The sequence below is a fragment of the Leopardus geoffroyi genome, chromosome A3 (assembly GCF_018350155.1).
Source record: "Leopardus geoffroyi isolate Oge1 chromosome A3, O.geoffroyi_Oge1_pat1.0, whole genome shotgun sequence".
Taxonomy (NCBI): Eukaryota; Metazoa; Chordata; class Mammalia; order Carnivora; family Felidae; genus Leopardus; species Leopardus geoffroyi.
This window is the reverse complement of record NC_059336.1, coordinates 46776131-46848219: the sequence shown is the minus strand read 5'-3', so window position 1 is coordinate 46848219 and position 72089 is coordinate 46776131. Positions and strand designations below refer to the sequence as shown.

At 42.6% G+C, this 72089-nt stretch overlaps 1 protein-coding gene across 1 annotated transcript; it reads right to left on the bottom strand.

Annotated features, from left to right (window-relative positions):
• Window positions 1–61208: 61208 nt before the first annotated feature.
• Window positions 61209–71442, bottom strand: PAX1 (paired box 1). Its single transcript, XM_045445480.1, has 5 exons — window positions 71078–71442; window positions 70001–70630; window positions 68274–68416; window positions 67528–67750; window positions 61209–62682 (listed from the first exon to the last, which is right to left on the bottom strand). Exons 1-5 carry the CDS (start codon window positions 71328–71330, stop codon window positions 62591–62593), a joined length of 1341 nt encoding a protein of 446 aa, XP_045301436.1. The 5' UTR covers window positions 71331–71442; the 3' UTR covers window positions 61209–62590.
• Window positions 71443–72089: the final 647 nt, after the last annotated feature.

Sequence of the window (72089 nt, the reverse complement as noted above, 5' to 3'; positions counted from 1 at the left end):
TGAGCACATCCTGGGCTCCTCACTTGTGGGTCCACCTTCCTTCCACCTGCCTCCCCTCCTCAGCAGCCACAGTCATCTTTTTATAACAAACCTGACTCCTCTGCCCAACCTCTGTAACGGCTCCCCTCAAGAGGATGGTGAAATCCCAGCCCCTCCCCGGGGCCCACATAGCCCTTCATGGCCTGGGCCTTCTGGCCTCCCAGTGGCCTCCCTTCTACAGCCCTTCTGTCCACCCTTAAGGAATCTCCTTAAGGCTGTAAGCACCACTCCCTGGAAATTTCCTTGCCACCACTGACTGATGCCAGCAACTTTAGGAAAGGGAATAAAAGTGACTCATGTATGAGTCTGCTTGCCTGCCATCACAAAGTACCACAGACTGTGTGGCTTTAAACATGAGATATTTCTTTTCTTTCAGTTCTTAGGATCCCTCTGTAAGTACCAGAGACAGTCCCCAGGCATCAGCTGCTTGTTACAAGCCTGGGGCACAGTCACCACCTGTCCTTATTGTGTTTCTCCTGGGAAGACCTAGCCCATGCATGTGGCAAGGCCATCTTCAGCCTCCACCCAGTCTCCACACCTCTCTGGGTCAGCTATCTTGGGTTTTGTTGGTGTTTATCGTATTCTACTTGCAGATGGATCCATATGGGTTTTACAAGAGATTTTGTTATCTCTTGAATGTGAAATTCTGTAAGTACTATTAATGATAAATAAATCCTTGGATATGGAGAAAAAAGGAAAGAAGGGAGGGAGGGAGGGAGGGAGGGAGGGAAGAAGGGAGGAAAGGAAGAAGGAAGGAACGAATTAATGAATGAACGAAGGAACACAGAAAGATCTTTACTTTATTTATTTTTTTTTTAATTTTTTTTTTCAACGTTTATTTATTTTTGGGACAGAGAGAGACAGAGCATGAACGGGGGAGGGGCAGAGAGAGAGGGAGACACAGAATCGGAAACAGGCTCCAGGCTCTGAGCCATCAGCCCAGAGCCTGACGCGGGGCTCGAACTCACGGACCGCGAGATCGTGACCTGGCTGAAGTCGGACGCTTAACCGACTGCGCCACCCAGGCGCCCAAAGATCTTTACTTTAAACAACAGAGATTTCTCTCAGCTCTGGAGGCTGGAGCTCTGGAGAGTCCAAGGTCAGGATGTCTACACAATCAGTTCCTGGTGAGTGCCTTCTTCCTCACTTGCACAGGCCACCTCTTCCCTGTGTCCCCACCTGGCAGAGAGCCCTGGTGTCTCTTCTTCTTCTTATAATGACATTAATCTCATCATAAAGTCTCCACCCTCAGGGCCTCATTCAAACCTAATTATTTCCCAAATGTCCCATCTCCAAATACCATCACCTTGGGGGTTAGTACAACACAGGAATTTGGAGGGGACACAATTCAGTTCTCGGCAGCTGGCAAAGGCAGAGCTAGAGGTTTTTTTGGCACATGAGAGACAGGAACAAAATCAGCATAAAATCGTCTCTATAGCTTTATCCCTACTTCCCCCCAGCTTTACTTCCCCTGAGCTCCTGAGTGATGCTTTTCAAACCAAAATCAGGGAATGTCAGGTCTCTGCTTCCTGCATCACTCCAGGTAAGAGTCAAAATTCTCACCTGCACCACATGATTAACTGGCCCACCTCCCAGCACTCTGCCCTCATCTCCCCTGCTCAGTTCCACTCCTGGTTCTTATCCTGGCCTCCAGTTCTTTGCTTTTGTGTTTCCTGCCTGGGGCTCTGTCGCCAGCAGTCTACCTGGTTCCTTCAAGCCCTTCCTTCTATCTCATGGGTCTGGTCTCAGAGGCATTTTATGCCAGCCTCTGGGTAAATCTCTTCTCCTAAACCTCTCCACTTTCCATCTACCTCCCCTGACTCATTTCTCTCCCTACCATTGTTCACCCCTGACACAGTGTTTATTTAGTTATTTATTTATTGTCTGTCTTTTCTCACCAAAAAGGAAGGTGAGGGTGAGAATTTATCAGTTTTCACTGCTGTTTCCCTAGTGCTGGAGCAAGACAGGTTCTCAAGGTTTGTTGACTCAATGAATGAGTACGATTAACAAACTGAAAAACAGATGAAAGAAACTAGAAATCTGGGTCCATCTTTTCCCCACTCATTATTGGCAGGGACTTTCACTTATTAGGGATGCATCTGACTTGAAGCAAATTTTCTATGCCTTAGAAGTTCCTTGAGTTGCCCAGAAGCACGGGAATCTACCTCAAGTCTCTTTGCTGGTGTCATCCAATCAACTGTGCTCAGTACACACAATAGATGCCACTCCCATGAGCCACATTGCCCTGTGCTTGACACCTTCCCAGCACTTGGGGGTGGTGCATTCCCAGAGAACTATCTCATCGCGAGACATTATTCTCTTGCTTGTGAAGGCATATCAGAATCCAAGTGAGAATGACATCATGACAGCAAGACATGGTGACATGAAAGCATGAATTTATAATATGAAAAGTAATTTGAACATGTATTGTTATGTCTTTACCAACAAGACTGTACATTAACAATGCCTGTGTTCTGTGACACACGGGGCAAAACTACCAGACCAAATGAGACTGTGCAATTATCACAAAGACACTGGTTGTGATTCTGCTATGACTTTCACCTTGACTAGACAGAGTTACCAGATGTCTACAAGACACAACTTACATGCAGATCTTGAGGGCAAATGTGTAGCAGGCACCACTGGTGCTCCACCCATGTCTCCACATCTCCACAACCTCCAGGGGCACTGCCTACCTTCCAACCATCAGCACCTGAATTTCTCAGCTGTAGGGATTTCTCCAGCATTTTCCACCATGTGGCAGGCCAGAAGTGCCCTCACCAATGACTGGTGGGACGTGGTGTGCAAATACCCCAGCTCCCTGCCTTCGAGGCATGTTCCATACTGTTTTCCAAAGTTCTCCAGATAGATTGAGCCCAGTGGCCTACAAAGACAAATGAACTGATGACACACCCATTATGGGTTGTCTTCTCTATCTCACTTCCCTACACCCTTAACAGAGTTTCCTGAGATCACCTCCTGAATCAACTTTTCTCTCTGCTTCTGGGAGAACCCAAGTCAGAAAAAGAATTATTGGAACTTGAAGGAAATAGAGAGACCACTCATTCCTACCTTATTTTGCAAATGGGGAACTGAGACCCAGGATGTAACTGCTTCCCCAAGAATGCAATAATTCATGATTTATTCCAGCACACCCCCTCTCTCCAGATTTAATCTGAGAATGAGATAATCAAATATCTTCTTAGTATCTCATATCCTAGAATCTTCCAGCCTCTGGATACAGTGTTATAATTAAATTTTATATTCACAGAAACATTTTATTTAAAATAATTTTAGCCTTTGACATATAAGAAATTCTTAAGGGAGCTGATTTCATCATTATAATAAATGCCAACTTTACACTTTTCAATAATCTCAACACACTTCTTTGGAGATTTAGAAGTAATGTCAAAACTTGAACTGAAGCACACAAATGCAATAGAAGGAGTCTTAGAAGTATAAGTACATGGCTAAGTTGTGAGGCTCCTGACTCCAGGAAGAGAAGCAATAAAGGAACCCCACTCAAGGCTGGCCCCCAGTCCCTACCCATCAGAGAGAGGGGGAAGGCTGGGGGGAGTAAGAGCTGCTAAAACTCTCATTCCAGAATCCCTGCCTCTGGCAGCCGTGTGCATTGCAAAAATCACTTCAGAAGTCAGACAGGAATATTGCTGCCACCAGAAATGAGCTGTGTAGACAGAACTCTTTGGTGACTTGTCATCGATGGGAAGGCACTGCTAGCAGTCAGCCTGAGTTGCTTTGCAGGGATGAAAAGGCTTCCTTAGCATTCTAATTTATGGTAGGCTATATAGGTTGGGACTCTACTAATGGCTTCCTTGTGTGTGTGGCATTCTCCATGACTTCAAAGGGTGACCACTGGGTGGAAAGAGAAGGTTAGGGAGTGAAGACTGCTATCTTGACCAGCACAGAGATTAAGTGGAAACTGGGAATTTAAGAAGGTCAGCGAGGCTTTAAATAGAATCAGGAAAAGGAAGAACATATTTTTTGTGAGCAGTTGAAATGACTGGACACTTGTCTTTTTTCTAATGTGATTTTGATGCTAATTGTTTCATCTGATCCTTTGTCCTGTGAGGTTCACTGACCAAGAAGAGAATGATAATATGGGCAATTCAGATGCCCTCAAAAAACAAGGCAGAAAATCATCTCAGGTCCACTTCTATTTGGCTTTGCAGAGCAGGGTGCTTTTTTGTCATCCTATTAGTATTTCTGGGTTTTTTTAATGTTAGTGATATATATCTATATATCTATATCTATATCTATATCTATATCTATATCTATATCTATATACATTTGAGTATCTACTACTATCCATGCCATTGCTTCAGGGGATTCAAATTCTTATAATACATAGTTTCTGCCTAAGCAGGGAGAGTAAAGAAATGAACTTATTAAATTTGAAATATGTTAGGTGAGGGGACTGCTAAAGATGAGATTTTGAGGGCACCACATTCCTCCAAAACAAGATGCTTCACTCTCTGTAAGCCAAGTGGCGAGAAGAGCAAGCAGTTGGGGGCCAAATTTTGGTCTGAGTTGGAATCTCGACTCAGCTGTCAAATTGCTGTGGACCCTTGCTCAAGTTCCTAGAAGTCTCTGAGTCTCAAGGTCATCTGTAAAATGAGATGACCACCTACCTTTAAGAATTGTTTGGAAGAGCCAATATTAAGTTGACAATCCACAGATCATGACCTCTTGATTGAGGAGGCATGAGCCACCCACATGGGGTTGGTCTGCAGATAGCTAGCCCTTCAGCCTCTGAGACCCCACTTTGGGGAAGTGAAAATCATAAGGTATCTTGACTGAAGGTGCAGTTTCAATACACCCCACAAAGGAAGTAAAGTCACAGATGTATTACTTACAGATCCCACAGATGGGGGAAGGGCACACAATGAGCCAGAGAAAGGCAGTCCTCCATCTCAGGTCATAAGTAAGCAAGAGACAGAGAACAGGCAAGCAAGCACCTACTATTCCTAAGGTGTTTGGGGTGGAGGTCACTAACTTGCTGTGGGCTCAATTCTAAGAGGTCCTTTTCAATGGTGCCTCGGGAAAAGCAAAATGAGAACTTTTGGCAAAAATCCTAAACTCAGGTCTTTATTTAAGTGTCCATACTTGGTGTGAATAGGGTTGCCATCCTGTAAAACACCTAGACAACAATTCAAAATAACTGTTTGCTCATCATACCTTGTCATATTCTTTTGAAATTATGTCTTCACACTTCAGTATGTTCTACTAGACTGCAGCTTCACAGGGACAGAAACCTCTTGTTTCTGCCTGGCACAGTAAGTGCTCCAATCCTGTCCATGTCCTCACCGATCTCACACTGACACCTTAATGAGGATGTTTCTTCCTTGGAAATCCTGAAGCAGTGGGTTGCCCACAGTGCCCAAAGCCACCTGGACAACACATGGCAGCCATTCACTGGACCCTAGCCCACACATGACCTGCAGTCAGGTGTCCTGTCCACAGCTGTAGAGCCAAGTCAATGGTTGATGAGCCACGGAACAGCAGGGTGTTGCCCAATTATTGTCACTCTGGGAGGAAGTCAATATAAACAAAATTTATGAGGGAAAAGCCAAGAAGTTAATATCAAAATGCAAATGTCATTTGCATCTAAATCAAAAATGTCATTGAAGTTATTACACCAAAATGATAGGATGAGAAAGGAAAAACCATCTATCCATGCTGGTCATGCCCTGTGGCATCTCTCTTGATGTCTGCCTACTCTGCTGTAAATATTTGCTCCAGCTGATACACAGCTGGTAAAATTCTTTATTATCTTGTAGTCAGAAAATTATAGTAGATTTGCATGCCATAAAGATACTTGGTTAGTGCAGTGTTTATACCTTGGATGGGGGATGGCAATAGCATTTCTTAAAGAAGTTTTTCAGAATTCATAAGCCTGGACTGCATCTCAGACAACTTGTATTGGAATTTTTAATACACAGCCTCAACCTCAGTTGTAGGTCATTTGCCTAGACTGTGTAATGCCATGCAAGGTATGAAGAAAGTAAGATTTATCTTGACACTTTTTAGGTTGACATTTCTTGACTTACCCTGTGGGGTGAACTGTACTCTCTGTTCATAACTCCTGCTTCCTTCCCACTCTTTCCATGAGTCACGGTGAATGGACTTTACTTCTTCACCCAACTGATGTTGGGCCTGACTATAGGAGGTGCTTTGGCCAATGAAATGGGGCAGAAGTAACAAGAAGGCCAGGACAGAGCCTACACCTTAAGAAATATGTTCTTTCTCATATTCCTTGAGCTTCTGCAACCTCCATGAACAGATTACATCCTGGGTCATCACTGGTGCCCAGATGAGAGACAGTTGCAGGAAACCTGAAACCACTGGCAGCTTGGAGCCAAGTATCTCTCACTGATCTGCAGTCCTCTGATTAAGAAAAAAAATAATAATTTTTTGTTTTATATTGCTGAGAGTTTGATAATTTATTATATAGCAGTATTGCAGCCCCCATCTGACTAATACACCCTGTAGAGCTAAGAATAAAGTGAATCTTCTTAGTCTCTGATATAGTGAGTTTTGCTGCAGCCTCAGCTCCTTCAATAGCTTTATCAGTTCATTTGGCTGGATGTTTTCTAAGAACAGAAGGATTTCAGGAACGGGGCAGGATTTGAAGAAAGATTGTTCCATATCTATGGGGTCTAAAAATTTGGTGAGTAGATGCCAGTTTGACCAAATTACATATAAATGAATATGCAAAAAGGGAGGAGGCTTATTCTTTGTTACTATCCTGTCTTGGTGAGAGACTGGCATATCTCTCTATATAGCCCCTATTGCTCCAGGATCTGGGACCCAAGTATGCTTCACTTCCCCTCAACAAGACTTCACGGAAAATAAAGACATCAGGCTCATACTATGCTTTTGTAACTCTGTGTGAAACCCAAATCATCCTAACAGCTTTTGGATAAACTGTTCCAGAGGCTGGATATAAATCTAGATAATATGGGCCAGAGAGAAATCTGGAAACGGGCCTGATGCCTCCCGCCTCTTTCACTCTGCCATGGACTCAAGTGTAGTTTCTGAAAAGCTCTTCCCTTCTCTCATGTATGCTATGGAAGGAAGTCTTTTTGGTTACAGCTGGGAACAGAAAGAAAGCTTTTGAGAGTTGGATGGATATCTTGGTGTGTCGTTTCTTTGGGGTCACACTTAGTGACCTGATTGAGGAAGGCAGCTTTCTGGCAGAACATGGCCCTGGGCAATAGAAGAGTTTTTGAAAAGACAGTCTTTGGGGCTCTTGGGGGTTTGGCACGACCAAATCCCAGCAGGAACCCCGCTGCTTCCATGAAATACTTGGAGGACATACAATGTTGTTGGCTCCAACAGATGTTTATATAGTGTTGACTTGAGATCTAAATACCTCCCCACTTTTCTAAATGGTCCTACATCATTTTATGATATGCTAGCTGCCATTTACAATCTTCTTCCAAAATTTAAAGAGAAAAAAGAGGAAATTAAGACTTTGCGGATATGAATGACAAGAATAAAGAATATTTATTGAGAACCTATTAGGTACTTCTTGCTGCTTTGTATTTTTATATCTCATTTAGTCCACACCAAAAACCCAGGAGGTAGACACGATCATTCGCTTTATTTTTCCAATAAGAAAAGTGAACTTAAGGAAATTAGACAACTTGGCTGAGCCTACAGGACTGGAAATGGTACGTTAAGGTCCCTGTCAATCTGACTTCAAGGCTAGTTCACGTAACTGCTACTTTGTGTTAGAAAAGCATCCATGAATTGTGGAATTCCGGCCTTCCAAACCCATCTGTCATGAGATGAGTAAGAAGACATCAGCACAGACAGAGATAATAGCAACAAAAAACACAGTTTAGAATGAAAAATATAATATTTTTTTACTCATGCTAATTAACTCCATTTTGTGCATCAGTTCTTTCAGGAAACGATTTCATAACCCTGCCTGTGAAGAGAAATAAACTAGACGTGGGGTATTTTATTTTACCATATCTGTTTCTCATAAGCTGACATGTCACTAGCACTCCCATCACTGAACAAGAGAATGTTCTATTTGAATCCTACTTTTCTACACCATGTGGACTATCATTATTGAATCCTAGAAATCTGTTTATAATTTAATCAGGGTATAGATTACATTGAGATGAGACCAAAACTTCTTTAGCAACTATTGTCAACAAATTGATTCTTGTACTGATAGCTAGTGTACCAAAAAAAAAAAAAAAAGAGTTACAATAGCACAGAATAAAAATCTCAGAAATAATGTCTTTCAGGCTTTCATTGTGAAAAAGGAAATATTTTTGAACTATGCCAGTCTGGCCTGTCTCGGTCACTATTTCTGTAAACCTATAACCTCTGATCCACAGAAATTCAACTTCTCCTGATCCATTTATCTCTGGAAAGGAACCCACCATTCAGATCCTGTCTTCAACATTTTCTTGTGCTGGGACAGTAATGGCCTCACTTACTAGCTTTCTCACCACTGGTTTGCCTTTCAAACTTTGCTGTTGTTTGTAATACATGAAAATGAGCCCTTTACTGTTAGATGTACTTTCTGGCTTCCTTTCTACTCTCTGCCTCTCTCTGTCCTCAGGGCTGAGCATAACACACACATATACACTCTCACACACTCTTAGGCACACATACACACCAGGGTACACATTCACTCACATACACACACTCACAAAAATATACATTCACATGTAAACATACACTCAGGCACATACTCACACACATACACTCTCACACAAACCCATACGTACATACTTTCAGGCACATACAAACATTCAGGCACACACACACATACGCTCTCTCACACAAATATACACTCACACACATACTTTCAGGAATATACACACACTCAGGTATACCCACACACATATACACACTCACAAACATACATATTCACATGCGAACATACATTCACACACACACTCACATACATTCACAGGTAAGTCTGTGAACTGCATCCCAATGAGAAATGCGCATTTCTGTCTCTGACACTCTGTGCTCTTCTGTGCTCCCCCAGTTGCTTTTTTTGCCTATCTCATCTACTTTCTGCTCCTCCTCTTTCTCTTTAAAAACCTTGTGAAAACACAAGAAAGTTCCTGCTGCTTGGACTCAAGTCAGAGGTTTCTATGACCCCTGGACACCCTGTGTTCTCCTCCACCCACTTGTATTTCCCCCAAATGTGAGCTGGGCTGTAGACATTGTTATATTTTATACATATGGTTAAAAATCATTAGAGATTCATTAAAATAACAAATGAAATATTTAATATAAAACAGAAATGAAATATGCAAATTACATAAATACATAAACTCCAAACCCACAGGGGAGGGAAAAAATGTAATAAGAAAAATAAATCATGAAACTTTACTCAGTCTAATCAGTGGTAATAAGGGAGAAAAAAGTAGCATTAAAAGGTACTGGGTCAAATCAAATAAAAAAGTAGTATGAGAATAAGCAATTTCAGTTTTTCAATAGCCACAAATTGTTTCAATAACCACAACATATAAGTATGGATGGAACTTACCAAACAAGTGGAGCTGGTCAGATTAAAATAAAACAAAACACAAAATCCAGCTCTGCACTATTGACAAGGCACACATACAATTTAAGCTAAAGGCTAAAAGAATATGAAAAAGAAAGCTGGCAGCTGAGAGAAAGGATGGAAAAATAAATTCCAGGTACATATTACTCAAAAGGAAGCTGAACAAACAATGTTAAAATCAGATGAAACAGGTTGAAAGACAAAAATCATTAAGAAGGATAGAGAAGGCCAGATCATTATGGTAAAATATCCACTTCTTCAAAAAGAAATAACAATTCTAAATTTGAATGTACCTGATAAAGTAGACTCAAAATCCATAAAGCAAAAATTAACAAAACCAAAACAAGACATTAATAATGGTGTTATACAAGATTTCAAATTGCTGCTCTCAGTTATTGATGTGTTCAATATGACAACAACTAAAAAAAACATTACTATTTAGCAGTATCAATAAATTCGAAGAAATCATCTAGTCAATATGGTGACCATACTGTTATAAAATAAAAGTAGGGAGGAAAAGAAGACGAAAACAAGAATTACTTGAAACTTTAAAACACTGACCCAAATAACCACTAAATATCAAATTATAAACTCTATACTCTTTATTAGTAAACCATGAAATATTTTATATCAAAATGCATGAGATGAAGACTAAGCTATGCTCAGAGAAAAACTTATAGCATTACTGCATTTATCTAAAAATGAAAAAGACGAAAAATAAACAATCTAAACTTTTAACTAGAGAAGGTAGAAAAAGATCAAAATATACCTATAAGTAATAGATGAAAGGAATGAATAAAGATAAAAGAAACTTAGGAATAAAAAAGAAATATAGGATGATACAGGAGAGTTTTTTAATTATTAAAATTGGCTTAAATAAAAAAGCTGAGTAGGTATTAAACTTTGAAAGAAATTACAAAGGTGGTTAAATCTTTATTCCTAAGAGAAAAAAAATAAAGAAAAAAGACAAGAAAAAGAAAGACCAATCCCAACATATTTATGGGTAAGAATATTAAAGAAAGAGACCATATAGAACAGGAATTGTTGGGTAGAACAGAAAGAAATGAAGTTACTCAATTGATTTTACTAGCTAAAATAATGATATCCAAATCAGGGGAAAACAATTCCAGAAAATAGAATAATAGACTCTTCTCTCTTGTGAATATATAGGCAAAAACCTTCTTTATATGTTTATTCATTTATTTTGTGAGAGAGAGAGAGAGAGGGAGGAGCAGAGAGAGAGGAGAGAAAGAATCCAAGCAGGCTCCGCACTGTCAATACAGAGCCCCATGTGACACTCAGTCCCACAAACCGAACTGTGAGACCATGCCCTGAGCTGAATTCGAGAGTCAAACACTCAACCAACTGAGCCACCCAGGCAACCATTAATTTAATATTATCAAATCAAATTTAACAGTATGTGCTCAAATATGTTATGTCCAAATAAGCATTATATTAAGAATGCTTACTTACAATTAAATTAAAAATTACAAAAAAAATCCATTTATGTTAATAATTGCTTTAATATATTATATTAGAAAAATGGTAACCTTTTTTTATTTTTAAAATTTTTTTAATGTTTTTATTTATTTTTGAGACAGAGAGAGACAGAGCATGAGCAAGGGAGGAGCAGAGAGAGAAGGAGACTGAGCTGTCAGCACAGAGCCGGACGCGGGGCTTGAACTCACAGACTGTGAGATCATGACCTGAGCTGAAGTTGGACGCTTAACCAACTGAGCCACCCAGACCCCCCAAATATGGTGATCTTAATAGAGGTCAGAATGATTTGATAAAATTCAACACCAATTTCTGATTTTAAAAAATGTTTAGTCATCAAGGCCATCAAAGAAAACATGCTAACTTCTATTTTCTAGTACTTCTCAACAAGCATTATGCTTAATGATGAAACATTAAAAGGACAGGCTAACTACACCCATCCTAACCATTCAATATCCTATTGGAAGTATTTGTCAACACACAAAAACAAATTTAAAAATAAACAAGACAAAGAAAAGGGAAACTGTTGTTTCCCTGCACATGATATGATTATCTAGAAAATCCAAAATTAACTGACAAATTTTTGGATCTACGTGAAAATTAAATGAGCAAAGTGGCTGAAGATAAAAATCAGCATGCACAAATCAGTTAAGTTCCAACTACTACTCTCAAAAGAGAAAAGAAGGAAGGGAGGGAATGAGGAAGAAATAAAGGAGGGGAGGAAGGAAGGAAGGAAGGAAGAGAGGGAGAAAAGAGAGAGAGGAGATGAAATAAAATAAAGAACCCAATCCACAGGGGAAACACCAACTATTGTGTTTACAAATAGAAATGAACAAGAAAATTCAGAACCTACAGGAAGAAAATTATAGAATTTTACCAAAGGCCATAAAGGGAAGACCTGAATAGAGAAATGAACTGGAGTCTGACAAAGACAAATTTACTTTGAAGCTAATGAAACCTAACCCTCAGATCTTCCACTTAGAGATAGCCCCAGTCTCAGTGGGAAGCTCCCACCGAGCCATTAGGGGATCCCAGCATCACTAGCTTTGGCTCCACACCTACACAGGTGAAGATCTGCAGTTGCACCTGCTCTTGCACTGCAAGAGCTCAATGGGCTCAATTTTTTCCAAGTAGCTTTTGTCATATGTCCCAGAGTTTTAAAGAGGGAGATTTTCTAAGCAAAGGGGGAAAAATGAGAGAGAGACAAATCAAGAAACCAGACTCTGAACTATAGAGAACAAACTGAGAAATGGTTACCAAGAGGGGAGGTGGGTAAGGGGAGGGGTGAAATAAGCAACTGGGATTAAGGAGTGCACCTGTGTGATGAGCACTGGGTGATGTATGGAGTCGGTAAATCACTATATTGTACACCTGAAACTAACATAACACTGTATGTTAACTACACTGGAATTCAAGTAAAAACTTTAAAAAACATAAAAATTAATTAATTTTTAAAAATAAAGAAGGGAGGTTCTCTTGCTTGTTGTTTTTCAAAGGAAACTGGAATAAAGTTTTGTGGCTGAGTTAACCTTTTCCTTCCCTCAAGTGAAAAGATTACTGAAAGTTTATGTGCACTGCTTCTCATCAGCATAACCACAATGTGGCTGTTCTTCATCTGAGGTCATTCATCCTCTTGCATGAAGATAAAAACACACTAAGAATAACAGTGACATTAGCTTTCACTCATCAAAACCTCTCTGCCAGCCATGCACAGGGCTGAGTCCTTTGTGTATTTTGTCTCATTGCATTCTCTCTATCCAGTGAGGTAAAAATATCACTATTATCCCCACTTGACAGACAATGAAACTGAGATTTTTTTTAAAAGATGACTTTGCCCCAGACCTCACGATTAGTAAGTGGTGGTGATAAATATTGGGTTCAACACCCAAGTCTCCTTCAATGCCACATCTTCTGGTATTCCTTTTTTCTGTTGGATTCTGCATCTCTTGCAATCTCTGTGAATAAAAATAACAACAACCAGTAAATATTTTTGTCATCTCAGTCTTTGGTATCATGTGGTGGTTCTATAGAGCCTGGGTTCCAGTATGAGACTAAAAAATCTCAGATTCCTGCCTTGATTTCGTCACCTGTGAAATGAGGAAAATAACACATACCCCATTGGATTGTTCTGAGGAATAAATTAAAAATTTTTAATGTTTATTTTTGAAAAAGAGAGAGAAACAGAGTATGAGCAGGAGAAGGACAGAGAGAGAGACATGGAATCCGAAGCAGGCTTCAGGCTCCAAGCTGTCAGCACAGAGCCTGACGTGGGGCTCGAACCCACGAACTGCAAGATCACAACGTGAGCTGAAGTTGGACACCCAATCGACTAAACCACCCAGGCATCCCAAATTAATTAAGGCTTGGAATGTGCTTAACCTTTGGCATGGTGCCTGGAGACTGTTCAGTGTGCGTCATCCATTAATGTGGTTTTGAGCCTGATTGGACTCCAGGTACAGTGCTCAGCCCATTCACGTTGTCCCACCACAGTCCTATAAGAACAGCAGAACTCAGACAAGCTCCCTGGGTTGTCAAGGTCACCAGACAGTAAGCAGCCATGCTGGGATTTGAACCAGATTTGACTGAGAACAAATCATGCTCCTCTGTTGTTTGGAGGGACTTTACAAGGAATGGGAAATTAATTCAGAAAAAAGTTGCTTAGGAGCTGTTTGGAGTCAATGTACTTGCACAGTGCTGTAGGTAACACTTTAAAAAAAGGAAAATAAAACATCCTTGTTTTCAAAGACCTTGGCTTTAAATAGGAATTTAAGTTAATTATACTGTGAGGCTGGGGGTGTCTAGGTGGCTCACTCGGTTGGGCATCCGACTTCAGCTCAGGTCATGATCTCACATTCGTGAGTTCAAGCCCTGTGTTGGGCTCTGTGCTCACAGCTCAGAGCCTGGAACCTACCTCAGATTCTCTCTCTCTCTCTCTCTCTCTCTCTCTCTCTCTCTGCCCCTGCCCTGCTCACACTCTGTCTCTCTCTCTCTGAAAAATAAGTAAACATTAAAAAAATTATACTGCGAGGCTGAAAGAAATCCCTACTATCACGGAAGTACTGAGAAGTCCTGGGCCAGAGTGAGACAGACAGGGATGCTGGTGGGCAGGTGGATGAGTTAGAACTTTGGGAAAGACACTGGAGTAAAATCATTTCAGGGTAAGAGAACAGCTTGAGAGCAAAAAACAAACAAACAAAACTCTAATCCTGGAGTTTGACGTGTGTCTCAGATGTCAAGTCTGGTGTGGTTACAAAAAGTGGCTTGTAGCCCAAGAACACTGGTCCTTCACAATATTAATAATAGTTGCTACTCTGTAAAGATGAGAAAGAGACACCATGGTCAAATTAGTTGGGGAACACCAGGTTAAGCAAAAGCAAACAGATTTCTTTATTGCAGACTTCTCAGAGTGTAGAGTGTGATGCACCTTTTGAACATCCAAGAGTGAGGAAGAATGGATAGTGTTATCCAGTTTCTTACCCTGAATCCTTGTGCAGAGAGGAGCATCTCAAAGTATCCACGTTCCTTGGAATACACGTTGAAAATGGAGGTCTGGACGGGGCGCCTGGGTGGCGCAGTCGGTTAAGCGTCCGACTTCAGCCAGGTCACGATCTCGCGGTCCGTGAGTTCGAGCCCCGCGTCGGTCTCTGGGCTGATGGCTCAGAGCCTGGAGCCTGTTTCCGATTCTGTGTCTCCCTCTCTCTCTGCCCCTCCCCCGTTCATGCTCTGTCTCTCTCTGTCCCAAAAATAAATAAACGTTGAAAAAAAAAATTAAAAAAAAAAAAAAAAAGAAAAGAAAATGGAAGTCTGGAGCACAAGGATCATAGGTCTACATGCAGAGTAGGAAAAAGGGTCAAGAGAAGAAGTGGAACAAGGACATGAAAAACCTCAAATCCCAAGCAAAATTATTAAAACTTTTATTTGTGGATAATGAAGAGTCATTGAAAATTTTAGGGGTGGGGGTGACATGATCAGATGTGCCATTTAGGAAGACTGTCCTGGTTGCAGAATGAAGGAAGTAATGACTGAGGTGGTGGGGGGTGGGGATAAAAGTCATGGGAGCATAGGATCAAAACACTGACATGAACAATAATGTGAGCATGAAGCAGGCAATGAGAAGCAGAAGACCCAACCAAGAGAATCCAGAGCATAGGGCCAAGCCATTTAGGCAAGAAGCCCAGACAAGGAAGACAGGGGACAAGGAATGGCACATAGCTCAGAAGTGGATAGCTTGCTTCTAATTGAAGGAAAGATGCTGAAGAAGAAGGTCTGGGGGTTGGAAGATGGGGTGAAAGGGAGGTAAACAGAGAGAAAAGAATGGATTTGGTTCAGGACAGGCTGAGTCTGAGGTACCCTTAGGCATCTGGGTGCAGCTAATCTTGTTAATTACTGTCAAAGAGTGCTGTAAAAATCCATCTGGAGCTTTGTAGAGGTAGGGCTCACCACCTGAGAGTTGTCAGCTCCCACATGGTGAGTAAGAGACAGAAAAGGATAAAGCACGTCATCAAGCATCCAGAGAAAGAAGTTTCTAACAGTCCCCTTGCCAGTGTCCTGTGTGCCCCTTTACATGTCTGCTCCCAGCCATTAGAGGGCCTTCCTCCCCATCCCAGCCCCCTGCTGATGAGGACCAACCCTCCCCTCCCATCACAGCCCTGCCTCTCCAGAAGCTGGCCTTGTGACTCAGCTCACCCAGTTTCCCTGGCTGGCTCTTCTGCAGATGGTCCACCAGTTATCAGCTACTCATCTGCTCAGCACAAGACAGCTCACTTCTCAAGTTGAGCCCTTAAAGGCAACCCTGGCAGAACCAGACATAAAATTCACAGTCTTGGTTTGGGCTCCCCCAAAGCAGATCCTGAGACAAGGATTTACATGCATCAATTATTTGGGAGATGATCCCAGGAAACAGTTAAGGGAGTGGAGAACTGAGTTGGGGAAGGAAAGGCAAAGAGGTGTAAAAAATGAAAAAGTTACTTCTGTGGTCAAGTGGGCCTCAATCCCACTGGAAACTCTGGAGGACTACAGAGAACACACCTTATGGTTGTCCATTATGAGGGGCAGCTGTGTATTTCCCCACCAGGTCCCATCCATCATTGTCTTAGTGCTACTTCCTGATGCACTAACTCCCCAGAATTTACAGCTTGCATGTGTTCTGGCCTGCATGCCCCTAAGTCCAGGAAAAACTCAGGAAGAATCACAGAGTCCCCAGTAAGAAGACATTGGTACCTAAGGATATCAGAATTAAGCACAGGAGAGGTATGCATGGGACTCAGCATTTCCTCCAGTCACTAACAACTGGATAACAGTCTGTTCAACTGGAGATAGAATCCTTGGGAAGAGCAAAGAAGTTTCTCTCCTGGGAAACTGGCCAATACTATTCCAAAGGAGAAACCCGAGTCAAATACACTTATTTCATGCAGTTAGCAGTATATTTTAATGATCCTAAGAGTTCAGCAGTCACCACTGGCACCAAATTTCTCTTGGCTCTCTCCCTCATTTTCTATACACAGGTCAAAGAACTCTCGGCCTTGAATGAAAGCATTATTGACCAAAATTGTTTCAAATGTCAAATACACATCCCAAAAATGAAAACCAATCAAACCAAGGCTTAGAGAAAGTATGTGTATGTCGGACTTACCCTATAAATTACTTTTAGCTTTGATTAAATTCCTTTCTCTCTAACAAGTTTCTGGACTATCAATTATTATAATGGACAGGGCTGCTGGACTTCTAAAGGAAGCTTCGTAATTGCATTCAAATGTATTCTTTCAAAACATGCTCAGGACCTGGCATTTGAATGCCAGCTTTAGTGAGCAAAAGACATGAGGAAGACTGAACACAAAGAAATGGTGAGCCAGCTGGTTAGCCAACCAGCCTGATTCATGACAGGCTATGATTAATACTCAAATACACAACCTGAGTAAACTAAGTTTTCATGGAAGTGATGTTTACCGAATTGAGCACCACACTTTTCTGAATTCTGGGAAATGAATTTACAGCTGTAGAATCTTACAACCCATGTGTCTTAAGCGCTTTGGGCAACCATTTGCTTTAGTGGAATAAATGGGCATGCAAAGAATTTGCAGCCACAGGTCTTAGAACAAGAAGAAAACCATCCCTGTTGATTTTTTTTCCAGGTCACAAATTTAAGTAAAAATAAGTCAATGTTGCCTTTTCCCCCAATCTCAACAGGGTGCTGAAGTTTTTGGCTTGACTTCTGGTATTTACTGCTCTCAGAAAATTTGTCTCCAGAGTAATATTTTTATAACGACAGATTCTCCACAAAAAATAAATTTGGACATCGACTTGCCCTAAGGCAAAAACATATTATTTGTAGAACTAGCCCTAAGAAAAATTGAGCTGTCTCACCTATAAAATGATAATAATACCTGTTGTAAAGATTAAATGCATTAACAGCACTGAACCCAGGGCCAGGCACAAGATAGAAGTTGAATAAATTTTATTCACTTCTCCTAGGTTATACAGCCAAGTATAAGAAACATCTCTGAGTCTGATGACTTCTAGAGCTTGAGTCCTATGAGTGACATGGGATAAGGGATTAATTACAAGGACTGCATCTTGTGCAATATGAGAGCTGGTGGTAAAAAAAAGTCTAGATGGGCCATTGCTTCTGCATTTGGTGGTGGGCCTGAAGTCACTGAGTTTAGCAGGGTGGGGTATCTGGAAGAAAAGCTGAACATGAAGGACAAACCCCCAAGGACAGAGTGAAACCCACCTCCTTTCTCACCATCTCCAATCTTGAGGCCACAGGTGACCTTCAGAAGAAACCAGTGCCTTCACTGCTGAGCTACATCCATATAGCTCAGGACTTGGAGAACTGGAGGAGGATATGAATGGGAGCCCACACCCACCAGGTGAGCCTGCACACTGTGCATCACTCAAAGGTTGCAACTTCCCTTCTGCCTTCCAGTCTTGCAAAACCAAAAACTAGAACCATGCACAGGAGAGAGTTCTGGGAAAGGTAGTTCCATGTAAGCTATACTGGTAGAGTAGAAAGCCATCAAGACTTCCCTGAATAATGAATTGATGCACCTGCCCCCAGTGGGCTACTGGGAAGATTAAACAAGATAATACACACAACAACCCCCTATACAGTCAACACACAAACAAGTTCCTTCATCATCTTCTCTACAGTATAAGTCCGCACAGAGGTTAATGGCATATGACTACCTTGCTTAACAACTTACTCTCGAAAACCTGTCCATAAGTAAAAAGTCATTAACTTCTAAACTTTTTCTTTCATATTAAGGGGGGAGGTATATAATGAATTCCATCGTGATCCAAGTTTTTAAAAATTCACAAACAGAAAAATACATCACTTGAATAACAAAAACAACTTAACCTAATTAATAAACAACAATGGGGAGATAACAAATGGAGATTACACACAAAATGTGAAGTAATAACGTTTTATGACTTTCCTTCCCTTTCCTTTTTTTCCAAACATTTTTTTCACCAATTTTTCAACTTTGGGGGAGTTCATGGTTATCTTGCACACAGATTGCACTTAAAAATAAATGCATAGTGCAGAAAAACACAGGGCAAAATAAATGCTGAATATGAAAGTCTTTCAAAGTGCATGTGAACTGCACACGTGTCCAAGAGATCCAAAATTCATTGAAGATGCTGCCTCTTCACTTCTTACTCAGATAAATGCATGAAGCAAAACTTTGTGAGCTCACCAAAGAGGGCACACAGCTCAGATTTAACCTATGTGATGTTCTTTGACTAGCAAATGTGGCATTAAGGAAATTGATGAGTATACATCTTTGCCTGAAGCTGTCGTGTCAAAAAAAATATTTTTAGACTATATTCATTTAGTGCATTTTGGAGTAAGAAGCTTATTTTTAAGAGGAAAATGGGGGAATAAACCTGGAAAGCGGGGTCATTTTTCAAGAGCTACTATGGTGAAAAATTGACATCATTGTATTAGAGCAGCCTATATAAGCCCTTTTCCCTACATATTTCATTCAATTCTTAAAATCACTGTCAAAGTGATATTTTCACTTAAAAAATTAAACAAAGTATAATAAGTGCCTCAAACACTATTTGGATTGCTAGAAATGTTTTCTGTGTCCAGAAATCTTAACCCCAAGCACCTGCTGGCTGCCTCCCCAATACCATTTCTCCCCCTTTTCTTACTAAGAACTAGCTGATTGGACGTAGTACAACCATGTGTCTAATTAAAAAAAACATTCAGCCTTCCAGACTCCCTTGCAGCTAATCTGTGCAACCCAGTTATGTCCGATTAGACATAAGCATAAATATGCCAATCAGACCTTCCGGGGAAGTATTGTTTTCCAGATAATTAAGTTCTGATCCAACTGAATTTTTACCATTTCTCCTTCCTACTCTCCCTTCCTCGAAAGCAATCTCAATGCCTGAAGATGTAGGACCCATCCTGTGATACTAAGGGCAAAGGTCCCCAACTTAGGATACAGAACATGAAGAGGAAGGGAGCCCAAGATGTTTATACTAGGAAGGCCTGCATAAGCCCTGAACCATCCACTGAACCATCTGGCCTTCCTACAACATGATAAAAAAGACCTGATGTTATTTAAATCTACTGTTCTGTGCAACTGAGTGAAGTCCATAATTATTATGGGAAACAGATTATTTGAGTTTACAGTTTGCATTACCAATATTCTACATATTACAAACAGGGTTTAATATTTTAAAAACATAAGCTGGCTCTATAATACATGAAAAAATGACTTGCTTCACCAAAAATATCCATTTTTTAAATACACATGCAATAAAAAAAGTGCTTAAGCTTGAATAAATAATTATTTTTATTGCCCTCCTCAAAATGCTTTGAAAATTTTTATTTTAACCTGAGTTAAATTTACGTTTCAGGTGAATGATAATAAAATATGATAATGGACCTCCTAATGCAATGGGTCATGGCTATGGGATTTATTTGTTAGTTCATTTATTGATCCATTATCTACTTGTACTAGGAATCTTAAAAAAAAAAGAGACAGCAATGAAAGATCAACATACAGCAGTGACATTAAAATAGGGGTTAAAAATTAATAAAACACAGTTTGAAAGATAAATAATAATTATAATTGAAAACTAACACAAGAATAGTAAGGATTCTTAAACATGAGATTTTGCCCTGAACTTCCTGTAAGTCAAAGCAAGGAAACAAAGAGTCAAAGTGGTTCTGTTAGCTGACAGAAAGCAGCATCCAGGTTTGTCAAAAAATACAGTCTGTTTATCAGCACACACAAAAAAAATCAAAAAAACCTCTAAGAGAAAACTATTATATGAGTTCTTAGATAAGGTGTCTCCAATAACAGAATAGTAGCTTACATTCCTATAGCACTCTGCAATTTGTAAAGCATTTTAATTCTACAAAACCCAATAAAATAGGCAAAACAAGTATTATAATTACCCTCATTTTACAGATTAAGAAACTGAGGCTGTGAGGCTGGTACTATCAGTGTAGCTCCATGAGACCATTGAAAGACTGGGAATCAGAAAGGTTAAAAAAAAAATGAGCCTGAACAGCTGGGGGGCATGGGGGGGGGCAGTATCAGTTAATGCAATGAAGGAATCCTGGTGGAGGCAAGAAGGAGGCGATGGGATGGACAAAAAAGCTCTGTGAGTCTAGGTCAAGTGAGAGTTTCCTAGCAGACCTATTAAAGAAGTAGTTCCATGACTGAGGCTGGTGCTCAGGGGTGAGATTAGGGCTGAAGAAATTAATTAGGAATTCTAAAATAGAAATGGTATTTAAAGCCATGGATTGGCTAACAGCATGCAGGGAGATGAAGACCAAGGACAGAGGTCTGAGATAAACTGACAGAAAACAAACTGCAGAGGAGGAGCCAGCACAGGAGATGGAACAGAGGCTGGGGACACAGGGGACAAACCTGAAGAGCGGGAGTAATGGCACTTGGAGGAGAAAGTGGTCACCTAGTCAATGTGTTGCCAAGAGCTTAGGTGAGATGCGAACATCGGCTTTGTAAATTATTGTCATTACTAACAAAATGCAGTGCTGATTGTGTATCATTTCCAGACTACATTATCTGGACCAGCCTTTCACCGTCCTCCCCAAAGAACTTCATAACAAAGTCATCCACTTCAAGCATTAAAGGTTGACCTAGAGGATCACAACACTCCTCTACTGGGCCAATCCTTTCCATTTGGGATCACCAAAAGAGGGTCTAATACTCGTTTGCACTGACCCACTTCACTCAATGGTCAGAAGGTCACATTCCAGGGGTGAGGAGCTCTGATTCAAAAGATAATGTAATCAGTGGTGGCCAGAGCACCAGCCCTTCCTAGAGCAAACCTGGACACCAGCTGCCCCCATGGTAAGCACTTTCTGTAACAAAGGAAATCCACAGCAATTATGTCCAGAGGGAAAGACTTGCATAACAGGTAGAAAAAAGTTTCTGTTTTAGTGTGGTTCTAATTCTGCACTTCTTTAAGAGGTCTAGGACAAATAGGCAACAGGACAGACACAACGGTCATTCATTCATGCACTTGCTCTGGACAAGTGATGGTCTGGAAGGAGGAGCTGCTCCATGGAGATCTGGCTCAGACATCCTGGAGCGTCCCAACTTCCTCCCAACACCTGCCTCTCTCTGGGGGTATCCATTTATTATACCAAATGAAGAAAATAAGTTTTTAAAAAAGCAAGACATTAAAAGTAAAAGCACAAAAATTGGGCAGCACACAGCGGTCCTGCTGGCAAAGCATGGCCTAGACACACACCTACAACCTCTGCAGGCCTCTAATATCCTCCAAGATAATTGTGCCTAAATCCAGGAGTCACAGCCTGTGCTGTAGGACACATGCAACCAGATGCCCACAATGCTGAAGCTTGTCATGGACATCAAATGGGGAGGTAATACTTCCAGCCACCAATTATTAAGTACCCAGTATGTGCCAAGTATTTGCAAATGTTTCTTCATTTATTTCTCCCAACAAACATTCGAGGATGACACTGGTAAGCCATATTAAAGACGCTGACAGTGAGGTCTGAGTGACAAGATCTCATATTAGTAGATAGAGAAACCAGAATTCAAACCCAGCTTTGCTTGACTTCAAAACACATATTCCTTTTTTTATGTTTATATATTTTTGAAAGAGAAAGAGAGAGAGAGACAAAGGGTGAGTGGGAGAGGGGCAGAGAGAGAGAGAAAGAGGGAGACACAGAATCTGAAGCAGGCTCCAGGCTCTGAGCTGTCAGCATGGAGCCCAAAGCAGTGCTCTAACTCACGTACTATGAGATCCTGACCTGAGTAGAAGTCGAACGTTAACCAGTTGAGCCACTCAGGTGCAGATAAAACCCACCTTCCTTTTAAAGCCACATGCCAAACTGGTTCCAGGGTTTGGCATACTTCATTTTCTGTAACTTCCTCCTTACAAAGCAAAACCCAAATGGAGTTAAAGGTATTCAGTATTTTAAAAAATCTCAGTTCAGCTTGAACAAAAGGCTCTTTCAAAGTTAATTTTTCTTTCTTTTATACCAGAACAGGTTTCAAAATTAAAATTTTCCTATTCCATCAAATTATAATCATTTGTTTACCATCCTCACTATTTAGATTCTAGTTAGTTAAAATGTGCCTTTAATCACTATCACCATAAGTGGAAGTCAACTTTGACAACTGGCACATAACTCTAAGAAGCAATATAAAAACACCCATTCTTGTGTATAGCAGCTTTATCCATAATTCCCAAAACTTGTAAACAACTATAATACCCTTGAGCAGATGAACAGATAAATAATCTATGATCCATCCAGACCATGGATTATTATTCAGCACTAAAAAGAAATGAGCTATGCAGCCATGAAAAGGCATGGGGAAACTTGAATTCATATTACTAAGTGGAAGAAAATCTGAAAGAGTTACATATTCTATGATTTCGACTATATGGCATTCTGGAAAAGGCAAAACTGTGGAGACAGTAAAAAGATCAGTGGTTCCTAGGGGATGGCAGAGAAAGAGGTGTGAATCGAGGGAGCACAGGGGATTCTGGGCAGTGAAAACACTCTGTAGGATACTATAATGGAGGATACATGTCATTATACGTTTGTTCAAACCTACGGAATGTACAACACCACGAATGAACCCTGCTGTAAACTATGGAGTCTGGGTGATAATGATGTGTTAATGTTGTTTCATCAATTGTAGCAACTGTACTGCTCTGGTGAGGGATATTGCTGGCGGGAAAGAGCTGTGCATATGTGTGGGTAGAGGACATATGGGAAATCTCTGGACTTCTGCTCAATTTTGCTGTAAACTGCTTTAAAAAAAAAGTCTATAAATATGGATAGATAGATAGATAGATAGATAAATTACATATTATACACACACATATATTTAATATACTGATGCTCTGGCTGAAATCATCCTATAAGGACACACAAAAATTGATGATAGAGAAATAACACCTCACTGACAAATAGAAAGCCCCCTAGATGTGGTGAGAAGTAATCCTGGCAAGGAATTTTTTTGGCTTATTGCCCAGAGGATGATACTGGCAATGAGTGTACATGCCACCAGGGTCTTAAGAGAGCTGGTTTTCCGGGACAAAACCGTTCAGCTGAAAGATGGATTATAGCACACCTGATTAAAAGCAGACCATCAGCCTCTACTCCTTGAGGCTGCCAATCAGAACTAGCCAGATCTAGGTAAAGTGGTGAGTTTGGTCTCTAATGACACTTGGCATCCCTTTTCAAAGCCCTATGAGCTCCTCACCCTCTGCCAGCCCCGATTCTTTGTTCAATCCCCCAAAAACCTTTCCTGAAGTAAACTGTCACCTAATCCCTATCAAGGAGTGGGTGATGAAGCCTACAGCTCTACTATGCAGCAATAGATGCACTTAAGAGGGAGATCTGGGACCTCCCATGCCCTCCAGATTCCATGGAGTTCCACCTCTAACGTTGGACATTCGTGCACCTTGTTGAGCAAGTGATGGGATATTTTAGGCCAGTGTGGTATCCCCTGGGCTCTCAGATCTTGCCAACTAACTTTTTATGGGATCTTTACACTTCACATACAGCCACTCATTGCCTTTTCTTCAAAAGCTTCGAGTCAAGCTCTAATTTAAACACCAAGAAATTTTCTTCCTTGCCAATACTGAAAAAAAAAATCTACAAGAGAAATCCCATATTTTAAACACCATAAAGCTTGGAATGGATAGTTCACAGCCTAAATTTGTTGAAACACAAAAAAATAGTGTGTGTGTTGTGTTTGTATTTATTCTTTTCAGTACTTTCTGCCTAGAGGTAGTACCATATTGATACCTCTATTTTCACATTTCTCACATCGTAAGTCTCCCTTCTTGAGCTTGGGAGACACCAGAATCATTTCTTACTTGGATCCCCAGCACAGTGCCAGATCATAATATTTAATAAGTAAGTGAATGAGTGAATAAATGTGCTTTCTATTTTGGAACCTATTCTTATATGAATACAGTGTTTTCACTCATATCATTTCTACTTTTGAATCCTAAAACTGATATATTTGAAGGAGCAAGTCCTAAAAGCTTTTGAATCACTTTCCTTTAAACTTATAAACAAAAGTATATTTAGATTCTCAAAAAGAGCCAATGACAACTTTGGCCAGAAGTCAACTGCCCAGTTGGGTTCCTGACCTTGTCATGCATGAGCTCTAAGTCTGTGGACTTCTGAGCCTCCAAGTACTAGTTTTCCATCTGCAATTTGGGAGGGCCCTGTAGATATAAACTCTACAATGTGGAGTATGGGAAACAGTCCTGGAAACCCAGGTGTCAGATTTATACTTGCCACTAATTAATTGCCAGGCCATAGCCTAGTCACATTACCCTTCAGGACTCAGATTGTAAACCTAGATGTTTAGAGACTTTAAAAGATGTCTTTATTTTGAAAGTCACTGAGTTTCAACTGGTTGAGAGTTTATCCTGGGACATTAACATTCTGTCATTTCTAACCTGCCCCACACTCAGGCTGAGTGTGTTACTGCAGCCAGAGAACACACTTAGGCAGAGACAGGTAGGAATTTATCCATGTGTAGGCAGCTGTGTCAGAAGGACAACAGTGTTTCCCACAATTACCTTCCATCTAGACAACTATGGAACTATCTGCCCATCTCTTCTCTCTTTAGTAAGGTCCATCCTACCCACTGCTATATTCCGTGAAGCTAAGGGACTAAGGGTTCCCATTGTGTGCTACAGGAAACATACACCAATGAATGCAGTCAGTGCATGCATGCATGGATAGATGGATGGATGGATGGATGGATAAATGAATGAAAACTACTATGTCCAAAGTAACACTATAAGGATGAGAACCATATTTATTATCTATTGCTGTGTAACAAATTGCCCCAAAAACTTACTGGCTTAAAACAACAAACATTAATTATGTCACAGAGTTTCTGAGGGTCAGGAATCCAAGAATAGCTTAACTGGGTGGTTTTGACTCAGGGTCTCTCATGCAGTTGCTGTCAAGCTATCACCTGCACCCACCATCATCTGAAGGCTTAACTGGGGCTATAGGATCTGCATACAGGATGGCTCCCTCTCATGGCTATTCTCAGAAGACGTCAGCTCCTTGCTGACTGTTAGCAAGGAGACTTGGGTTTTCAACACAAGGGACTCTCCATAGGGTTGCTTGAGGATCTTCAAGACAGGACACCTGACTTCCCCTAGAGCAAGCAATCCAAGAGAGAGCTGGAAGGAATCCATGGTGTCTTTTGTTACCTAATTTTGAAACTCATACACCATCACTCCCACCTTTCTCTATTTAGAAGTGACTCACCAAGGCCAATGTAGTCCACATGCAAGGGGAGAGACATTCAGCCCCATCTTTTGAAGGGAATGTCAAAGAATTTGTGAATATATCATAGACCACCATAATGACCATGTTTTCCTTCAACCCCCTTGAAGCCAACCACTTAAAACACTCATTCTCAGACTGCATTCAAAACCCTCAGCCTTGTCATTCCAAACGTACCCTCAACACTCTTTCATAATCTCTCACACTAACCCAGTTCGTCTGTCTGCTGGTCATCACGCTTGCATTGCTGCTTCCTGATCTCTGAGCCTTTCTTACCACTGTTTTTTGAACAGGAATATTTTACAGATTTTGTCATAATTACATCCTACCTATCCATCAAGCGGAGCTCAAACTTCACCCTCTCCATGATGCCTTCCCCTAATTCCCCCCCACTGAAATCTTTAAAGTTACTTTGTACCATCTATAACACTGATCACTTTTTTTTTTTTACTTCAAATTGTATTCATTCCCATGCCTTATCTTTCCAATTAGACTATAATTTCCTTGAAGTAAGGACTGGGCACATCATAATATGTTCAAGAGTGCTTCTCCAAATAACCTAATCTTTACACACTCTGCTGTGCAGTGCCATGGTCTGTAAACACGTGGGTGTGGCTGTGTTCTGATAAAGACTTACATACAAAACAGATGCCTGGCTGGATTCAGCACATGGGCCACAGGTTGCCAATTCCTGAACTAAAATATTGCCTAGGTATCATCAAGTTCTAGAATTCTAAGATTCAGATATAGTAATTGCTGTAACTATTTTTATATACATTTTTTGGAATGTTTTTGTTGTGGAATTGTGTGTATATTTTCTGCTGTTTATACAATCTGGCCACATTTCCTTTATAATAAGAGAAAGAATATTTTAATTTTACAAATCTTTGACAGCTTTAGAACTCATTCTAAGGGAATAGAGGCTGGATGAGGTGTACTCATATAATTATTTTTAACCATGTCCTTAACGTTCTTCTAATACAAAAGTCTCTATTTTATACTTTCTTATCTCATGTGAAAAACAACATATTTTATTCCCAAACAACAATTCTGTTGTCTACAATTCTGTGATGGCTAACCAGTAATTTTTACTCAAAGCTTTTAGACCACTGTTTTACAAAACAATCTTAATTTCACCTTTTGATTCATATATTTAAATTATTAACTTTTTTTATAAGAGAAGATATGCATTAATAGTAATAGTTTAAGAATCAGTGACCTACAATCCTATACATGAATTTAATGTGACTATTTAAGGAGCGAAGTTGAGCTTAATTAGCACATAATACAAAAAGAAAGTGTCAGATTTTAGTGAGACAGCAAAAGAATGTGAAGGGATATACATTTGAAATGTCAAATGATGGGTTTTCATGGGGGAAGAATATTTTTCAACAAAACCGCTCTTAAAACCTCAACTCCTCTTTACAACAGTGAATACGAAGCTTGAAAATGACCTTGATGATAAATGAAACTTGCTGTTTTCAGGGAAATGTCAGGATGCAAACTGTACTCTTGTTTAAACAGAGCTAAGAGAGAGGCCACTGTGTGTGTTTGACAGTGACAAATGGCTTCCAGAGAAAATAAGGCAGCATCTGCCCATCCCTGCCTTCAGCAAACCTGTTTTGCCGGCTGTCAAACCTTTGGCCTCCTATCTGTCTCAAGTAATCATGGGAAATGATTGTGAATCACTTACTGTCTTCACATTTACATGGACCCCTTCATTGCAAATATTTCACACCACTTCAAACTCTGTATGTGAGAAGAGTATGTTCCCTAAAATGTAATTAACAAATAAATGTTAAAGACATTCAACCAGCTTTAGATAATCTCCTTTATCTTTGCTGACCATAGCTCTTCCCTGGTCATCTGTGGAACTTTGAGGAAAGTATATTAAAACCTCAGTATCTCAAGGTCACCAGAATTTTTTTTTAAAAAGTGCTTATCTAACAAAGTGAGAAAATAAAGAGTTAGGTCAAATTCTGTGACCGTTGACTACAAAGGATAGGCCAAATTTGCTGAGTTAGCTCTGGAACATTATGGGAGAATCTAGCCTTTTTTTATAATACTGTGTGAAGATTTTTATTCTAATTATGGGACATTGTGGATAATAAAGTTTACTAAAATATTATTTTGAGAGTAGGACTGTCCCATCAACAAGAGAATGGATAAATAAATTGTGGTTTATTTTTATACTATAATATAGCACAGCAATAAAAAGAATAAACCCCTGGTACCTGTAAAACATGCATGAATCTCACAGGCATAGTCTGAGCAGAAGAAACCAGACACAATCATACTAACAGTGTGATTCCATTTATGTGAACTTGGAAAACAAGCAGACATGCTTGTGTTAACAGAAGCCTGATGGTAGTTAATACTGGGTAGCGATGGGATTAGACTGGGAAGAAACATGGGAGAACTTTATGGATTCTCCACATTGGTGGTAGTTACATGGGTCCATATACAGCCATAAAAATTCATTAAGCTGTATGTCTAAGACTAGCATATCGTATGAACTTTACTGTACTTATGCTAGTCCTCAATTTTTAAAATCCTGAAAGTAAAACATTAATAGATTGTCAATAATTCTAAAATAAGAGACAGTAACTATAGACAAGATCCAACAGGACACCAGCAAGTCAATAACTGGAGAACAGAGAAAGAGAGCATGAAAACAGAGGAGAGAAGAAACAAGAGTGGAAGCAGGAAAGAAAAGCATTAAGTGTAAGTGAAAGACGAAAAAGAATTAGCTGTATGCTTTACCTTCAGAGAATCCCATGCGACCTACAATTTCTTCATGCCTAGGTTTTAATCTGTTTTCTAATCAAGAGGAATAATTAGCAGAAAGAGCTAGAACTTTTGGACCCCACCCTACCCCCACCAAATAAACTTAGGTAGAGGAAACTAGATTTATAATCACAAATCAAAAAATACTAGAGAAGTACAAAATTCAGTCCATGTGGTAATGGTACAAAAATGCCCAGGCAGAGTGGGTGACTAAAATAGACAATCCAGGAACAAGCACCTTTTATTTAATTTAATACAGATGGTCCCCAACTTATGATGTTTTAACTTAGGATTTTTCGACTTCATGATGGTATGAAAGAGATACACTTTTAGTAGAAACTGAACTTGGACTTTTGAATTTTGATCTCTTCCTGGGCTAGCAACGTACAGTTTGATCATCTCTTGTGGTGCTGTTCAGTGGCAGCAGCTTTAGCTCCCAATCAGCCACATGATAACAAGGGTCAACAACCAATACACTTAGAACCACCTGTCCCCATACAGCCATTCTGTTTCTCACTTTCAGTACAGCGTTGAAAAAATTACTTGAGACAACACTGTATTTCAAAATAAGCTGTGTGTTAGATGATTTTGCCCAACTATAGGCTAACGTAAGTGTTCTGAGTATGTTTAAGGTAGGTGATACTAAGCCATGATGTTTGGCAGGTTAAGTGTATTACATGCATTTTTGACTTATTATTTTCCATTTATGATAGGTTTATAGGGATGTAACCCCATCATAAATTCAGGAAAATCTGTATATTGTAAAAAGGTTGTCAAACATTTACGAGGATGGGGAAAAGTATTCACTACAATTGGTTAAGTCCTGGATGACCTTCCCAATGTAGAACCAGATACATTTCCCGGGGAGCCAAAATGCCCAAAAGTCTTAAGAGATCTGATTACCAAGAAAGATAAGCATTTGCAGAAAAGCTGAAGTAAATATTGACTATGAACATGGAGTTAACCAAGAACATGTCAGAAGAAGCACAGATGTTTGTATTTTGTTCAGAAGCCCATACTGAAATACCCACAGGTCTTCCTCTCCTACGGGGTCAGAGGCTACTCAAGGAAGATGTTCCTGGTACTGTCCCTTTCCTATTTTGTGGCAAATTCATCCTTTTCTAGTCACTATTTGTGGAAATGAGGTCCCCACAAGGTCTGTTGAACTCACATACAACAACATGATTTCTTGCCCACTTTCCAATTTTTGATGATGGTACCCTGGTGAGATGAAGATGAGTATAAGGGGAAGCACCTATTCATATAGAGAATTTCATAACCTTCAATGAAACAATCTCTAGGGATGTCTGCATGGCTCAGTCAGTTGAGCAACTGACTCTTGATCAGATCTGGTCATGATCCCAGGGTAGTGGGATCAAGCCCCGAGATGGGTTCCGTACTGAGCATAGAGCTTGCTTAGGATTCTCTCTCTCTCTCTCTCTCTCTCTCTCTCTCTCTCTCTCTCTCTCTCCCTCTTCCCCTCTCCCCTGCTCACACACTTTCTATGTCTTAAAAAAATTGAAAAATCTCTAAAGCCATCAAGTTTTCATGCTCAAATTAAATGTACCAAAAAGGAATGATTTAAGACCCAGACAAATATCTATGCTCTAGAATATCTATTGCAATGTGATTTATAAGAAGAGTAAAATTTGCAAACTACCTACTTGTCCACCCAAAAGGACATGATTAAATAAACTTTAATATGTCTGTATCATGAAGCATTATACAACCAGTAAGAGTTGCACTTGAAGAATGCATTGTTTCATCCTCATAAAACCTATGAGATGTGCACTATTTGCACTCACATTTTATGAGGGAGAGAAGCTAGGATGGCAGCATATTAGGAGGACTCTAGGCTTGCCTTGGCCCTCAAACACAGCTAGATACTATCAAATAATTCTGCATTCCCAAGAAATTGACCTGAGGACAGACAGACTGCACAACCACAGGGAGAAAAGAGGCCACATCAAGGAAGGTAGGAAGAGTGGATATGTGGTTTGGGGGAGCACACATATTTCACAAAGAAACTGAGGCTAAACATGATTGTTGGCAGGAGGCCTCAGTTCCTAACCACTCTTCCTAGGGTTGCTTGAGTGTCCCCATGACATGGAAGCTGGCTTCTCCCACAGCATTGAGCCAAAAGAAGCAAGGCAGAGTCACAATGTCTTTTATAACCTAACCTCAGAGGTCACATGCTATCATTCCTATAGAATCCCATCGGTAACACAGGTTAGCCCTTTACAGTGCAAGAGGGGACTACAGAATCAGTGGGGGCTGCCTTGGAGGCTGGCTGTCATGGGGATCTTTAGGAAGGGGGTTTCACTGGAATATTTTGAATATTTTCTGTTATATTTTGACAGAATCTCTCCAAGCCGTCCTTGGAGTCACATCTTTAAAGACTAAAAAACAAATTATTTTCTTGCTTGAGGATGTTGGGAACCTGGTTGTTGATGAGCCGACAAGTATATATGTATATGTGTAAGGCCTGGAGACAAGATGGCAAGTTTGCATGCCCTCAGATAAAGCCAGATCCTACAGAGGAGCACTCCACCCATGGCCTCTTTATCTCTTTCGGACTGTAAATTTCTCATCTTTTCCACATATTTCTTTCCAGATCAGCATAAATTGCATTGGGTAGGTTAATTGTAAGTGCCATCATTTAGCAAATAGAATTGAGTGCCTGTTACCTGCCAGATCTCCCTGCCAGGTGCTAGAAACTCAGTGTTGGGACAGACACACATGCTCAGGAAAACAGGTAGCAGGTGACACATGTAGGCAGAGTTCCAAAATCTCTTAACTTCACCAATGTAAAATTCCTGGGGACATCTACATTGGTGAAGTTAAAGGATTGCAGTTCAATTTTCCAACAGTAAGTAATTTCCACTGCCATGACTATAGACGTGTGCCCTGGGATACGGTAAGTAATGTTTCAAGCCACTGACCTGAATGAGGCCATTTGACAAGGATGCAATCTGGCACATAATTTTCAAGTTCCTGTTCCAAAAATTCATAGATTTCATTCCCTGAGGTCTCAGGAACAGAACTGATGTAAAAACAAGGTGGTCTTAGGAGATACCAGTGGATCAGCCCCCAAGTTCCCTAGAGGAACTGTTTTGAAGTCCCCCATAATATAATTTTGGTTGAACAGTAACCTGACACTCTGTACATTTTGTGACCAAGACTGGAAAAAGGATATGAAGAATGTGAGGGAAATATCTATGTTATTTATATTTCAGGTAGCACCTTTCTCCAAGGAGCTCAGAAAGCTGCATGAACACTAGTCAGCATTATATATGGTGCTTCTGTTCTCACATGTTTGTTTGAATTTTTCAGTACTGCTTCCGCTGTGGTTTCTTTTTTAACTCTCTTTCTCCTGTTGCTACTCATAGTTATAATGTTCTGGTATATCCATTTACAAGACTTATGTTTTAGGAATCTAGAATACCAAGATGACATGCTAAAAAATATTTTTTTTATGATTACAACCTGGTGATTCAGACTCTTATATATTACATGTTGAATAAATGCATGAGCACACTAAGAAATATTTACAGCATGTCTTGCTTATGTCAAAGTGCCAGTAAATGTACATCCAGCCACTGGGAGCAAAAAAGCGCCTGAAAACTAGGGACAGGTGTTCTTCACATGACCCAGGAGAGATCAAGATAATACCTTTAGTAGTGATTTGACAGTAGTTAGACAGAAAGATGTAAATTGGATTTGAAGTCACAAAACACCTCCTAGGTCTGGCCTGAAGTGGGAAAACCCACAACTTCATGGCTCCTGCATCCAGCCCCAGGGGGGTGGCTGGGTCTCCCTGCCCAGGGCTTCAGAATAGTGGGAGGAGGACAACAACGTGGTCTGGGCTGTTTCCAGAACAGAAATGAGGAGGTTCTGGCACATTTTACTGATGATGAGAGAGGCAGAACAAGAAAGGAGAAGGTGGGGCCTAGGTTTTGGTTTTTTGTTGTTCTGTTTGCTTTTGCTATTAAGGCCCAGTATCCCCATTCTTGGGCAATGCAGACCTAAAACAAAACAAAACAAAACAAAACAAAACAAAACAAAACAGCAAGCTTTCACCAATCATATTAGCTCTTTCTTTTGGGAAACATTAAGCAAGGGAGAAGCTAAAAGTTTCCATTCCATGATTGCTCCCCCTTGAAAAGCAAGATAACATGTGATGAGGGAAACAAGTGTCCATTTTACTTGCATTTGACAGAAGATGGCGTCATGGAAGAGACTGTTTTAATTATGGACATTCTTAAGGATGTAGAGGGAGGAGTGTGGGCAAGAACATTGCTTCAGCCTCCATCTCAACAATCGCCATTAGTCAGCCACCATGACATTTTGAGGAGAAATGAGGAAAATAACCATTATCATGTTGTCATAAGCTGTTTGGTGGCCACTAAAAAGTAGTCTTATGGTTTGACCTCCTCCACGAAATAGCAGACTGGTTTCTCCCTTCATTCTACTCACTGCCTCCCCTTCCACACCCAGCCCTGAGACCACATTTTCTGTTCAGCCTCAAACTAAGGTCAAACTTCTAGCCACGTTGGTGATGTCTGTTGGTTCCTTTCCTACAGAGGGAAAACGGTAGCTGAGGAGTTTTGTGGCTTGTACTTCCTGGTGTTATGAATAAAGCACTTATGTATTTAGTTCCTTTTAGGCCAAGCCAATTGTCTTTCAGACTCAAGGTACAATTTGCCTCACTGAGTGCATGTCCCAAAGGCAATAAAGATCCTTGCCCAGTTTTCTAAATCAACTGACTGCTGGAGACCAAATCACCTGAGCAGCCTTCCTGTCACACGTATCTCTTCAGATCTGGGGGAGGAAGGTGGAGGCGTGGGAAGTGGAGCTGGTAGCAAGAGGGGAGAGGCATAGTCACATGTGCAGCCACAAGTCTTGGGTCGTGAGGGTGAATGAATGATGAATGTGAATGCCTTCATCAGAACTGTGGCTTCAGCCAAGCTTAGCCAGCTGACCCCTGCCAGCACTGGAGCCACCACTCAGCCGGCTCCTCCTCTCACTGCTGACATCCAAACACTCTCCTTGTTGCCTTGGCAGAGGTGTTCAGTCCTTAGATGTGGCTGCTACAGGGAACTGTGGAGTCCTGGATTAAGACCTGGTCCAGATTCTGGTTCTGCACATTAACTAGACATGTTAACTCAGGAAAATTATTCAGTCCTCCGAGTCTGAGACCTGTGACTTGCAAGATGAGGATAAGTGGGATTTGTTTCTAAAAAAGTGTATACATGATTCCAGTTATGGTGGACTAGTTTCTAATAAACCAAACCTCCCACATAGAACAACTACAAAAGTTGGATAGAATATTAAAAATACCACTCTGGAGGCAACAGAGAGTTGAGAAGGTAACAAGAATTTGAAGGGCCATGTTCCAAGGCAGAAGAAAAAACAGAGGTGAACCTATGTTTGGTCTAGCCCTTCCCCTTGACAGATTTCTAGATTCCAAAGCAACAACCTAAGGGCCTAAACACTGAGTGGCAAAACAAACAAACAGACAAAACCAGCATAAAGTGATGGCCAGAAGTCTGAAATGTGCTATGTGTATGTTTATGTGCTCTCCCAAAGCTAGGTGGAAGGAACAAAAATTAGACCTCAGAGCAGACCAAAGACAAGCCCTAGACAATAACCACCAGCTCTTGGAGGCACCATTGCAGGGATACACCCTAGGAATAATGGCAAACCGGAAACACACCAGCCAGGACAAAGGCTGGGCTCAGTTCCTGACCAGAACCCATGATCTCCTGTTCTTTAGCAGTCTGCTTGAAGCACAAGTAAAGTCTACGAAGAGAAGAATGTCCAGAGCTTTAAGTTTTCTCTGACATTTCTGAAATACAATGTCAGGCATTTAATAAAAATTACTTAGCATTACCAGGAGACAAGACAACATGACAATATACAAGTTTAAAAAAAAAAATAGTCCCACAGAAAGTCCAGGTAATAGGGTTCCCAGAAAGGACTTTAAAAATAATTGTGATACATGAAAAGATGCTCAGCGTTGCTCCTTACCAGGGAAATACAAATCAAAACCACACTCAGATATCACCTCACGCCAGTCAGAGTGGCTAAAATGAACAAATCAGGAAACTATAGATGCTGGAAAGGATGTGGAGAAATGGGAACCCTCTTGCACTGTTGGTGGGAATGCAAACTGGTGCAGCCGCTCTGGAAAACAGTGTGGAGGTTCCTCAAAAAATTAAAAATAGATCTACCCTATGACTCAGCAATAGCACTGCTAGGAATTTACCCAAGGGATACAGGAGTACTGATGCATAGGAGCACTTGTACCCCAATATTTATAGCAGCACTTTCAACAAGAGCCAAATTATGGAAAGAGCCTAAATGTCCATCAACTGACGAATGGATAAAGAAATTGTGGTTTATATGCATAATGGAATACTACGTGGCAATGAGAAATAATGAAATATGGCCTTTTGTAGCAACGTGGATGGAACTGGAAAGTGTTATGCTAAGTGAAGTAAGTCATACAGAGAAAGACAGATACCATATGTTTTCACTCTTATGTGGATCCTGAGAAACTTAGAAGACCATGGGGGAGGGGAAGGAAAAAAAACAGGTTAGAGAGGGAGAGAGCCAGAGCATAAGAGACTCTTAAAAACTGAGAACAAACTGAGGGTTGATGGGGGGTGGGAGGGTGGGGAGGGTGGGTGATGGGTATTGAGGAGGGCACCTGTTGGGATGAGCACTGGACATCAATTGGACAATAAATTTCATGGAAACCAATTGGACAATAAATTTCATGTTAAAAAATAATAATAATTGTGATAAACATGCTCTAAGAAAACAGACGAGGGAGAATACAGCACATAATTAAAATCAATTTAAGAAAGAACTAAATGCAGATTCCATACTGAAAAATAAATGAACTGAAAAGAAATGGGTTCAAAAGTAGAAAAGAACTGATGAACTAGAAAAGAGATCAGTAGAATTTAATTAAAGTGAGGCGCAAAGAGAAGAAAGATGGAAAACACGGAAAGAACATAAGAGAAGTATGGTGCACAGGGAAGTACAACATGCCTTTTAATAAATCTCAGAGGTAGGGGGAGGAGAGATTGTAGCAGAAGCATTTCTTATAGAAATAATGGCCAGGGTGCCTGGGTGACCATTTGGTTAAGTGTCTGACTCTTGATTTCAGCTCAGGTCATGCTCTCATGCTTAATAAGGTAGAGCACCACATCGGGCTCTGAATTGACAGCACAGAGCCTGCTTGGGATTCTGTCTCCCTCTCTCTATCTCTGCTTCTCTCCCTCTTGCTCTCTATCTCTCTTTCAAAATAAATAAAAATAAACTGTAAAAAAAAAAAAAGGAACAATAGACAAAAACTTTCCAAAAGTGATATAAGCAGAAAAACATAATAAAGGAAACCACATCTAGCCTATCATAGTGCTGTTAGATAGGGCAAATGGGGAAAAAATATTGGTAAAGATATACAGGCTTAAATGAGACAATTAGCAAATTTGACTTATTGAACGTATATGGAATATTACAGAATATTCATGCTTTCTGAGCCCGTATGGAAATTAGAATAGTAAGTGTCAAAGTAAAAATGTGACGTCATAAAACAAGTCTTAATGAATGTCAGAGGTTTTAAACCAAAGAGTATGTGTTTTCTGATCACAGTGGAATTAAGCGAGAAGTCAGTATAAAAAAAGATAACTAACAAAATCTCCAAATTTGCAAATTAAATAATACACTCTTAAAATCCCCAGAGACCAAAGTAGAAATCACAATGTAAATCAGAAATTATGTAGAACGAAGTGGTAGTTAAAAAATGTATCAAAAATCGTGAGATACAGGGACGCCTGGCTGACTGAGAACACAGCTCTTCATCTCAGGGTTGTGAGTTTGAGCCCCAGGGTGGGTGTAGAGATTATTTAAAAATAAAATCTTTTTTTAAAGCTTATTTATTTATTTTGGGAGAGAGGGAGTGTGTGCAAGTGCATGCACAACCTAAGGAGGACACAGAAGGAGGAAGAGAAAGAATACCAAGCAGGCTCTACATTGTCAGCTTGGAATCCAACTCAGGGCTTGAACTCACAAACCATGAGATCATGACCTCAGTCAAAATCAAGAGTTGGGAGCTTAACCTATTGAACAAACCAGAACCCTCTTAAAAATAAAACCTTAAAAAAAAAGGTAGTGAGATACAGTAAAGACACTCAGAGAGGAAAATTTATGGCCTTAAATGTATATTTGAGAAAAAGAGTAAAGTAAAATTAATGATCAACTACAGAAGTTAGGGGGAAAGAGTAAATTAAACCCAAAGAAAGGACACAGACAGGAATAATAAAAGTGATAGATACAGAAAACTAGTGTACAATACAAAAATCTAGAAATCCAAAAGTTGGTTCTAGAAAGGAAGAAAGGAGTAGAAGACACAAATGACCAATATCAGGAATGAAAAAAAGAACATCACTGAAGATTTTAGAAAATTAAAAAAACATGAAAAAATATTATGAACATTTTAAAATAATCTACCAATATAATACGTTCATATAATTTTTAATATAATTTAATATAATTTTTAATAATAATTTTCATCTTCCTGATGAAAATATGAATAGTTCCATAACATTTCATAAAGACAACATTAAATAAATTCAATATGTAAGAACAAAACTCCCTTGAGGAAAGTACAGACCCAACTGGCTTCACTGGTGAAATCTACCAAATGCTGAATAAAGAGAGAATACCAATCTTACACAAACTGCCAGCATGCTGAAAAAGAGAAATTCTTCCTAAATCTTTTTATGAAGGCAGCATAACCTTGATACCAAAATCTGAAAAGCCCATTGAAAAAAAGGAAATTTGAGGGCCAATGTCAGTTGGGAGGTAGTTTGAGAAGAGAAATGAGGTTTCTGGGTGCTGATAATGTTCTATTTCTTAAGCCAGTGAGAAACCACAGGAATGTGTTTACTGTGTGAAAATTCATCGAGCCTTAATTGCTGATTTGTATACTTTCCTGTTGATGTTTTACTCTGACAAAACAGTTAACATACAATTGGCAGCCACCACAGTAATCACTATTTCAGGCAAGAGTCATGAGTGGATGCTAAACTGAGTGTGGTGACACCATGATGAGGAATAGGATATTTGTCATCTCCAGGTGTCTCCTCACAAGATATTTTTTTTATATAAAGCCAAAGATCTGATTTATTCACCAAGTTTGACTATTTAATTTTTTTAATTTTTTTAAGTTTATTTATTTAGTTTGAGAGAGACAGAGACAGTGCAAGTGGGGAAGGGGTAGAGAGAGATGGAGAGAGAGAATCCCAAGCAGGCTCTGTGCTGGCAGCACAGAGCCCGATGCAGGACTTGAGCGCACGAAATTGTGGGATCATAACCTGAGTTGAAACCAAGAATCAGACACTTAACCAACAGAGCCACATCCTCCCATGATATTATTAATTGCAAAGGGAAAAACAGTAATTTCGCAGTGGATAAAATTGATAGATACCACCTTACCGAGTGATCAAAGTTAACTTGTGAGTTAGTCTGAAAGGGCCACCATAACAAAGTGCCACAGACTGAGTGACTTAAACACCAGAAATGAATTTTCTCACAGTTCTGGAGGCTGGAAGTCCAAGATCAAGGTGTCAACAGGGTTCATTTGTTGTGGGGGCCATGAAGGAAGAATCTGTTCTTCCAGGCCTCTCTCCTGAGCTTGTAGATGGTGGTTGTCTCCCTGTATGCTCACATCATCTTCCGTCTGTAAGTGTCTGTGTTCAAATTTCTCTTCTTTTTTTTTTTTTTAATTTTTTTTTTAACGTTTATTTATTTTTGAGACAGAGAGAGACAGAGCATGAACGGGGGAGGGGCAGAGAGAGAGGGAGACACAGAATCGGAAACAGGCTCCAGGCTCTGAGCCATCAGCACAGAGCCCGACGCGGGGCTCGAACTCACGGACCGCGAGATCGTGACCTGGCTGAAGTCGGACGCTCAACCGACTGCGCCACCCAGGCGCCCCAAATTTCTCTTCTTATAAAGATACCAGGTCATAATGAATAGGGACCACCCCAATGACCTCATTTTAATTTAATTACCTCTGTAAAGATCCTATCTCCAAATACAGTCACATTCTGAGACACTGGGAGTTATGACTTTAACGTATGATGTGTAAGGACGCAATTCAGCCCATAACAACATATAGCAATAATGAGACAATTGGACAGCATCTGCCTCTTGATATAATAAATTGAAATGGACACCGCATCACGTTTAGGACATTCTTGCCCAAAATCCATAACCTGAATCTCATCATGACAACGAAGTCAGAAATCAGAAAAACCCAAATTGGGACACTTCTAAAAAATCAGAAAAACCCTTGGGGTGCCTGGGTGCCTTAGTTGGGTAAGCATCCAACTTTGACTCAGGTCATAATCTCACGGTTCTTGAGTTCGAGTCCTGCCTCAGGTGACATAGAGTCCCGTGTGGAGTGAGCACGAGCCCCACTTTCAGTTCCTCGCTGACAGTGCAGAGTTTGCATGGGATTCTCTCCCTCTGTCTCTCTGCCCCTTGTGGAATTCTTTCCTTCTCCCTCTGTCTCTGCCCCTCGTTCACTCACACTCTTTCCCTCTCAAAAAAAGAAGAAAGAAAGAAGAAAGAAGAAAGAAAGAAAGAAAGAAAGAAAGAAAGAAAGAGAGAGAAAGAAAGAAAGAACCCATTAAAAAAATCAGAAAACCCCAATTTGGAGTATTTCTACAAAATAACCAAACCGTACTCAAAAGACTCAAGGTTATAAAAGACAAAGACCAAAGAATTGTTCTAGCTTAAAGGAACACAAACAAATACACAACCAAACACAGGATACAATGCCTGATTGGCTCCTAGGCCAGATAAAGGGAATAATTGGCAAAATTTGAATGAAGTCCATCAGTTAGATAATAGAATAATGTTAATTCCCTAATTTTACTAATTATGGTGTGGTTTCAGAGGAAAATGCCCTTACTTTAGGAAATACACGCTGATGTATTTGGACATAAATCTGAGGAATCTTGAAGGGTTTATAGAAATTTCTTGTATCATTTTTGCAACTTTTTTGTAAGCCTAGAATTATTTCAAACTTTAAAAATTAACAGAAAAAAGGAAAACAAAAAAGAAGGCAATTGGAAAAAAATACATAATTAACATATGTGAAAGCTGCTAATACTCATCAAAATACCTGAGGAAACAAAAGCTGTTCCATTTACTCATTCATGCATTTTTTATCTTTTTGTTTGTTTGTTTTTTGCATTCATACATTTTTAAATGAATAGGAATGAGTGAAGGGATAAATTAAAACCAAAGGCAAATATGCATGAATTTGTACCATCTGGGAATCAGATTAACCTTCAGGGTAGTCCCTTAAAACAGGGGGTGGAATCTGGGGTTCCTCAACTGATGCCATAGCTTGCGCTCAAATTCTGGTTAAAAGCAAAATTTAAATAGTGTAAATCCTTATTAAAATGTTGTTGGTGCCACATAGATATAACTTCTATTAAACAAAGTCCCAGTATTAAAGAGGAACTTTCTATGACATTTTTTCTTGTTTCTCCTCTGAAAACATACTTACTGTCACATAAGCCTCAAAATAGAGCAACTGACAGAAATTTCCTCTTTCTTTTTTTAGATTTTTTAATGTTTATTCATTTTTTGAGAGAGAGAGAGAGAGAGAGAGAGAGAGAGAGAGAGAGAGGAGAGATAGAACAGGCTCCTGGCTCTGAGCTGCCAGCACAGAGCCTGATGCGGGGCTCAAACTCAAAAGCCATGAATGAGATTATGACCTGAGCCGAAGTTGGATGCTTAACTGACTGAGCCACCCAAGTGCCCCCAAAATTTCCCCTTTCAAGATGATGATTTTGTCATTACGCAGATCAAAGTTGAAACTCTGGTTCAACCAGGATTCGACTCCATAATATTCCATTAAGTTCACTCATCATTTATTCATCCAGCAATTTTTGAGTGCCAATGTGTACCAGGCACAGTGCTACAAGCCACATGAATAGAAAGATAAATAAGGCATAGTATTTGTCTTTGAGAACCTCACCTTAAGATGCTAAGAATAAATGTTTTCCCTTCTTTTTGAAAATTATTATTAAAATATAAATTCTAGGGCACTTGGTTGGCTCACTTGGTGGAGCACATGTTCCTTGATCTCGGGATCATGAGTTCAAGCCCCACGTTGGATGGAGAGATTACTTAAATCTTGAGTGTTCGTTCCCTGTAGCTGTCTGTGGTAAGAAATTACCACAAACTGAGTGGCACAAAACACCACAAATTAAATCTCTCATAGATCTGGAGTCTAGAAATCCAAAATCAAGATATCAGCAGGACCGTTTCCTCTGAGAGTCCGGATAGAACCCTTCTCTGCCTCGCTCTAGTTTCTGAGAGTGGCATTCAACTCCTTGGCTGGTGGTTGCATCACTGCAGCTCTGTCTCTGTCCTTCCTGTCTCTGTAGTCCCTGTGTGTCTCTGTCTTCACTTGGTGTTTTCCTCTTCTCGCAAGGACACCAGTCACACTGGATTAGAGTCCACTCTAATGACACTATCTTAACTCAATCACTTCTTTAAAGACTCCATGTCCAGAGAAGGTTCAGATTTCAAAGAAGCTTTTTGGGTGATGCAATTGAACCTATAACACACACATTTCAGAAAGTCAATTTGATCATCTTTCTTGGAAATTTAAATCTTTAAGGAGAAGGGCAACACTGGTATATTTTAGGCTTGTTTTCCATGACATAAATCAGACTTTTCATGATTTGAAGGGCATCTTTCTGGCCCTGTGGAGAAAGTTTAAGTGTATCACTGAAAGGGACTGTTCGAGAGGCATGCCAGGTAGAGGGTCTCAAGGGTGCTCAGATCTGTTGCTAAGTACTAATATCTATGCTTTGAGCCTAAAAGGGGGCATGTTGGAAGGAGACAAGGGAAGAATGGGGATTGTATAATGGCTAGGGTCCCCACCACCAGCCATGCTATCCATCGTTACCTCATCACCTGCTATACACATGGGATTTCTGTACAAAGATTCCCTGTGCAAAATAAAACACTTCTCCAACTGACAATATTTAAAAACCAATGGTTTATATGGCTGGCACATTTTTCAACACCACTATGTTTCATTCCTGCTGGTGGTGGCTTTTTTCCCTCTGTCTTAATAAAATTAAGTTAGTCAGTTTATTTTCTACTTTAAATTATATTTTCCATTCCATTGCTTCTGCTCCTGTACTAATAAAATGCTATTGTCCTAAGTTTCTACTGATGGTAAAAATGTTTGAATAGTGGAAGACTAGAACATTTTGCCTGGAATTTTCTAAAAAAAATTCTAAAATACTTTTCTTTTAAAAATCAGTAATTCCGAGAGACGGAGGGAAGATGGCGGTGTTGGAGGACGCTGGGCTCACCGCGCTTCCTGCTGATCAATTAGATTCCACCTACAACTGTCTAAATAACCCAGAAAACCACCAGAGGATTAGCAGAACGGAGTCGCCGGAGCCAAGCGCAGACGAGAGGCCCACGGAAGAGGGTAGGAAGGGCGGCGAGGCGGTGCATGCTCCACGGACTGGCGGGAGGGAGCCGGGGCGGAGGGGCTGCTCGCCGGCCAGGCAGAGCCCCGGAGTCGGGCTTGCAAAAGCGGAGGGGCCTGACGGACTGTGTTCCGACAGCAAGCGCGACTTAGCTCTGGGAGGTCATAAATTAACAGCTCTGCTCAGAAAGCGGAAAGGCTGGAGGACAAAGGGAGGGAGAGCTACTGAGCCCCTGGACGACAGAGCTCAGTTTGGTGGGGAACAAAGGCGCTCGCCAGCGCCATCTCCCCCGCCCATCCCTCAGCCAAAATCCCAAAGAGAACCAGTTCCTGCCAGGGAACTTGCTCGCTCCGCGCAAACACCCAACTCTGTGCTTCTGCGGAGCCAAACCTCCGGCAGCGGATCTGACTCCCTCCCGCTGCCACAGAGCCCCTCCTGAAGTGGATCACCTAAGGAGAAGCGAGCTAAGCCTGCCCCTCCTGCCCCTGTGCACCTTGCCTACCCACCCTAGCTAATACGCCAGATCCCCAGCATCACAAGCCTGGCAGTGTGCAAGTAGCCCAGACGGGCCACGCCACCCCACAGTGAATCCCGCCCCTAGGAGAGGGGAAGAGAAGGCACACACCAGTCTGACTGTGGCCCCAGCAGTGGGCTGGGGCAGACATCAGGCCGGACTGTGGCCCCACCCACCAACTCCAGTTATACACCACAGCACAGGGGAAGTGCCCTGCAGGTCCTCACCACTCCAGGGACTATCCAAAATGACCAAGCGGAAGAATTCCCCTCAGAAGAATCTCCAGGAAATAACAACAGCTAATGAGCTGATCAAAAAGGATTTAAATAATATAACAGAAAGTGAATTTAGAATAATAGTCATAAAATTAATCGCCGGGCTTGAAAACAGTATACAGGACAGCAGAGAATCCCTTGCTACAGAGATCAAGGGACTAAGGAACAGTCACAAGGAGCTGAAAAACGCTTTAAATGAAATGCACAACAAAATGGAAACCACCACAGCTCGGATTGAAGAGGCAGAGGAGAGAATAGGTGAACTAGAAGATAAAGTTATGGAAAAAGAGGAAGCTGAGAGAAAGAGAGATAAAAAAATCCAGGAGTATGAGGGGAAAATTAGAGAACTAAGTGATACACTAAAAAGAAATAATATACGCATAATTGGTACCCCAGAGGAGGAAGAGGGAGGGAAAGGTGCTGAAGGGGTACTTGAAGAAATAATAGCAGAGAACTTCCCTGAACTGGGGAAGGAAAAAGGCATTGAAATCCAAGAGGCACAGAGAACTCCCTTCAGACGGAACTTGAATCGATCTTCTGCACGACATATCATAGTGAAACTGGCAAAATACAAGGATAAAGAGAAAATTCTGAAAGCAGCAAGGGGTAAACGTGCCCTCACATATAAAGGGAGACCTATAAGACTCGTGACTGATCTCTCTTTTGAAACTTGGCAGGCCAGAAAGAATTGGCACGAGATTTTCAGTGTGCTAGACAGAAAAAATATGCAGCCGAGAATCCTTTATCCAGCAAGTCTGTCATTTAGAATAGAAGGAGAGATAAAGGTCTTCCCAAACAAACAAAAACTGAAGGAATTTGTCACCACTAAACCAGCCCTACAAGAGATCCTAAGGGGGACCCTGTGAGACAAAATACCAGAGACATCACTACAAGCATAAAACATACAGACATCACAATGACTCTAAACCCATATCTTTCTATAATAACACTGAATGTAAATGGATTAAATGCACCAACCAAAAGACATAGGGTATCAGAATGGATAAAAAAACAAGACCCATCTATTTGCTGTCTACAAGAGACTCACTTTAGACCTGAGGACACCTTTAGATTGAGAGTGAGGGGATGGAGAACTATTTATCATGCTACTGGAAGCCAAAAGAAAGCTGGAGTAGCCATACTTATATCAGACAAACTAGACTTTAAATTAAAGGCTGTAACAAGAGATGAAGAAGGACATTATATAATAGTTACAGGGTCTATCCATCAGGAAGAGCTAACAATTATAAATGCCTATGCGCCGAATACCGGAGCCCCCAAATATATAAAACAACTACTCATAAACATAAGCAACCTTATTGATAAGAATGTGGTAATTGCAGGGGACTTTAACACCCCACTTACAGAAATGGATAGATCATCTAGACACACGGTCAATAAAGAAACAAGGGCCCTGAATGAGACATTGGATCAGATGGACTTGACAGATATATGTAGAACTCTGCATCCCAAAGCAACAGAATATACTTTCTTCTCGAGTGCACATGGAACATTCTCCAAGATAGATCATATACTGGGTCACAAAACAGCCCTCCATAAGTTTACCAGAATTGAAATTATACCATGCATACTTTCAGACCACAATGCTATGAAGCTTGAAATCAACCACAGAAAAAAGTCTGGAAAACCTCCAAAAGCATGGAGGTTAAAGAACACCCTACTAACGAATGAGTGGGTCAACCAGGCAATTAGAGAAGAAATTTAAAAATATATGGAAACAAACGAAAATGAAAATACAACAATCCAAACGCTTTGGGATGCAGCGAAGGCAGTCCTGAGAGGAAAATACATTGCAATCCAGGCCTATCTCAAGAAACAAGAAAAATCCCAAATACAAAATCTAACAGCACACCTAAAGGAAATAGAAGCAGAACAGCAAAGGCAGCCTAAACCCAGCAGAAGAAGAGAAATAATAAAGATCAGAGCAGAAATAAACAATATAGAGTCTAAAAAAACTGTAGAGCAGATCAACGAAACCAAGAGTTGGTTTTTTGAAAAAATAAACAAAATTGACAAACCTCTAGCCAGGCTTCTCAAACAGAAAAGGGAGATGACCCAAATAGATAAAATCATGAATGAAAATGGAATGATTACAACCAATCCCTCAGAGATACAAACAATTATCAGGGAATACTATGAAAAATTATATGCCAACAAATTGGACAACCTGGAAGAAATGGACAAATTCCTGAACACCCACACTCTTCCTAAACTCAATCAGGAGGAAATAGAAAGCTTGAACAGACCCATAACCAGCGAAGAAATTGAATCGGTTATCAAAAATCTCCCAACAAATAAGAGTCCAGGACCAGATGGCTTCCCAGGGGAGTTCTACCAGACGTTTAAAGCAGAGATAATACCTATCCTTCTCAAGCTATTCCAAGAAATAGAAAGGGAAGGAAAACTTCCAGACTCATTCTATGAAGCCAGAATTACTTTGATTCCTAAACCAGACAGAGACCCAGTAAAAAAAGAGAACTACCGGCCAATATCCCTGATGAATATGGATGCAAAAATTCTCAATAAGATACTAGCAAATCGAATTCAACGGCATATAAAAAGAATTATTCACCATGATCAAGTGGGATTCATTCCTGGGATGCAGGGCTGGTTCAACATTCGCAAATCAATCAACGTGATACATCACATTAACAAAAAAAAAGAGAAGAACCATATGATCCTGTCAATCGATGCAGAAAAGGCCTTTGACAAAATCCAGCACCCTTTCTTAATAAAAACCCTTGAGAAAGTCGGGATAGAAGGAACATACTTAAAGATCATAAAAGCCATTTATGAAAAGCCCACAGCTAACATCATCCTCAATGGGGAAAAACTGAGAGCTTTTTCCCTGAGATCAGGAACACGACAGGGATGCCCACTCTCACCGCTGTTGTTTAACATAGTGCTGGAAGTTCTAGCATCAGCAATCAGACAACAAAAGGAAATCAAAGGCATCAAAATTGGCAAAGATGAAGTCAAGCTTTCGCTTTTTGCAGATGACATGATATTATACATGGAAAATCCGATAGACTCCACCAAAAGTCTGCTAGAATTGATACATGAATTCAGAAAAGTCGCAGGATACAAAATCAATGTACAGAAATCAGTTGCATTCTTATACACTAACAATGAAGCAACAGAAAGACAAATAAAGAAACTGATCCCATTCACAATTGCACCAAGAAGCATAAAATACCTAGGAATAAATCTAACCAAAGATGTAAAGGATCTGTATGCTGAAAACTATAGAAAGCTTACGAAGGAAATTGAAGAAGATTTAAAGAAATGGAAAGACATTCCCTGCTCATGGATTGGAAAAATAAATATTGTCAAAATGTCAATACTACCCAAAGCTATCTACACATTCAATGCAATCCCAATCAAAATTGCACCAGCATTCTTCTCAAAACTAGAACAAGCAATCCTAAAATTCATATGGAACCACAAAAGGCCCCGAATAGCCAAAGGAATTTTGAAGAAGAAGACCAAAGCAGGAGGCATCACAATCCCAGACTTTAGCCTCTACTACAAAGCTGTCATTATCAAGACAGCATGGTATTGGCACAAAAACAGACACGTAGACCAATGGAATAGAATAGAAACCCCAGAACTAGACCCACAAACGTATAGCCAACTCATCTTTGACAAAGCAGGAAAGAACATCCAATGGAAAAAAGACAGCCTCTTTAACAAATGGTGCTGGGAGAACTGGACAGCAACATGCAGAAGGTTGAAACTAGACCACTTTCTCACACCATTCACAAAAATAAACTCAAAATGGATAAAGGACCTGAATGTGAGACAGGAAACCATCAAAACCTTAGAGGAGAAAGCAGGAAAAGACCTCTCTGACCTCAGCCGTAGCAATCTCTTACTCGACACATCCCCAAAGGCAAGGGAATTAAAAGCAAAAGTGAATTACTGGGACCTTATGAAGATAAAAAGCTTCTGCACAGCAAAGGAAACAACCAACAAAACTAAAAGTCAACCAACAGAATGGGAAAAGATATTTGCAAATGACATATCGGACAAAGGGCTAGTATCCAGAATCTATAAAGAGCTCACCAAACTCCACACCCGAAAAACAAATAACCCAGTGAAGAAATGGGCAGAAAACATGAATAGACACTTCTCTAAAGAAGACATCCGGATGGCCAACAGGCACATGAAAAGATGCTCAATGTCGCTCCTTATCAGGGAAATACAAATCAAAACCACACTCAGGTATCACCTCACGCCAGTCAGAGTGGCCAAAATGAACAAATCAGGAGACTATAGATGCTGGAGAGGATGTGGAGAAACGGGAACCCTCTTGCACTGTTGGTGGGAATGCAAATTGGTGCAGCCGCTCTGGAAAGCGGTGTGGAGGTTCCTCAAAAAATTAAAAATAGACCTACCCTATGACCCAGCAATAGCACTGCTAGGAATTTATCCAAGGGATACAGGAGTACTGATGCATAGGGGCACTTGTACCCCAATGTTCATAGCAGCACTCTCAACAATAGCCAAATTATGGAAAGAGCCTAAATGTCCATCAACTGATGAATGGATAAAGAAATTGTGGTTTATATACACAATGGAATACTACGCGGCAATGAGAAAAAATGAAATATGGCCTTTTGTAGCAACGTGGATGGAACTGGAGAGTGTGATGCTAAGTGAAATAAGCCATACAGAGAAAGACAGATACCATATGGTTTCACTCTTATGTGGATCCTGAGAAACGTAACAGGAACCCATGGGGGAGGGGGAGGAAAAAAGAAAAAAAAAAAAAAGAGGTTAGAGTGGGAGAGAGCCAAAGCATAAGAGACTGTTAAAAACTGAGAACAAACTGAGGGTTGATGGGGGGTGGGAGGGAGGAGAGGGTGGGTGATGGGTATTGAGGAGGGCACCTTTTGGGATGAGCACTGGGTGTTTTATGGAAACCAATTTGACAATAAATTTCATATATTAAAAAAAAAAAGAAAATAAAAACAAAAACGCTTTATTTCATAATAAAAAAAAATCAGTAATTCCCTTTTAATAATTCAAAGTCCAGTATTGATTAAAATCTTATTACTACTGATATATGAAATTTGGGGAATTCATTTCCTCTGTCATTCTGAATGTTTTCTCAACGAACTCTGGCCTTTTAAGATAATGTCCTGTTTCACAGAAGAAAAACTGTATTCATTAATTTCTACATTTTGCTCACCATGCCTCTGTATAAACCTTTTTTCTTTTCTTGCTTTTTAAATATTCTCCCTACTTTATTCTTTTACTGTTTTATTATATCATGCTTAAGTTTTATTTATTTATTTATTTACTTATTTATTTATTTATTTGAAACAGAGCATGAGCAGTGAAGAAGGAAAGAAGAGAGAGATAACCCCAAGCAGGCTCCACACTCAGCACAGAGCCGACTCAAGGCTCTATTCCAGGACCCTGGGATCATGATCTGAGCCAAAATCAAGAGTCAGATGTTCAACCAACTGAGCCACCCAGGCGCCCCTAATTTCTTTTTTGTTCTTAACTTTCTTCAACCCTAATGCCATAGCATTATTTACATTTTTAAATGTCATATACTTAAGTGATTCTGTTTGGACATTTTTCTTCATTGTTCTTACATCACTTTTAGTAAAAACTAAAAAGTATATTTTGTCTTATTAAATGAACACGACTTTTACTATAAAAAATCACAAAATACAAATAAACAAAGATTTAAAGAAAAATAAAAAACCAAGCTACCACTTTGGGCAGCATTTTCACACTTTGATGTAGAGATTGACCATTGTGGGTAGGCCTGGCAAGGGGGAAAGAGATCCACCAGGGAAATCCACAACAGGGATTGTTCCTAAGGTGCCTGGTGAAGGGAGACACAGCTCTCCCCAGGGCATGGACAGAAAGGTTTGGGTACCCCAAGCTGGCACTCCTTGAGTCGCCACAACTGCTGAAGCCCAGACTTGCCCTTGGGAACCTCAGGAAGACACCAGGGAGTCACATCTACACCCAAATGTCCTCCACCTTGTAGAGGCTCTGCTCACCACATCTGATGTGTAGAATGTGCTGGAATGCAGGAACCTCCATGTAGCTGCTGTGAGTGTCACCAGTGCACAGACCATGTCACCTTTAAGGGGTGCTTTAGCTGCAGAGAGCTGCCAGCACCCTTTCGCAGCAGTGATCCACTTCAGGGATGTGAGGTCCCCCGCTCTCGCCCCAGGATGGGACTGCCTTGGGGCGGGGGTAACTCATTCTGAACTATCTCCCAGGCATCAGAGCCCTGCTGGCTCCCCAGCCACTCCTGCAGATCCCACAGCCTTCCTCACACTGGTTTCCACAGAAGTCCACTTGCTGAGGATCCCCACCCTGCCACATTGTCCCACTGGGCTCTAGAAACAACACCAAATTCTCCTTCCTCTGCCGACCATCAGGCCTGCTGCTCCAAGCCCCTCCAATGTTTTAAAAAAAAATCTTTGTATATTCAGTGAAGAGAGAAAAAAAATAGTAACAGGTTTTATTTGGCCTTTCTTTGATTACTACGAAAGTGTGGCTTTGTTTCACTGCTTCCTGGGCATTTGCTCTTACGCTTCGTTACTGATATATAAATGATTTTTTTCCAGTTGTCCATTTCCTACAACAGTGATCATCTTTCCTCTACTGATAGGTATCTTCCCAAATGTATCCTTGGTCTTCGAACTAGATTTATAATACTTTTTTTTTTTCAAATAAGCTTCACGCCCAACAAGGAGCCCAGTATGGGGCTTGAACTCATGACCCTGAGATCAGGACCTGAGCTGAGACCAAGAGTCAGACGCTTAAATTACTGAGCCACCCAAGTGGCCCTATTATATTTTTAAATATGCTGACATTTTCACTTGTATGTAGTCAGATCTCTCCAACTTCTCCTTTGTGATTTGTGTTTTTAATATCACATACCCAAAGTCCTTCATTACCCTACTGTTATAGAAATATTTGCTGAAGGAAAAGATTATTTAGAAACTGCCTCAAAGAGTATGAAATTGTCTATATAAATTGGGAAAGTTCTGTTGTGGTGTTCTTGTTGTGTTGGTATTTTAAAAATTTATTATTTTGTCAAGGAAGAAAATAAAAGCTAACCACTATGACATCCAGGAAATTCTGTGCCCTCTGTCTTGTAGACTCTGGAGTCAAAGTCATTTCCACAGGACAGGTGAATGTCTCAGCCAGGTTTCTCCAGGACCCTCTCAGCCTTCACTGCCTTTTAACATGGGATCGGAACCAGCTACATAATTTTAGGGTCCAATACAAAAAGAAAATGTGGAGTTCCTTTCTCAAAAATTATAAAAATTTCAAGAGGGCAACAACAGAGCATTAAGCCAAGCTCCTTCTAAGCACAGGATCCTCTGTGACCGTACAAGTCTAAAGTCCATGAAGCTACCTGCCCAGAACATAGACAGACCAATCCTTCCAGGTCAATTCCTTTGAACAGGTAGACCAGTTAAGCCAGTCAAAAAATGTTTCATGAGGTTTTTGCTTGGTGAGTTTCTAAAAAGGATGTGACTGAATTCTTTTTGACCAAATTAGTTGAATGCAATGGTACCATGGGGGGAAAGTGAGGTGATAATCAGGTTGCAAATTCTACAAGCAATTTGGGGGTAATATCTGAAGTGAAAACCTGAAATGTGGAATCTTTGAAGATCCCAAAGACAATTCCAAAATTCACCAATAACTGCCAATAATGATCATCCTCCAGGCCCTGGGCTGAGGGCATTAACAGGAAGGTTTGTTGACCACCCCACTCAGCAGGCACTGTACAGACCCATTTCACAGATGAGGAACTTGAGGCTTGAGGAGAAACAGAATAAATTCCCCATTTAACTTGGCCCATCAGCAGTGAACAGGGGTTAAAATTCATATCTGAATCCAGAACCTCCCTCTTGGCTTCCATGTTGTTCTGGAACCATGATCACAGGGCCTACCTTCCACAAACACAAGTGAAACTCTGGATTTGGGAGGACCACGGAGATTTCCAACTGGTGGTATCAGATTTCACACACCCTAAAATGGGCCTCTTGCTTGTGAAAGACCAGGAGGTCCTGAACAGTCCTGGACTTGCATGTCAAGGTTTCAGGGCTGAGGAAGGTGAAGCCGCTGTGTTTTCTGCTAAAGACAAGGATTTTTTTTCCCTCCTTCTCTGTATAAAGAGCAGGTTGTTTTCCTAGTTCTTAGCTGAATGCCAAGCCGCAATAAAAAATAAAAAAAGGAAATTTAAATTCTTGCATAGAACATTAAGGATCCAGCAGATGAACCTCAAAAACACAAGTGTTCAGGCTCCGTGTGCACTACCAGCATTCCAGGCAGCCTACTTAAGCCTTGCCTTCACCCAACAGTGTTTCAAAGCTGGCATTTACAGGCTTTTGCATGTGAATTGCCCTCTGCTTTTTGACCCTGCTGGAAACAAAGTTAAAATGACATGTTCATAGCACTGTGTGTTTCTGCTGTTCCTCCACAGCAGCCTCCAGATCCAGAGCAAAGTCCAAGAATTGAACTGTCTACAAGATTGAAGCCAAAATCATGGGGACATTTAGGACTTTCTCAGTTTCCCAGTTAACTATTTACACATAGATATCGAAATAAAACATCATACCTTTTCCTACTTCCCACGTCCCCTCCAGGATTCAGACAACTGGACAGAAGTTTAAAAAAAATTTATTCACTTTTCTCATCCATGTTGGATTTGATAACAATCCAGAAGTGTCTCCTGATTCCATATCTAACGTTTGTTTGAAACTATTATCAATGTCTTAATGAGGAACTGGAAGTAGGAATGCTGAAATGACTTCCAAGCCATTAAAGAAAACATTGTAAATATTGTAAAAACATATTTTGCTGTGATTTTTTAAAAATTGATAACCCTGAGAAACTTGACGATATATTTCTCCCATCTGAGTATTCATGGCCCTTTGCAATGTGACTTTGATGTTCTCCCATAAGTAAGTGGAAACTATTTTATTATCTCTGGAGTCTGGGTTGGCCTCGTGACTTGCTTTGACCAACAGAAGTCTGTGGAAATGACATTATCCAACTTTTAAGACTATACCTGAAGAGATCCTGCAGCTTCTATTCTGGCCTTCTTGGACTGCTGCCCTGGGACTGCCAGGTAAAGAAGATGGTCTAGCTGACTGGATGAGAAGAGGCCATTTGAAGCAGACCCAAGGAGGGCCAACAGTCAGCACCAACTGCCAGCCATATGAGTGAGGCCACCTTGGACTTTTCAGCCTAGCCAACTTTCAGCCAAATAAAGCTGCATAAGTAAGTCCAGGGGGAATCAGCTGAGGAACCATCCAGCCAACCCACAGAAACAGGAGAAATAATAGAGCATTGTTATTTTAAGCCATTATGTTTTGGAGCCATTGTTTTAAGCCATTTGGTTTGTTACACAGCAACGGCTACTTGATACATCTGTGGTAATGTTGCAAATGTCATGTAAAGATGATAGTTCTGCATTGCCTTGGAACCAATCCCAAAGTTAGGGACTTTCCAAATGTAACATCATATCAGTATCAGAAACAGGTAAGACCTGAAGGGCAGAGACCCTCCACTTGGAGTGAGGGAGAGGAGTAGATGAAACCACTGAGGTGCTTATCAGAATCTCTTGGTTTTGCAGGGATTAAGTATAGACTCTGAGGCCAAAGTGTATGGAGTCAAGTACTAGACCTGCCAATATTAATTGAATAACCTCCGACAAGTCATGTTACCTCTCTGTTCCTTAATTTCTTCATCTACCAATGGGGATAGAAATAGTATCTCCCCCAAAGTCTGTGAGGAATGAATTAGAAAATATCCATAAACTATTTTGAAACATACATGGCACCTAGTAAAAGCATAATATTAGCCTTTATTATTTGGGGTGGACAGAGCCTATGTACTTTATAAGAGCAAATTTAATAATTTAAGATAATAGCCAATGTTCATGCACCCTGCTCTCCTGCACCCTGGCTCTAAAAACTGTAGACTCTACACTAGGTATCACTGATATGGTGTCAGATAGATAGATACAGACAGATATGGATATAGATATATAGTTTTATTTATTTATTATTTTTGAGAGATACAGAGACAGTGTGAGTGGGAGAGGGGCAGAGAGAGACGGAGAAAGAATCCCAAGCTGGCCACTGCCAGCACAGAGACTGACGCAGGGCTCAAACTCATGAACTGTGAGATCATGATCTGAGCCAAAACCAAGAGCCAGACACATAACCAATTGAGCCACCCAGGCACCCCCATGTGGTATCTTTCTATCTCTGCTAGAAAAGGTTGGGACGTTGGGTGCCTGCGTGGCTTAGTAAGTTGAGCATCTGACTCTTGATTTCAACCCAGGTCATGATTCCAGGGTCATGGGATTGAGCCCCACGTCAGCTCCATGCTGAGCTGAGCTGAGCTCAGCATGGAACTTGCTTAAGATTCTTTCTCTGTCTTCCTCTGCCCCTCTCCCCAACTTGTATGTTCTCTCCCTCTCGAAAGAAAGAAAAAGAAAGAGAAGAAAGAAGAAAGAAAGAAGGAAAGAAAGAAAGAAAGAAAGAACGAAGAAAGAAAGGGAAAAAGAAAAAAGCTTCCGGCAAACAAGAGATTCCACTTTTCCATCTATAGGGCGGGGGAGGGGGAGGGGGAAGGAAGGGAAGAGTGAGATAGAGAATGTCTCTTTCACGATTAGAGATTTTTCTCCTATATTACTTTCTTTAAAGCCATAATACTTATTTTGAAACAATGTTTTACACATAGGAGGGTATGAAAATTTTATTTTTATCCAAAGAATCATGAGTTTAAAGGCTCTACATTGATCAAAACAGATGAAAGTCAACTAGACCATTTATTATTTTCACGTGTATCAAACTCTCAAAAGAATCTCTTACTGAACCAATGGTTACCACTCTTGCAGCAATTGATAACATCACAGCTGAAAGTGAAGCTTGCAAGAAAATAATTTCTATGCTAATTTGTTTTCATTTAACTAAATGGAATGAAATGCTTGCAGCCAAAATTTCTTAATAATAATCCTCTGAGGCTATGTTATCACGGCAATTAAAAATAACAACGTTGGCTACATTCTTGACTGGACTGTAGATCTTTTACTGATTCTGAGCACAACTTAGATACAAATGTTATTTTACATTCTTGACAGAATCCATTCCATGTGACCACAGGGGCTGAACATTGCTTCCCTTGTACTTTTTTTCCTCTCTCACGCGTCTTCCGCTTCAATGTAAATATTATGAAGCCTCAACTATTTGACTTGACTATGGTGTTATCCAAATTTAAATGACAGGGATAGTGTGCTGAGCACAGCAACTTAGAAGTTTGTTCAGGAAAAAAGAAGTCTGGCCATAAACTGTAGAATGTGCTTAAAAACAGAAATTCAAATTGCAAGTGCCACTCTGGAGCTTCCTTCAAAAAAGACTCTTGGGGGTAATATTAATCACTATTCCATGGTTCAAATGACATCATAGGATGAAGGAGTCTGCTCCTTTATGAATATATTAGGCACCTCTGATTATTTTTAAAGTCTAAATGTGAACTAAAAACACATTGTAGCCAGCATATTTCCTTTTAATTTTTAAATTCATGCATATCCTAAGAGAAATGAAATCCATATGCTTATAAAAATTCATTTACACTTTGCACTTCACAATGTGTGACAGTCTTTTTATAAATGTTTTAATGTCTTTGTTTACTTTTGAAAACATCCGTTCTGTGAGAATAAATTCCAAATAATTTAGAATCAGAATGCAACTGCCATATTCAATCAGTATGCACCATTCACACACAACTGATAAGGCTACAAATATTTGAAAAAACCCACGGACACCCTCTGGAGCAAAGAAACATTGTTAAATAAAAAGACCTAGATGGATGCATATGAATGTTACCAAAATAGTAAATTCTAGAGCTATCCCTTAAATGTTACTTTGTCACACACATTTGAGCATGTGTGGATTTCCTGTAATTAAACTTCAGCAACATATGAAGATCCCACCTACACTTCAAACTCCAAAATGTACACCTGAGGGGGACAGGTCATTTCCTCTCCAGATGCGCCTAAAAGCCATTTATGGATCTTCCAAGGGGAAGACTTTAAATGTGACTCTTCCTGAAGATATTGAGTTGAAGGCTTCTGTGCTTTTTGTGCCCCCAGTGGCAGCCAACCAGAGGGAGGAGGCAGGAATGGGGGTGGCTTCATCCTAACAAAACTCATGTTCTCAGTGAAGAACAGGAAGACAAAAGTCAAAGACCAACATGGCTGCCAATAATCAGTATGCTGTAGTCGGCAGGAAATGCAACAGGCTTTCCGGCCCCCTTGAGGTGAACAGAGTAAGATAAGGCCTCTCAGTTTCTGGTCTGCTGACTTGACAGGAAGCATGGTCACATGACATCGATCTAAGTGCACTTGGCACATAAAATCTACTTCAATGCAGTAATGATGGCCAACGGGCCAGTCATTAATCCTCACTGGTCTAGCCATAAAATCATCAAGTACTCTTAAGGTTTTGGTGAATGTCCCAGGGCTTACAAACTTTGATTAGTAGCTTACAGTGGCACTCCCTTTGATGCTGTTGAAAGTTTCAGGAAATTCCAAGCCTAGCATTAGCAGTCTTGACAGCCTCTGTATCTTTCACAAATCTGGTATACAGAAAATATGTTCTGCAGGGCTGTGACATGAATGAATGCACTATAAAATATTGATGAGGAATGCACAAAGCAAAGGAAGAAATCAACAATAACAACACAAATAGTGACTAACTCTGACCCAAAATCCAGTCTCTACTTTTTACATATAATCACATTTAATCCTTGCAAATGCCCTGAAAGGGAGATATTAGTCCCATTAAACAGACATGGAAACCGAGACTGCTAAGTTTTGTCTAAACTTGCCCAAAGCAACACAGCTGCCAAGTGGTAAAACAGAGATTTGAGCCTAGCTAGTTCTACCAACATTTAGCCACCACATACCCCATCTCTGCCCAGACTACTTCCTGCAGATGGGGTGATCCTCAGCTGGTAGTAGGAATTTAATACATGTAAAAGTCCAAGTTGAAAATGGTTTAAGAGAGGAAAACATAGTAAGAGAGTCTCCCTTTTTAAGTATTTTATCTTAAAATAAACAGAAAAGTGAGAAAGTAAAAGTCTTTTTCCTTGCTGCCTCTCTGTAATACATTGACACTTACTCTAAGTATGAATTATGACTTTAAACAATTAAGAACTTCAAAAGTCATTGTTAAAAACATACATGTTGCTTAAAATTGAGGTTCAAATACAAATTAATCAAAAACATCAAAACTGCACAAATACAGATAAAATTCATTGTATTCCTTAAAATCGTCAGTTTCAATCAGGTGGTTTTTCAAACTCATATTTACTTGTTCTGCATTAAGAGAATTGGATGTATGTATCTACCAGGGTCAAAGTCAGAAGCTAAACTTATTTTAAAAGGGTTATTTACTTCTCAGCTAACTTATTTGATAATTCCCATGTGGATAAGCCTAAAAAATTCATTTTTCACCACATGCCCAGCTGGTCCTCTTTCTTCCAGAAATCAAAGCATCTGGTTATCAATTACAATAATAACATCAACAACAAAAGTGCTCTTCTTGTAAACAGATGTTGTTCACAACCTGGACAGGTCCACCAGAGTGATGAATTTTTTTGTGTGGATTGTTAGCTTTGTTTTCCTCTTTATCTGCACAGAACAATATGTGCTCCCCCTGGTGGCCAGAATGATACTTTTCACTTCTTGATCAAGCTGATCTTTTTATACCTCTTTTGTCAAAGTGTTTTCTTTTTATTTTCTTTCTTTCTGTTTCTTTTGTTTGTTTGTTTGTTTGTTTCACAAATTTTAGGTTCCAATTAAACTCTTTAAAAGAATCAACTTCTTTCAATTCATTCAAATATCTCACTTATTTTTTCCTCCAAGAGATTTGTTGTTAAATCCAAACCATCTAGTTAAGGCATTTTCGTTTTGTTGTGTGTTGTTTTGGGTAAGAGAAAATCTTAGGAAGCTAAAACCGCATCCATCAGTAACCAGGAGAACTCCCAACAGTGAAAATTGTGCTGCTGGTAAGAAACTGGAGATAATCCATTGGTCAATATATCTCACCAGAGAAAAAGGAAATAAAACGCTACAAGATGGAAATGTAATTTAAGAACTGAATGAACACTCGATCAGCTTATTTCATCCTTAAGAAGAAAAAAGACAGTGGAGGCAGCCCAGGTGGTTCAACTGTAGTGCAGCTGAAATTCCATCACCCATGAAAACTGTAATTGGGATTCCTCTTTTGGATTTGTCCAGCCCAGAAACAGATGTGTGTTCCAACCAAGATCACAGGCTGCTTCTCCTGGAGAAGAGCTCTTTAGAGTGAAACAGGGGTTTCAACCAGTTTCAACTCCAAAGAAGAAACTTGCCTAAATTGAGTATAATTGTTCCAACTTTATAGAATTCCCAAGTTGGATTCTGACTATGTGTGGTTCTCATTGTAATGCCTTGAAAAAGAGACAGTGTGATTCCTCCTTGCTCTGTGAAAGAAGAAGGAGAAGAAGAAGAAGAAGAAGAGGAAGAAGAGGAAGAAGAAGGGGGGACGGAGAGGGGGAGGAATCCAAAAACAGATGTTTTTTTCTTTTGTTTTGTTTCCTTCTTAAGTGGAGATTCAATCATTTGGCCAGAACTATCTCAGCCATGGGACATTTCTTCAGTGAATGAGGCTCTAGTTCAGACAGCAAGGTCAAGGTGAAGACCGAATACCATTTTGTGCATAATTCCTGCCCATTAAAAGAAGAAATCAAGTGTTTCTCATTACACAGCCTGTCTGGATGCACAGGCCTTTCAAATGAATTCCTCAGGCACATTTTGGCAAGATTCTAAATTCATATTACCCAGCATTAACATGGAGCAGGTAGGGTTTCTTTTGAAAAGAAACCCAGGCCAGTGTAATTCTAGCTAGGGAAGCTGATGCCAGGAAATCTACCGAGTGCTTTAACCGGAACCACCATTCAATTAAATGAATCCCATCCTCTTTAACAGGAGTCAAGAAACAAGCAAATGGGGAAACAGTTGTCCTTGAGCGAGGTTCATCCGTAAGGAGGCTAAGAGATTCCAAGTGGATTTGGGATGGGTAATAAGAAAGCCTGTGCCAGTATTGGATATTTACATTTTATTCCTATCCAATATTTCTACCCCACCCCACCTCAGTCTTTCTTTCCTGACCAGGAGAGACAGACAGCCTTCAAAGGAAAGGAAAATTGCATTTCTTAGCCACTTGCAGCTTTTTTTCTTTTAAGTTTTTTTAACGTTTATTTATTTTTGAGACAGAGAGAGACAGAGCATGAATGGGGGAGGGACAGAAAGAGAGGGAGACACAGAATCAGAAGCAGGCTCCAGGCTCTGAGCCATCAGCCCAGAGCCCAACGCAGGGCCCGAACTCACGGACTGAGATCGTGACCTGAGATCAGGACGCGAGATCGTGACCTGAGCTGAAGTCGGACGCTTAACCGACTGAGCCACCCAGGGGCCCCACCACTTGCAGCTTTGAATGCCCTTCAGTGATCTATAAAACAAATCAGAATGTCTTCAGGAAAGACAAAACTCTGTCTCTTGTCCCTGGGTCTCCTTCCTTTTGGTTTGCTTTCCTTCCTCCTTGCCAAAAAGTGGCCACCTTTCCCAGAGAAGTTATTACAATCCATTCTAAGCACTTCCTGCAAAAATGAATGCAACAAAATCCTGCCTTTATTCATTCAAAGCACAGAGCTGGCCCTCTTTATAAATACTCTGTTTTTAATAAACCCTGATGATATGCATCCATTCAGGAGAATAAAGTGAATACTGTGGAGCTGAAGCAGCCGGTATGCAAAGATCAGATCTCCAGACCCTATCAGTATGTATAGAGCCCAGATCTTTGTACTGTCAAATAGCACATATACAGAAGCTGAGATATTCTGCTGTCTGCATTTTTGTTTCCTGGAAAGATTCATAACAGACAGGCACCTGGGTGGCTCGGTGGGTTAAGCGTCGGACTGTGGCTCAGGTCGTGATCTCATGGTTCATGGGTTCAAGCCCCACATCGGGTTCTGCACTGTCAGAATCTCCACTGGAGATTCTTTCTCTCTCCCTCTCTCTCTCTCTCTCTCTGTCCTTCCCCCACTCATGCTTTCTCTCTCTCAAAAATAACTTTAGAAAAAGACTGTAACACTGTTCATCTTTAAGGACAGAGATGAGGATAAGAAGAAACTTACACTTTTCATTTCAGTGCTTCTGTACTGCTAGAGTTTTCTAACAATGTACATATGTTCTTTCAAAAAAACAAAGGGTTATTTGAATGATTATGTCTTTTTTGTTTGTTTCCTTTTTAGTGCTTCTCTGTATTAAAAAGGGACATTATTCTTTAAAAAAAAAAAAAAGGGCAGGTGCTAAAGGAAAGAAAAATTATTCTTGGGGAGTAATTGTTTCTTACATTCTTCTGCCTGACATGATACTACATGATTTTATCCTAAGTCTCCTGCACCTCCACAGATCCATATGCACAGAAACCAAAATTGCAATATTCCAATGGGATCTTCTGGGGGGAAAAAAAAGCTTAAATGCTGGGTCCCCCATCAACCATTAAAATGACTCCCCTCTGTTAACAGCAAAATCATCTCCAGGGAGATTAAGCAACACCGATGCTAGTCTTCCTCCAGGCCAGGTCGCCATGGGTGTCACTGCACTGGACGGTGCATTTCAGAGATGAGAACACAAGAAGCTGAGAGGTCACAGGCCTCCATCACTCACACTACAGTGGAGCAGGGATTTAAGCCAAGCTCACTGGGACTTGCCAGGGCCTAAGGTGTCAAGAGAGAAGGGATGTCCCTGTATGTCCCACATCCAATGTCAAAGCCAGCGGCACTGTGACTGCATGCTGCCCATGCACCATGAAATCTCACCTCACAGCCAAGGAACTCTGAAAGGCCCACCTCCAGCCATGGGATATGGGGAGCCACTGGGGACAGATTTGGAAAGTGCCAAATGCAGGTGGCATTTATGACATAAGTGTCTTCCACCCTTCCTGTGTTGCTTTTCCCACCCTTAACTCTGATCAGCACAAACACAGAATGGAAAGTGTCAGGGAAATGGGGATGATGGCAATTCAGGACACAGGCTAGGTACACAGAATAGTGTTTCTTCAGAGACGCCTTCTTCCTGGGCCAGGTAAGCCCATCCTCCTTCTCCTGGCAGCAAGCATGGACTCATGACAACCACAAACATATAAAATACATCTAAGGACATGAAGATGCGCGGAGAGGTCCAGTGACTTGAAAACATGCTTCTTTTTCATACTTTATTCCTATTATCATTTTGAGCAGCTTCTCTGCAGGGAATGCTGGCACAGAAGGCTAAGGACCCAAGGCTCAAAGTTCAAGCCTCAATCCTGGCTCTCTGATGAGATGGTGTCACCTAGTATTTGTCCCCAAGCCCCCAAGCTACAGTTCGCTGTATGGTCCAGAGAAAAGAAACCAAATAGCTAGTCCTCAGCATTCTTATCTATAAAATGGAACTTTTTTTTTTAAAGGCAAGACCCTTTGAAAACCTGGGAACAAAAGTTTCTGCATGAAAAATAGCAGATATTCTTTTGTGATTAATACCTTCAGCGGTACGATTGCAATAAGACGCAGTGAAAACAATCTCCCCACTGGCTCCCTCTGTTAGTCCAAACAGGCAGCTCCACTTACAAGCAAAACCTTCAATTCAAAAATCTCTTCCATCCATTTGAGAAAGCCAAACACAGGAAAGAAAAACAAAACAATTAGCCAGAGACCCCTGTGTAGTTAGAAATCCCTAGATTGTTTGGTAGCCTGGGATAATTTTCTTTCACTTTCAAAGTGTTAGAAATGTTCCGGAAAAGTCCTCATTGTTGCTGTCTTTTACCCATTTTATTCCTCTAAGAATTAGCTTCATTTTAGCATGATTTCTGCATAATGCCTCTCTGCCTGGACATTCCTGGGACAAATCCTTGAGAAAGCTCCTCCTTCACCTTCTCCTCCACCTCCGGCCCAACCCAGGATGTGAGTGTTAATGAATAAACCAGTGAAATAACTCATTCTTCATAGTGTTCATGCTGGAAATTGAGGGGCTAGAGCAGGTGACTACACAGCACTGCAGACTGGACACAGACTTGCTCACCCTTACAAAGCGGCCTTCAGATGCTCTCTTTTATTCAAAGGCAGCCACGTTTTACAGGTGATGCCACACCGTCACCAATGACATTTTAAGGACTACAACAATTGCAGTTTTGTGTCCAGGGTCCCGCCACCAGTGCGCCTGAACCTGGAAGCAGCTAACAGCTCTTGCGTCCAGCTCTACGAGACATTTTCTGGGGTTTTCCGACCCTCATCCCCTTGCAAACCAGAAGCCAGATTGCACCTTTGTACCCGGAAGCAGTCTGTGGTTTAAATTAACAAATGTGCTGACCCCTGAAAACAGAAAGGGTGCTGATGCATTTATATTGTGTCAGATTCCCTCTTGTTAGGTGTGGAGGGGTGGGAACGGGAACATCCAGGGCACGCTGTTTTCTAACTAGAGAAAATGCCAATGGCCCCAGTGCCCCCTACTAGTACCCCAATCTCCTTTGGGGACACATCATCTCAGGGAAAGCAAAGAGAAGTTCAGCCAGTAGGCATAGAGAAAATACAGATTATCAGACAATACCCTGGGGGTGAGAGAGGGGACAGGACAGTTCATCCGGGTTTTGCTTGGGTTCATTAATATTAAAATATAAAATAAAGGCTATGGCCTCTCTGTCCATTTCCTAAGTTCCGGACCCTTCCCTTTGCGCTGGGGGAGCTCCAAGAGGTGGAGACTAAAAAGTCCCAGCTGCCCAGGAGGACTGTCGAGGAGTCCAGTCTAGAGCTCACCTGCGAAGGGGTGTAGGTCAGGAATGAAAAGAAATGAAAAGAAATGGAGTCACCGTAAACGACACTGAGGAGACAAGGGGGAGAGGAGCACAGGAAAGAGGGCACAGTGGTGCAGAAACGGATGGAGAGAGGGAAGCAGGGAAAACAGAGGGGAGAAAAAACTAAGAGGACAAAAGGGAGGCAGGGAAACGTGAGGAAGGAAAGAAGACTGGGTAGGAAGGAGAGGGGAAACAAAGGGAGAGAGGAAACAAAGACCGAAGGGACGGGACTGATTTGAGGAGGAGAGGGGAAGGGAAGAGGGAGGAAGGAAGGGAAGAGGGAGGGGGAGGGGTGCCGTACAACCTCGGGAGAGGTATGAAAGGACACTTGAGGCTGGCCGGGGAGGGAGGCCACGTAGGCGCAAGGATCCGGAAGAGGGTGCCACAGTCTAAAGCCAAAGTTCAGAAAAGCCTAAAACTCCTGGGCGGCAAAGGAAATGTAGCCGCCGGGCCGGTGGGCAGGGCGAGATCTGGGGGCCAATGGGGCGGGCCCCCAGCAGGCCGGCTCCCGGCACCTCCTCGGTGTGTCCAGGGTCCTGCGCGCGTCGCCGGGACTGCAAGGCCGAGCTGCGCGCCCCGGTCCGCCCGCGGGTCCGCTGCTTGCTCCGGGTTCAGGGAAGCGCTGCCCCTAGGAGGTCGAGGCCGGGATGGGCAGTCCGTGTAAGCCACTCAGGCCGTCTGGGGCCTTGCCGCCGGGGCTGGGAGGCTTCCGATCGGCCACTGCGGGAGGAAGCACAGGGACATCGGGTCACTGGTTGGCGCGGCGCAGAGCGAGACACCTGGAGGCCCGGGACCTCCGCAAATTCGGGTGACAGCGCGAGGATCCGGGGTCGACACTTTAGGGTGTTGGAAGAAGGAAGCAGGGACCTGCACTCTCCATGGGCCCCACGCGCGCGCTAGCGCGCCCACCCTTCCAGATCCCCTTAAGGGAGCCACTCCAGGGCACAGACTTTGCCGTTTTGCAAACGCTCCCTGACCGCGGCCCGGGTGCACTTGCGTTTGCCCCGCACGCTCTCAATAAAGGAGACGATGGGCTCGGGGCTGCCCGGCCTAGTCGTGCACCCCGGGGCGAGGAGAGGTTCTCAGCTCCAAGAACGCAGGGAAGGAGACACGGAGCTGAGACCCGCGCGCCCCTCCTCCAATGGCCACCAGACACCAGCCACGCGCGCAAGTCGTGGGGGGCGAGGTGGGGGGAGCTCCCAGCGGGTCAGGTCCGCTGTCCCTCAAGCTACTTGGGGCGCTCGCGGTGCGCAGGGGGCAACCTAGTGGAAAGCGGGTCACCAAAGCCGCCCCTAGTGGACGGCCCGCGGCCGCTTGGATCCCTACCACACAGGAGGCGGCCGTGCTTTAAGTGGGAGGCCGTCTTCGTTCTGCCCTGCGGCCTGGGGACCCAGCTGGGATCCCCCACTGCGGAAATAGCATGCCCCAGGGCCTACGGGCCTCCGGATTAAGTGACAGTGGATTTGCCAGATCAGACGGCATTCTGCGTGTTGCTCTATTATTTCGGGTTTTGGGAAGGGGCCCAAGCGCTGCCGCTGGAAACCAGCAAAGTGACGGCACGATTGCGCAACCTGTTTCTCCTTTCCCAGCCCCCCGGCCGCTCAGCTCTTCCTGTTGGAGGCACAAATTGTTTATACCTAAAGGCTCCCATTTTCAACTTTCTTTCCCCCACCCCCCTTGCAAGTGCTTTTTTAAAGGGGTAGCTCAAAGCGCCTCACTTTGGGATGAGGGGGGAACACTTTCCCCTGCAGCTGCCCGCACCCCAGTCCCAGGTGCCGCTTGCCGTGGCTGCGCGGAGCTGGGCCGGATGACCCTGTTGGAGGGACGGGGTCTCTCTCTCTCTCTCTCTCACACACACACACACACACACACACACGCACGCACATCTGGTTTCGCAGAGGTTTTGAAGCTATCTGAAGACCTTTTCAGGACACAGTGATCAGTCTGCTCTCCCTCGACTCTCAGCTCTTTCCTAAACACAGTTGTGTCCGCTCAGCCAGCGAGGTCTATAGACCCTCGCTTTCCACTCTGTGCGATCGCTTCAAGGTGAGGACCTGTTTAGAAAACATCAGAGGAGGAGGAGGTTTCTCAGCTTTGGGCCGGTTGCCTTAGACATAAGCGAGAAAATGAACTGGTAAAAAGTTAGCATCCAGGAGCCCAGAGATAGATTCCACCCCAGCCTAGTGGGGTGACTCCTGCAGCTGAGTTTTTAGTTCTGTCCACACCAGGCCCTTACCGCAGGACCTTTCCTCCCCTCCTTTCCCACACGCAGGGCCCAGGGCAACGTGAGTGGCTGCATAGGGAAGGCCTGGGAGGTTTGAACGGCCTTAGGTGCCCTGCATGCTCATTTAATCTTAGTGGGCAGGAATGGGGACAAGCGTTTTCAAAATACTGGGACTGCGATTGCAGGGCCACTGGGACCTTGGTTGGGGCGGGCACAGGAGGGATCTGGGAAGGGGTCTCCAGGCCAGGTCAAAGGAAAGCGGGCTGGCCGCTGCTGGTCTCTCCCACAAACGCCTGTACCCTGTGCGGCTCTCTGGCAAAGTTTGCTTTCTGGATTAATCCTTCAGGTGCTAATCCCAAACAGAGATGACTGGAATGAAGCTTCAAGTTATGTTTGACAAATACAAAATATTTTCTTGGAGAAAAGCAGTATCTTATAGATTCGATATTCAAAACCTTAGTCTTTCCAAAGACACTATGTGAGGGATTTTAGAACCACGAGATTTTGATGGTTCCGGAAAACACACTGTAAATTATAAATACTAGCTGTCCTGAGCGAACATCTGGTGGCCTCTGTCACTTGTCTGGAGGCAGGGAAGGTGTGTGTGGAGATGGTCCTGCTCTGGCTATTACAAGAAAGTGGATGGGTGTTGAGATTCCCAGAATATCATGTCCCCTCCAAATGTAGAGGAGGCGGAACTTTCTTATTCTCTCAGGCCCCAAGAATTAAACTTTCCTTTCACAGATGGAAACATAAATCATATTTTCTCACTTACACATAAGAGGGAGCCCAGCTTCACTACCCTTTACCAAGATAAAATTAATATGTTGCAATGCGTAATTTGACATTTGATTTGGTAACAGTTAATGTCCATTTGCACCTGATTTGGAGAATGCATTGAAACATATGTATGTGTAGATAAGTAGATACAGTATTGTGTGTGTTGTGCGTGTATGCACTAGATGACCAAAAGTATTTGCTTTTTACTGAGCATTCATGATATTCAGTTGCTTTCCATACAGAAATTGTTACTGAAAAAAATTCCTACTATTCTTCAAAACTGAACAATAATTAATGATAGTAACTTGTCTTATGGGATAAGTATCTTTGAAGATAATTTAAGTAATGATTAGAGAAATTAAAGGCAGTGATTCTTATTACTTTGTAATTTTTCAAAGACCAGTTGGGGAGGGGGGAGGGAAAGTGGAGGTCTTTGAAGTCAACTTTTCTGCCAGTGAGAAAAAGGGTGAAACTCCATGCCCCAAGTAGGCATGTAATTCTCATTATTTTTATATTCCTGTTCAAACACTAACACTTGAAATGCCAGCTTGAGAAATCGTTTTCGATGATGAGCCTGATTTATTCAATGATTCTTTACCTAGATCTCTAAAGAACTATGGGGGTCAGGAAATTAAGGTATTAGTAACTAAGGTAGCTAATTATTGCTGTGGATTTTGAAAATGGGTGGGATATTTCATAATAGAAAGCAAATATGCTGGTAAAAAAGGGCCATGAATGCCAGTGTCATTCAACGGCTCTGCATTTCTGAAAGAAAAGTATCTTCTAAAGAAAATCAGCCACCAACGAATCCCCCCTCAGTCAGCTAGAATTAGTTTAGAATTCTGAACTGTATGTTTTACCTGTGAATTGTTACCTATTCATCATAATTTGTTTCTCATGTAGAGTTTGAAATTTCTCAGGACAAAGTTTGTTTGGTTAGCAAACCAAAGGCATTATTCTGAAGGTATGAGTCCCTTTTCTGAAGTCTTCCTTCTCCCTGAGATCAGCCCAGGGGAAATCATTTAAATTTGTGGGTATACTTTTCTATTTCAAATGAACCTGCCTCGTTAAATGATTTGTGTAATGAAGAAAATTCTGTTTCTATTTCTAATTTAGCAGATAACCTCTAGCTGCTGAGAAAACAGGAAGATTTGAGGTCAAGAACAAGACCCTGAGTAAAGCAATCATCCTGAGACCCCCCCACCCCCATTTGCCCTTACATATAAAGCTTAAAGGGATATTAATACTCAGTTTTTGTAATTTATACTCCAACATGTTTGTGCTCTAAAAGAAGTGGAAACAGCAATTTTTTTCCTCCACTTGACTGCTACTGTTGACATCTTAATCTTTTCTCTCTCTTTCAGATCATGCTGTTGATCTCACTGAAACTACATGGAAATACAGTTTTTTGCCTGGACATCACAAAGAAGGACTTCTGCCTTGGCAGGTGTGAGGCAGATCAGACGGTAAAGATCCCTTTGTAGTCTGGAACATCCCTCTGCCCCACACTGCCCTCCAAGTTTGTGCTCAGTCTCCTTCGCTGCTGGGAAGGGAACTCCTTCCTTTTCTAGGGTTGTAGAAGTTGCAAAATTCTGGTGATGAGAACCTAGATGCAGGAAGGTTTGAAATTAGCATATCCAGTCCTTCCGTTCACCAACAAGGAAAAGGAGACTCAAGAGCAGGTGGGCTTTTCCCAAGTTATAGGAAAAAATAGCACCCAGAAGGCAGTGTAAGAAGATGCCCCTCACTGTTGACCATCAATTAAATACCTCAAATCTGTTAAGTGGACTTCTCAGAGTGGATTTATGGAGGGAGAAGAGGAAGGAGAATTTCCAGCTGCATTTCCCATAGAAACAAGGATGCCAGATCACACAGAATTCAAGAGTCTAGACTTGGGGATACATGATTGAAATGCTCTCTCCATTCCCAAAGCATGTGTTTAAGGAAATGAATCAGAGAAACCAAGGAAAAGAGAAAAAGAGAGACCAGGGGAAAGAAGGAAGGGAGGGAGGGAGGGAGGGAGGGAGGGAGGGAGGGAGGGAGGGAGGGAGGAAAGGAAGAAGGAAGGAAAAAGAAAAGGAATAGGTGGTGCCTGGAAGAATCCAGCTGTAGTCCACAAAGCTCTGCAAGCCACAGAAAGGTGAACCTGAAGGTGCTTCTGGACCCTTCAACAGATGGAAAAATTGAGAGCCAGAAAGGAACAATAACTTGGTCAAGGGCACAAAACAAGGTTGGAACCTAGGAGTCCTGTTTGCCAGCCTGACCCTCTTCCTCTCTCTCCCTACAATTCAGGAAAGACAGTCCTGAGGCCTCTTTCAAACTCTACCTGCCTTTCCAGGGACAGAGCATATACACCATACACACCTGTTAAAAATCAATCTGCTCCAAGAAGCTACAAGTTTAGCAATGATTTATGCCTGGGACCCACTCCAGCTCTCCTCTCTCTTCTCTCTCTCTGCCTCTCTCTCTCTGTCCCTCTCACCACGATCCAGCCCACACTCCAACACCCTTCCTAACCCTAGGGGCATTCATCCGACCCCTTCCCTGCCAGCACCCCTCACCTTCCCGGCTGGGATGCTTGAAGGTCATCGCTGTGGCCAGCTCCCCGCCGTGCACAGTGACGCCGGCCCCGGGGGGCGCCAGCGGGGGGCCCTGCGCGGGCGACCAAGGCGGGCCGGGGGCGAGGTAGCCGCCGGCCGGTGCGCTGTACACGCCGTGCTGGTTGGAGGCAGGGTAGGCGCAGGCCGGGAGGAAACCGCCTACCGCAGAGAGGCCAGAGGCCGACTGTGAAGATCGAGAGGGACAGACCATCAGCAGCAGGCAGTCCCAGCGTATTCTCCCGCAGGCGCAATTACTGAGCTGGGGGGATCCTCATTTCCCCCAGCTATCCCCTCGGATCCCCACGGTAAGCCTGGCCGCTAATTTTCCCAGTAAGGACTCTGGCAAAGTGATGTTCATGTAAATTGTTATAAATAATAGTGAGTGGTTAGGGGGTCATGGTATTTACCACCCAAGATTTAGAAGGGAGTCCTCTACCATCTGTGTTCCGGGTTCCAGCTTTTTAAAATAAATGTATCTTGGCAAAAAGCAAGGCAATCCCCTGGACAGGCAGCCTCCCCAAACTAGCGAGATTGAGAAAATGAGAGAAATCTGTGGCGCAGACTCTCGCCGGTGGGGTAGCCAGACACACCAATACGTTCGCCGGCCTGGGGAAGAGTTCTCTTCCCTTTCTCTCTGCCCCCACCCTCCGACCCTCCCGCTCCCCAGTTAAAGACAACTCCTTCCCCGGCGCGCGCCGCCTGGCTACCTGAGTGTATTTAATGTCTGCGTCCAAGGCAGGTTTCTCGAGACCATTCACTCCAGGGGTGGCCGGGAAGGCCGTGCGGTTCACGCCGGCCCAGTCTTCCATCTTGGGGGAGTAGGCGGCACCTTCGCTCCCAGCCAGGGCCCCTGCGGGGACACAGGACGGATTAGAAGGGGCATCCCAATCTGCGCTGGGCACACGCGCGGCCCTCGGGCCGGGACGTTTCCACACAAGCCTACAAGCACTTGGCCGAGGGTCCTCCGGAACACCTGAGATACTCAAAAGCTCAGAAAGCGATCGGAGGCAGAGGGGCGGCTGGGCACCGGGTTTCGCTTTCACTCCTAGCAGGGCATAGGGAAGAACGGCCTGCTCCGCGCTCCTCCCAGACTTCGACCCGCTTGCCGCGAAATGGGAAGTCTCTGGCGGGTACTCGGCCTGTAAGGCAGGGGCTGGGCGCACTCGGCAGAGGCGCCTTTCCGCTGTCCACAGATGGCACCCGGAATGGTCCAAGTTCACATCCACAGCAGGCTCATGACTATTATATGGATTCTTCAGTCTGAACAGGCGTCTGGAAGGCGACGCAGAACTGCCTCCGGAGACCTACCGGATCTCCCAAAAGAGGCAACAACACAGCCACCACATGCTTCTCAGACGCATGTCTGCTCCTCCAGCACTTCGTGTGCATGGGGAACCAAGAGAAGACTCCAGATCTGAGCACAAGCCTGATGAGGTCACCTCCCAGCCAAACGCCCACTGATCCCACCAAGGGAGCTTTGGCCCTAGCAGGTGGCCCAGGCTGGGTTTGAATTGGGAGAAACAAAGCTGTGCTGGGCCTCGGAGGGACCCCAAGGCATCTGGGGCTAAGCTTTCAGTTTCCTTCCATCGGTCCCTCCCTCCTCTCCCTTGGGATGAGGTGAGTTTTGCTTTTTACCCCCCTCCTGAGTCTGCTCACCTAAGAGCACGCCATTCCCTGGTCCGCTGTTGGGAGAAGAGGACAGTGTGAAGAGACTCACAAGTTCTTCCTGAGCCCCAACCATGACTGCCCCAAACCTCCCTCCCTCCCTCCTTCCGCTCCCTCCCACTCCTGTTGAGAATGAGGAGCAACACTTTGCTGTGTTATAATTGCAGGCAACGAGCAAATCCTTGTGGCTCTCCCCTGACCCCCGCGGCTGCAGCCCTGGGGCTCTTGTAAAGGAGACCCCAGCTCCAGGCGCTACAGGGCGACTGGGCCTGCTGGAGATCTAGGCCGCTTGACAAGACCGGCTAGACAACCCCCCTTTGGCCTTTACTCAAAAGAGCCTTTGGGCCTGAGAAGAACAGAACCCTCTAGGGTACGGTAAGGGAACCCAAAATATCGGGATATAAGAAAGGGTGGCAGAATTGACTCTGCGGTTTGTTTAGCTTAGATCTGGTGATAGGAGTTTGCATACTTTTTGCAAGAATGAAAAAGCGCAATTTCAGGCCTCTGAATTTGTGGTCGGCGATTGCTCTTCCATTTGAGAAATACTTTCCATATTTGTCATAAAAAGTTCAAGATGTCCGAGGACTCCCACAGAAGGCGCAAGACCCTCGGTCTCCCTGGCCAGCCCTGAACCCTCCCTTGAGCCATAACCGGTCTGAGGAGGATGGCAAGTGTGATCCTTCACCCACATGCCCGCCCGACCACCCCACCCCCCAATCTCCCAATTCTGCCCCTTCCAGGAAGGCAACAGAGGGTCGCTGAGACTGACCTGTTTGCTCCATAAATGTTCGGATGCCCAGGATATTGCTGACCGAGTGCGCCGAGGGCCACGAACGGGGAATGCTGACGTGGCTTGCTGTGCCCGGGACCCCGTGGTGGCTGCCCATCTTGGCGCCCGTGGGCGACACAGGGCTGGGGTAGGGGTATTGGTAGATGTGGTTGTAGGGCAGGGCCGGCTGCGGCGGCGGCTGCTTGCTCGCCTCGTAAGGCCCCGGCTGACCCAGGCTGCCAATCTTATTGCGCAGGATTCGGCTGATGGAGCTCACAGAGGGCACGTTGTATTTGTCGCAAACGCCGTCGGCCAGCAGCCGGTCGCGGATCTCCCAGGCAAAGATGCCAGGGTCGCCCTGCTTGTAGTCCCGGATGTGCTTGACCACGTTGGGGGTAGTGACACGAGGTTTGCTGCCCCCGATGGCCCCGGGCAGGATGGACCCTGTCTCGTTGTAGCGCGCCAGGATCTTGCTCACGCAGCCGTGGGATACGCGAAGCTGCCGGCTGATGTCACAGGGTCGGATGCCCAGCTGCGCCAGCTCCACGATGCGCAAGCGGATGGCGTTGGGCAGGGGGCGGCCGTTGACGAACACGCCGCCCAGCTGGTTCACCTCGCCGTACGTCTGCTCTGCGGACGCGCAGGACGACAGTAAACGGGAGGGAGAGAAAACACCGGCGGGTTAGCCAAGAAGGGTGGCCACACCAGACGAGGGGCCGCACCAGGCGCGCCTCTGAAAGTGACCGGCGGGCGGATCCTCAGAATCTGCGAGCAAACGGACTGTGTCCGGGCTCCGGGAATGGGCACCCGCGTAGGGACCCCGGAGGGGGACGCCGCGCGCTTCAGCCCTGTAAGCCCTTTCTCGACTTTTCACGCATCTAATTGGAACATCCCCTCCTGCGACACGCCGAACTCCCCCACCCCCAACCCCCGAGGGTTGGGGGCGTGCGAAGAACGCGACTTCTCCGGGACCCGGGACCCGCTCTCCCAGGGAGTGCAGGAGAGAGGGAAGGGAGGCGCCGGGACGCAACCCGCCTCGTCTGCCCGCCCGCGCCCTGCCTGCCTCCCGCCCCTTACCCATAGCGCGCGGGCCAGCCAGCTGTCTGGCGCCGAGGCGGCCGGGGCTGGGCCCGGCGCAGTCCGGGAGAGCTCGGGCGCCGCCGCCGCGGGAGAGGCATAGAGGGAGGGCGCGCGCGAGTCGTGAGCCGCGGCGGACGGGCCGCGGGCTGGAAATGCGCCGTGCGCCGCCGCGGAGCGCGCAGCCGCCCTCCCCCGGGCGCTCCCAGGACACTCTCCACGCCCGCGACCCCAGGCCTAGAGTGAACTTCATCCGATTAGGAGAAATTCGTCTGATCGGGAGGCTGCAGAGTGCGGGGATCAATTTGACGTGTCCTCCACGTCAATCTCGGCAGTCACGCCGGAGACGCGCGAGTTGGCAGCTCATTGGTTCCCGTCACTGCACCCCAGCGTCCCCCTCCCGGGCCTGAAACTCTACCCCCTCCTCCTGTCCTCCTCCCCCCTTGGCCCTCTTCCGGGACCCATCCCCCCTACACACACACACACACACACACACACACACACACCACATACACACAAGTCCTAACCCCAGCCGGGCCTGGGACCTTCCAGGGTCTTGACTCCCCTGGAAGCCCCTTACGCCTCCAGTTTCGAGAATTGTGGGGGTAGTCATTTCAAATTGGTGACTATTTATTAGTGCTAGCATTAGTCGTAGAACTAGTTTTGGGTTTAGTTTTATTGTCACTTACACCAACATTGCAGCTAGGATATCAGAGGATGAGTTGATCCTAGGAAGGTCGTTGGTGTATGGCTTCCTCTACCTCCTCTTTCCCCTGGGGAAGGGGCCCGGAAAGAGTGGTGCCAGTGCCCAAGTTCCAGGCATGGGTGCGTCGTGGTGAGTGCTCAGCGTGGTGCTCAGTGCTTGCCGGGGAAGGAGGGGGAGGCTAGAGCCTAAGGCGATTTGTGCTTGAGCAGACTCCTCCGTGTCCCATTTCCAGACGACACCCCAAACCTGACCATAGGAAATCTTTACAATATTTAATTGCCATCCACTCCACTGGGATAGTGGCGA

Excerpts from the sequence above, each read along its gene's own strand:
- PAX1 (XM_045445480.1), bottom strand. The coding sequence starts at position 71,330 with ATGAAGTTCACTCTAGGCCTGGGGTCGCGGGCGTGGAGAGTGTCCTGG. Across the intron at positions 68,417-70,000 it reads AACATTTATGGAGCAAACAG|GGGCCCTGGCTGGGAGCGAA; the intron begins GTCAGTCTCAGC and ends GTGTCCCCGCAG. Across the intron at positions 67,751-68,273 it reads CAGACATTAAATACACTCAG|TCGGCCTCTGGCCTCTCTGC; the intron begins GTAGCCAGGCGG and ends CGATCTTCACAG.